Source organism: Microtus pennsylvanicus, chromosome 10, assembly GCF_037038515.1.
Source record: "Microtus pennsylvanicus isolate mMicPen1 chromosome 10, mMicPen1.hap1, whole genome shotgun sequence".
Lineage (NCBI taxonomy): Eukaryota > Metazoa > Chordata > Mammalia > Rodentia > Cricetidae > Microtus > Microtus pennsylvanicus.
In genome coordinates this window covers 113,048,964-113,115,994 of record NC_134588.1, presented here as the reverse complement: position 1 = coordinate 113,115,994, position 67,031 = coordinate 113,048,964, and the positions used below count along the sequence as shown (strand labels likewise).

General features: G+C 42.1%; 1 protein-coding gene across 2 annotated transcripts; it reads right to left on the bottom strand.

The window, feature by feature from the left end:
- Positions 1-29,569: 29,569 nt before the first annotated feature.
- Positions 29,570-52,026, bottom strand: Cd34 (CD34 molecule). Of its 2 annotated transcripts, none has more exons than XM_075989538.1 (8): positions 51,646-52,026; positions 42,493-42,660; positions 41,576-41,838; positions 40,076-40,156; positions 32,380-32,536; positions 32,102-32,154; positions 31,737-31,901; positions 29,570-31,178 (listed from the first exon to the last, which is right to left on the bottom strand). In XM_075989538.1, the coding sequence occupies exons 1-8, from the start codon at positions 51,722-51,724 to the stop codon at positions 31,164-31,166; spliced, it is 981 nt and encodes a 326-aa protein (XP_075845653.1). In that variant the 5' UTR covers positions 51,725-52,026; the 3' UTR covers positions 29,570-31,163. The 2 variants fall into 2 exon arrangements, with proteins under 2 accessions (XP_075845653.1, XP_075845652.1); XM_075989537.1 differs by having other exon boundaries at positions 29,570-31,033; positions 51,646-52,022.
- Positions 52,027-67,031: the final 15,005 nt, after the last annotated feature.

Genomic DNA, 67,031 nt, shown 5'->3' with positions numbered 1-67,031 from the left:
GAGAATTTCAGACCATGACGGAGGAGGGGATAGATGGATGGGTAAATGGAAAACCAAGGGATTGTTTCCTTAGTGTGGATGAAGCCTATTCTCCAGGGGCAAAGCCAGGAACCCCTGCAGGACAGGCCAACAAACGTCTTTGGAAACCAAAAGATGCTATGTAACCTCAAGCTTGCCCAGCATAGGTGACACTAAGCAGAGACAATGCTGACCGCATTACTGACTATAAATCTAGTCCACTCAGCTGGGTCTGGCCTCCTCCAGGCCGGCCCCCCAACAGCTACAGTTTTGCTAAATTTAGGGCTGCTCCCAGCCACCCCAGCGACTCGGCACTTCGTGTCCATTTCAGGTTCAGCTGGGGACAGAGAGGAACAGAACTTGTTGAGATCTGCCCTCATGTGACCCTCTTTCTTCCCCATTGAATGCAGGGACCAGGGAGAACAGAAGATGTGAGTAACCAGTCAGAGATTTCCTGAGCTTTGTGAGTAGGCTCTGCACTCTACGTTTCGCTCAGAGAAAATGGCTGCTGGTTCCAGGAAAATCACCTTGCCAGGTCTGCTCCTCCCCACACAAGTGTCACTCTCTAGGAGTCCCAGATACTGTGGGCCTGTTAGGATAGGATATAATACCCTGCCACTAAGTGAGTTGATAAAGAATCACCCTCCCTGCTACAGTTCTATGAATAACTTAGAGACAAAGTATGGTCAGTCAAATACTAGAGGCCTTAAAGTACAGATATTAAGCTGTAGTTCCTGAACCAGACTCCACAGTGGAGCCAACCAGGAAGCCCTGAAATTCCTGACACCCCTGCAACCCCTCCCCAATCAAAAGACCATTGGGTACCTAATATGGGTTTCGCACATTTTAGGAGACTCGAGGATCTCCATGCACAAGTTTGTCAACTACAGGTTTGAGAATTCAGCTTCTACTTTCTGAGAATTCAGCCTTCAAGACGCCCTAATAAGGATTCCAGACAATCACTTCCTGCTATGTCACTGTGGGTAAGTTATTTAATCTTTGTTGGCTATAAAGTGCCTACTGAACACTAAGTACCTATGGCAAGATTGCTATGAGTATGTAATATGATACTCCATGGAATGCATACAAAACACTAATATGTAGCAATATTATGTAGCTCAATAAGAATCAGGAATCATTGTAACAACACACAGGGGGAAAGGAGTAACCCAAGAGGTAGGCTTAAGTCATGAAGTAAGAAAGTATGTGAGACTGAGAACAGAAACAAGAGATAAGGCTCCTACTGTCCGAACACTGTTTGCATAGACATCCTCCCTGTCTCAGTTCACACCTTTCTCCCACATTCTGTGCTTTGCCCTCACCCCAATTCCTAAATCCTACCATTCTGAGCCCAGGGCTGTCTCCTTTCTCAGTATTTCTAACAATACCCCATGCTTATGATTTTGGGGATAACTGGCTAACCTGAACAAACAGCTACCAGTCAAAGAGCATACTTGGCCTGTGGCTGAATGTTTCAGCAGGGGTTAGTCTTGCACCTTAAGTAAGTAAGTAACACGAGGAAAGGCCCAATTCTCACACTTCTGAGTTTTCCTCACAGCATTGGCATTGTGCTGGGCTTACCAGACTCATATACACGAGATGAAAATACATGTTTTACAGATATGAAAACACATCTTTTTGCAGAGCTAACTTCACATCAGCAGGTACTTAGGCTAAATGCTCAGGAGGGCAGGGCCAGTACCCAAGACCCACAGCACTTTGAGCTTCCATTTAGTCACAGCAAGAACACATCATTGCTCCACTCCATTATACAAGGCCTTACTCACCTACTCCCAGGCCCTGTGGCTCCTGCTACCAAATCATCAACCCTCATGATTTACTGAACCCCACAACAGCCAACCAAAGCTCAGTTCTGCCCACATCAAGTTCAGAGCAGCTGGCTACTCACAGGCTGTAAGCTTCTTACAGATTAAAGATCCTAATTTAAACCTCTATGTGAGGTACAGCATGTGGGTCAGTACTCTGCAGGCCCATTGGCACAGAGAAGCAGCTATGATTTGAGAAATGCTTGGGGGGGCACACAAATGAACACACAGAGCCTGAGCAACTGTAAATCTGAGTATCTGAGACCTCAGTGACTTCACCAGAAGAGTCAGCTCACTTCCATCCACCAGGAACCTAAGAATGTGAATTCTATCACCTTCTTCAGTGAACCCCAGAAGCGTAACACTAGAAAGGCAAAGTAAGTTGGAATGGCTTTTTTCCAGCCCAAACCTTGATATGTGGGAAATATTTCTGTTGGGGGGAAAAAGAATAAATCTTAGAAAGTAAGGAAATAGCTATTTAAGCAGGAAGCACAGGACAACGGCTGGGGCTAAACCTCTGTATTCTGGGAAACTCTTCAGTAAAAAGGGAGGGACTGAGACATTTGTTCCTAACCCCTGCCTCTGTTTGGCCTCTCTCCCCAGCTCCTCTGCAACAGGAAGCAGCCCACATGGGTAAACAGCCTCAGACCTACCTAGGATTCTTTTTAAAGCCCTCACTACAGTTGCTTCCATAGAGATAGCTTCTGGGGAAGTAGCTGGAACCGGATCTCTATGCTAAGAACACAGGAACCGTTTCAGGACAATACTCCTATATAATCTAGAGCTTGATCCATAGTAAGACCCAGGTTACATGAACTCCTGCACCCCTGTGTATGTGTCCTGTGTGTATATCTATACATACACACAAAAATGAAGCAACACTTTATGAAATACCACCTTTATCATATATTACGCACTTCAATTTTTCAATTACAGATACACGTACTTTTTATTTTTCCCTAACATTTACCTACATAAAAAAAAAATTTCATTAGGACTTTTCCATATACATGCATATTTTCTAATGCCGTTCTCCCATTATAGTGATTTCATACCACCCCACTGTCAAGGACTTTCTCTGAAATATCCTAAGCTAGAACTACCCCAGTCCTTGAGCCTTCCCAGGGACCCATGATCTCTTTCTTCTTGCCCCAATGATGCCTCTGGTGCTGGTCCAGCTACCAAGCACAAGATTCCTGGCCAACACGCTTCACCAGCTGCAGCACCTCTCACCCTGTAGGACAGCCCCAGAACTGAGCAGACCTGTGGCACCAGACAGAACGGCACCTGTGCTGCTCCTGTGTTCACCTCTTCTAACAGCCGAGTTGTACATCAGACATGATAAAAAATCCTAGAGCCTGAAGTCTGTTTGCTGATGTTATAAAATAGAAACAATTCTATAGTTTTTTAAACATCAGAATAAATTAATTCATTTTAAAACTACCCTCAGCTTAGTCTTTCTTCCAAGTAGCCTATGAAATTTTGCCACCTCCTCCTCTAGATAGCTTACCCTAATGGATCTAATAGTAAAGGAATTTTCCAATACCCAGACTACAGTAATATGAAATTCTAATCATTCCTTTCTATTCGTTCCCTCTCCCCAGAAGTATAACACACTGGTCTTTATATCTATGGTTACTGCCATCTGGGTATCAGAGTCAAAAACTATGTCTTAGAAAATCAATATTCTAGCCTGGTATGATGGTGCGTGCCTTTAGTCCCAGCAGTAGACAGTATGGAGGGCCTATATCCAGGCCAAAGCCAGTAAGTCTCCTTCTAGCAGCCCACCTTTTAAAAGTGTGCTTCTGCTCATAACTATCGGGTAACAACTCCAAATGTATTCACAGCCACAGAGGAGAAGGACTCTTCCAGGTTGCATGTGTATGTACCTGGACCACATGGTGAAGAGCTTGCTGAAGATGACCCATTGTTGAAACTGCTGCACAGGAAGAAAACAAGCATGAAAAGACAACCTGCAGAACTTGAGAAAATGTTGTCAAACTATTTACCTGCCAGGATCAACATCCAGAACCTAAAAAGAACTCAAACAACTGAACAGCATTAAACAAATAATCTGATTGTAAAATAGGCAAATGACCTAAACAAACATTTCTTTTAAAAAGACAAACACTACTGAGAACTCAAGAAGAATGGCAATGGGTTTTTGATCCTACTGCACGTACTGGCTTTGTGGGAGCCTAGGCAGTTTGGATGCTCACCTTACTAGACCTGGATGGAGGTGGGTGGTCCTTGGACTTCCCACACGTCAGGGAACCCTGATTGCTCTTTGGGCTGATGAGGGAGGGGGACTTGATTGGGAGAGGGGGAGGGAAATGGGAGGTGGTGGCGGGGAAGAGACAGAAATCTTTAATAAATAAATAAATTTTAAAAAAAAAGACAAACAGCCAACAAGTATCTGAGACAATGCTCAATGTCACTGATCATCGGGAAAATATAAATGAAAATCACGGTGGAATATATTCTCACCCTAATGAGAATGGCTATTAGCAAAAACACAAAATAATAGTAATAATAGTAGTAGTTGTAGTAGAATTAGTAGCAAATGCCGGGAAGGATAAAGTGAAAATATAACTGTTATACTATTGGTAGAACTGTAAATTAGTACAGCTATGGTGGAAAACTATATTAAGGTTCCTTAAAAATGGGAGGCAGGGGCAGGCAGATCTCTGGAGCTAGTTCCAGGACAGGCTCCAAAGCTACAGAGAAACCCTGTCGCAAAAAAACAAAAAACAAAAATGAAACAAACAAACAAACTAGAAATAAACCAGGCATGATATGTGCAGGCCTACAACACCAGGACTCAGGAAGCTGAGACAGGAGGATCATGAATTCTAGGCTAGTCTGAGCTCTATCTCAAAAAACAAAGCAAGCAAACAAGAAATAGCGTGGAACTACCACATAATCCAGCAATCCCAGGACAAGGAACATATGTAAAGGAACTGAAGTCGATATGTCAAAGAGACATTCTCCTGCCATGTTTACTGCAGCACTAATCAAAGTAGCCAAGAGAGAGAAAGACAATCAACCTCAGTGTCCATCAATGGGGTAATGGACCAAGAAAATTTGGCGCATACACAGACTCTCACATAGTAGAATGTTATTTCACCGTAAAAGACCTAAATCCAGTTATCTGAAGTCATACGACTTAGAAGATAACACACTGAGTGACGTAAGACGAACACACATTCTCACTGGCATGGGGAAGCTGTGACTTCAGATGCAGAAAGTGGACAATTCATGAAGGTGCAGTAAGATATGGACAAGAAAGTCTAATCTCCTGTAGTGCAGCAGAGAAACTAAGACTGACGATCGTTTACTGTATAATGCAGAACAGTTAGCATAGGACTGACTAACTGATGGGCTGGTTTTGCAAAGAGGACTCTGAATGTTTCCAACATAAAGAAATTATATCTATATCTGAGAAGACAGATACATCAATGATCCCGACTTGACCACCACACATTATATACGCATACTGGAATACCAGCATCCCCCAAAATATAAGCAATTATGTCTGTCTGTATGTATACATTCATGTATATGTGCTTTAAAGGAGTAAGCTGGCTACTCCAGTGATATTCCAGAATGCTCTTCTAGCAGACTTCCAAAGCAGTGTCAGTCCCCTAAATCACAGCATAACCATGACCAGAATGACCACACTATGAAACTAGAAAAACATACAGTCAATAAATTCCTCAATGCTGTTTCCCCTAACATTACAAAATCATTCCATACAATATCTCCAGCAGCTACCAAATAAATTTGTTCTGTCAGACTCTGCTGTCTAAGAAACACAGTTTTATAGTCCTGGATCATAAGATGGACCAAAGACAAGGTTAGCAGAAGTAATGTGGTCAAGAACCTCCGAGTGAGCATGCCTAAGGAGGTACCTTAGGATGAAGATGAAAATACTAGAATATCTTTATTTTTTTGCTGAAAATAATAGTAAGTCAAACCAAACTATTATTTAGCATGTTTACAGACACAGGCACAATGCTTAGATTTGTGTGGCTACTGTCACATGATGTACAAGAGGTTTCCTGTGTAGGATCCCAAGGGCAGAAGAGAAACAGTGACACGCTAGATGTACAAACTTAAAGACACTCTCAACGCTAATGAGAGTAAGTCCTGAAAGCCAAGCTCCTATACAGTTCCTGATTGGCTCACAAAATATCAAGAAAGTAGCTCAACTTAATACCTGTTTTTTAAACCTAGGAGGCTTTGAAAATGTGCTGACCTCTTCTAAAATAAATGTCTATCAGTAGAACATTACTTAAGAAATATCTTTAAGAAAGTAAATACTAAATCTGTTCCTTTCAAATGAAAGCTTTAAACACGGGTAAAAGTCACTAGTCCCTAAAAGAATGTTTTGAAAACAAGCTCTTAGAAGTAAATACCACCTTATGGCATGACACTGTCAATTTCAATTAAGGACATCATGTCTAAACCTATCTACATAAACTTAACTAGAAATATCTAGTTTCAAGTTTTCCCCAAATAAATGGTCTTGAATCCAGTTATTAAATATAAAAATACACAAACTCTTCCAGTGACTTTGCAACTACTGATATCTAAAAATAATAAAACTAATGTATTAGTTGAGTTTCAGAAACTGATAGATTACATAGAATATAGAACTTTCTTGATATAAACATATTTGTGAAGTCTCTATAGAAAAAAACATATTCACTTGAACCAGAACAATAAACTACTAGATGATACCGACATATTCCAAAGCAGTATAGTATACTCATTTTCACTAGTCTTACTAATAAGCATTCTTAGTCATTTATTCTATTTAATTATCAAGAAATGTCTACCTCTGACATGACAAGCACCGTCTCTGCTCTGAAACAAAGCAAGGGACAAAACTGACAAAAATCACTAACTGTATAACTCCTGTTCCAGTGAACAGAAGGAGAAAAGATACTGATGAAAATTGTCTTAGTTCTGCTGCTGTGAAGAGACACCATGACCACAGCAACTCTCAAGAAGCATTTAACTGGGGTTTGCTTATAGTTTCAGGTTTCGTCTACTGTGTTCATTGTTCATGGAAACATATACACAGACAATGGTGCTAGAAAGAAGCTAAGAGTTCTACATCTGGATCCACAGGCAGCAAAAGAGATACTGAGCATGGCTTGGGCTGTGTCAAGGCCCAAACCCTTCCTCCAACAAGACCACACCTACTTCAACACAGCAACACCTAATCCCTTCCAAGTACCTGATGACTAAGCATTCAAATATATGTGCCTAAGGGGTACACTTACTCAAACCAGCACAGAAATAATTTATTATATTAAATGGTGATAGAGAAAAGGTACTGTGTGAAGGGGTACAGAGAATGATAGAGAATGCTGAGGGCTGGGGAGGCCCCTGAGAAAGTTACACATAGAAAATAAGGAAAAAAAAACACAGGCTGAATTGGAAGATTCCAAACAGAGAGAACTAGAGATAAAAATGCCCCTAACACAGACTTTGAGGAACATGAAGGGAGTCAATGATAATGGCACAAAGTATAGTCGCACAGGAGCTAGGTCCTGCAGTCCTGTGTTGTACATGGCAGTCACTAGCTACAGCTGGATTGTGCAATGACTCAGCACAAACAGAGCTAAACAAGAACAATGTAACCCACTTCAGAAGTAAAAACACTTCTGATATACAAGCTAAAATAAAATACATGGCTACAATTAATTTCAGTAGTTTTATTTCCTTTGCCAGATATTTTAAAGCTATCTGTGTGATTTTTCAATGTTTCTCACATTGTGTCTCTATTTCACAGTAACGATACAAGCTACAGTGTCCTAGAGACTCAGTATTTACTGAGTAAGATGGAAAGCTACCCCGGGTTTGAGTACATCAGAGCATAACAAGACTTCTGCTTCACAGGAAGATTCTGGCTGCTATGAGGACTTTAGCCTATGAGAGACAGCTGGCCAAGGTGTTGGCAGGGTAAGCAGTTCTGACAGGACAGATGTGGGGGTCCTTTACAGATGGAACCAACTTTGCACATGGTTGGGATAGACAAGAATGAGAAAGGTGAAATACAACATTTCATGTTCTAATAAACACCTAAACAAAGAGTATTCCCATCACTGTGATGGGAAAACTGAGTAGAAAAGTCAGTTCAGTTTGGGACATGCTCAGGTAAATATCTACTACTGTCAATACTGAGATGTTAAACCAGCACACCCATATCCAGGTCTACAACTGAGGAGAAAGCCTGGATTAGAGAAGAAAAATTAGGAAGCATCATCACATGGATTTTAACTTTTCATTAGGGAAAATGTATAACATAAATAAAATTATACAGAAAGCAGTAAAATAAAACTCATCAAGCAACCTCAGAAGCAATCAATGCATGGTTGTTGCTATTTCTCTTCTGTGATTATTCTGAAACCAATTGGAGACAACATTTATAAGACATTTAAAGACTTGATGTAGAAAAGACTCACAGTGAGGATGGAGATGATGAAGAAATGCCCCAAGGATAGAAAACTGAAAATGAGTGGCCAGCTGAAGACAATGAAAGACCAGAAACAGATGTCCTGGAAATGAGATGAAGACAGCCTCAAGGAAAATGGCAGGCCAGCTTTGTCTAACACTTCTTAGGAGCCCCAGTGAAGTCTAAGTCCAAGTGCTTACTGGGGGAAATGTCAGGAGCATGTTCATCAAGAGCGGTGGGACTCAGGGTGGATGAGAAAACACGAGAGTAAAAAGTCTGGGGCTTCTTTAAAATGAGAAAACAGTAGCCAGTGGAAAAGATCCAACAGAGGGAAACTGAAGACAGGAGTGGGTAGGGGAGCCGGGCAATGTCCTGAGTATGCGGGAAGGAAGGATACCCAGCAGACAGGGTCTGTCTGGGGCAGAACTGTGACTAGCAGAGAAAAAAGAAAGTACCCCATATAATAGTCACCGACAGCTTTCTTTTTTTTTCTCTTTGTAGATTTTGTATGGCATTACCACACATCCAATTTATACTTTATTTATATTGTTCACATACAGAAAGGTCCTCATTATGCACATACATGAATTCAGAAAATGAAAAAAACTCTATAGTTAAAAATAACAATGTTATTTATAAGTAGACAGTTTGATGGTTTCTATGTACACTATGTCAAAGAGTGGTACATTTTTCCAGGATTGATCAACCTTCACCCAGGACATTGATCTTAAATATTTTTTTAAAATTTTTTAAAATGTTTTTATTCCACTAAAGACAAAATCTCCTGAGTAAATAGAGGGGGGGGGTCACGGGAGACAGTAGAAGGGGAGAGAAGAAGGGAGGGGAGCAGAGAAAAATGTATAGCACACTGACAACTTTCAATGCTGTGTTTTACTATGTACTACTAATACAGAAATGCTGTACATAACATATACACAGGGAGATACTTAAAAGTTTAACTGATAGGTGCATTATCAAAATAATATTTAGAAAAAAGTCAAATTCTAAACCATGTAACCTTCAGTGACTAGAGACATGTATCATGTTAAATTTAAAATATTATGTATTATTTGAACCATGTAATAGAGAACATATAAATGTTAAAAGTATACTGGTCTTTACATCTAATAATATACATTTACTAAAAAGTATTTTTAAAAAACTGTACAGATATGCTAATCCTACAACACACCTGAAAATGAAAAAAAGAAAACTAATAATACCAAAGAATCACAGGTCATTTTTTAAAATCTGGAGATGTTATTTACATATGGAAATGTAAACTATTAGCATAAGCCTGAATTATATCAGCAGATTCTGTTCCTGTAGCACATTAACAATATAACGCTTCAGCAAAAAGTAGCACATTGAAAACATGGAATTGACACCTGACCAGCTGGTAGATCAGGCAGGAACCCAATCCAATCCACAGCCAGGAAAACCATGGATCCAACTTGCTCTAATATACCAGCACCACTGGGCACTTGCCAAGATCTTTAACAGTTGGGAAGAGCCTTTTAAATGTTTTCATTTAGCCTCTCTGACATTCATTATTTAAGTAAGCTCACCACTTTAACTGTCAGAGCTACACACACTCAAGCCAGAGTACTAAACGCAGTAACAAAGCAGGGCCACTACCAAAGGCAGGTTACAGGACTACGAAAAGGAGGCAAGTCACAGAAACCATACCTGGTTTCTTATAGACACCGCTCATCAATCATGGAAATGACAGCATGAATCCATGAACCCTAAGCCCTAAAACACGGCAGCTTAAGCAGCACAGAAGTGACAGCTACATTCTACCCAAGAAAAGCTGACCGTATTTCTCACTGTTTAGACTGTGGTATCCATGACAGTCAGGCCCTGACCACTTTTCGTATTTGTCTGTCCAATGCCTGGTGCAGAGCAGGCCCTGGATAGTCACCAGCTGGCCTGGTGTCATATGCCTGTGATTTCTGCATTTGAGAGCCAGTCTGGTCTATGTAGTGGGTTCCACACCAGCCAGGGCTACAAAGCAAGACAAGAGAGAGGAGGAGGATAAAGAGAAGGAAATAGGGAGGGAGGGAAGAAGGGTTACTGAAGGAAATAATAAATAATAAATAACCAAGAAACTATAAACACAGTAAGAATAGCAATGTTTGAACAAAACTCAGGAGAGCTGCTCGGGCAGTTGGTTGGAGATAAAGGGAGGCAACCAAGCAAAGCTAAAAATGCAAACCTACAAAGTAGAGTCCTTATTAACAAGTGATTTACAAGTTATCAGCTAAATAAAACACGGATCCTATTTACATCATGACTTTAAAAAGAATTTGTTTTTTTTTTAATGACCCATCAGAGAAATTTAAACACATACTGTAAAACAGGTCATATTTAGGTATATCTTTGCTTATTCACAATGTGATAACACTAACAGAGTTACATTCTTAAAATAACCTATCAGGTGGAAGTATATAACAGAATTTGTACAAAAATGCTACCATGCTTAAAATCGGCTGTAACTCCAGGGTGGGGGAATACAGTGGAAATTTAACTGAGAAAGGCCAAATTCTGACTACCTCTGGAAACACTGGACAACAGGAACACAGAGGTTGATGACACTAATTCTACTTTTGTCTAAAATGAAATAAATACTTACAGGGAGAGGTCATAAAACCTGTGCATTTGCCCCACGACAGAAAAACCATCGAGCGGTATTTTGGAACACACTGGCAGTTTTTCAATGGAGACCTGCAGAACAGAGTTCTGTCTTTTCTCCACCCCTGCCAACCTGTTCACCTAGCAATCTCACCCTAGCCCACTGACATCTCGCACTAGCTTCTAGTCCCTTGCCCGGCCACCCTAGCTTTGCCTTCTTACTCCAGTCCTCTGCAGCATCTCTCGGTATCTTCACAACCCAGCGTTCTCATAGCTCCACTGACACTGGAGTCTCTCCTGCCCATGTAGCTCCAACCCTTCTCTATCCTTTCCTTATTTTATCCTAACTATCCTAGAACACCAATTTCTCCCAAACATGTCACGCTCGTTACTCTGAGTTCCTCTCTTCCATCTACCTACTCAGCTATATTCTGTACATTTCCAAGGCAAACCAAAGAAGGATGGGTCAGCCAACTAATTATCTGGATGCCTACTGTGTGTCAAATTCTGAATCCAGCAAAAGGTGATGGAAACAGATATCACAGATGCAGACATCCTCTAAACCACACAATCTACCACAAATTTTCTTAGCTGGGGTTTCTACTTCTGTGAAGAGACGGAATGACCACAGAAACTCTTATAAATGAAAATACTTAATTGGGGCTGGCTTACAGTTTTGAAGGTTATCATGATGGCAGGAAGCACAGCAGTGTTCAGCAGACATGGTGCTGGAGAAGGAGCTGAGAGTTCAACATCTTGATCTGTAGGCAGCAGAAGGAATCTATGTCACCTGGCCTAGCTTAAGCATATATGACCTCAAAGCCCACCTCCACAGTGATACACTTCCTCCAACAAGGCCATACCTCCTAACAGTGCCATTCCCTATGATCAAGCATTCAAACACATGAGTCTGTTGGGGCAAACTTCAAACCACCATATTCCACTCCCTGGCCCTCATAAGACTTGAAGCCATAACATAATGTAAATGCATTTAGTCTTAACTTCAAAAGTCCCCATACTCTGTCACATTTGCAACAATGTTTAAAAGTCCAAAGTTCAAAATCTCTTCTGAGATTCATACAATCTCTTAACTGTAATCCCTTATAAAATTAAAATTAAAAAACAGGTCACATACTTCCAACACATAATGGCACAGGATATATATTACTGTTCCAAAACACAGGGAAAGGAGGGTAATAAGGAAATACCAGGCTAAAGCAAGATCAAACACCAACTGGGCAAATTCCAAACTCTGCACCTTTATGCCTAATGTCAAAATGCTCTTCAGATCGCCAAATTCTTTCAGCTTTGTTGATTGCAACACACTCTTTCTCTAGAAAGGTTCCACTCTATCAGCAGCTTTCCCAATGGCTCTGGCATCTCCAACATCATGGGATCTCCAAAGCAATCCAGGATTCACCTTCACAGCTTCACACAATGGCCTCTCTAGACCTCCATGCATGGCCTTAAAGGTTTCCCTTGTAGTGGAGGGAGATCCCATGACCCCTTTCTTCTAACCTTGATTCTAAAGCCAGAACCATGTGGCTGAAGCTGCCAAGTTCTTCTGCTTGCTGAGGCTAGAACATGCCCCCCTCATTCATTGAAATCTTTACCAGCTTTCTGGATTTGATGGTTTCCTTCACTGCCTAAGCTTGGCTGACCTGAAACTCTAACTGTAGACCAGGATGGCCTCAAACTCAGAGATTCACCAGACTCTGCCTTCCGAGTACTCCTAATAATGCCATTCTCTATGGGCCAAACATTCAAACACATGAGCCTATGGGAACCATACCTATTCAAACCACTACACAAATGGTATAGAAATTGGTTCAATTGTCCATGAACCTTCCAGACCAGACTGTAAGTGCTTCACTTCCCTGTCTTCTCAGAACTTCACATACTGCCCAACACAGAACCTTAATGAATATACAGACCATGAAATCAATAACTCAAGCCAATGCATTATTTAAACCTCTAAAGTACGGGGTCATCCTAACTCTACAAATGAAGGGTAGAAAGAGTGTTTGATGAGGGCTTTTGAAGTATCAGGAGGTGAAAAGGAAACTCCTGGAGTCAGTCTCACCACTACCAGCTAAAAGCAACTCTGGGTGTAGTTGGCTACTGTCTTTGCTATTCTGGATCCTCTGTTCCCTCCTCCTACTGGCACCTCCTCCTTTCTCTCTCCCAGCTGTAATGGGAATAAGCATGTCACCCCTTCTTTCCCCACTGATCAGAGTGGTTTCTTCTTGCCACCAAAACCTTTCAGTTCCTATCTCAACCCTAAACCAAACTTCTCCAGCTGTTGTGCTGCTGCTAGCTCATAGCACCAAGTCTTAAATCAGCACCATTACCTGCCAAGGGTTTTACTAAGACTCCAAGCTGAGGACCAGGTCAACAGGGGGGAATTAGGAAACAAAAGGTCTCCAGGAAGTTGACAGACAGCCCCTACAACACCAAGCCTAGGCCTTGTTCTAACAGTGTGGATGGGCACCACGATCAGACAAGACACACAGGCTGCTTGCAGACACTCTTAGGGCAGAGAACAAAGCAAAACTACCAGAAAATATCCTACAGGACACCAAAGAACTCATTAGTCTCCCTTCTTCTGTCCCAAGATTGGGTTGAGCTCAGTCTAGCTCCTCTGCACAAACCTGAGAATCAGGCACAGCAACTAGTCACGGCCACGATCCAGCTCTGCTCAGATCTAGACTCTAGCCCCCCCAAAAGAGTGGGATACCTTCCAGGCTCCACAGAAAGGGCTTAGAAACAAAGGAGTTTCCCACTACGGAATTATTCTGACCATATACTTTCTTCTTATGAGGTCACTGTAAATATCTAACAATCTTTAAGAACCTTTGAGGTCTGAACCAGTCCTAGCAAGAATTCCCAGTGGAGACTCATGAGCTCTTGTGGTAGCCGATGGCAAGGTTGGCAAAGTTCTATCTGTAATGTCTTAAAGGATAAGATGGTAAATATTTTAAGCTTGCAGGCCATGTGGCTGTTGTACCTACTTGACCATATCTCTGTGGCAAAACATAAGCAACAGGCATTTCTAAGATCCAATAAAGTACAGAAATAAGCATCTGGTCTACATAGGCCATAGTTTTGTTTTGTTTTTACACTAGAATCTGCTCTTTTAGCATTTCATATTTCAGAGAGGAACAAAAGTCAAAACGTATCTATGTATCTCTACTATGAGATTCAGGTGTCCATATCTGCTACTTGCTCTAAAGGAACTAAAAAGAAGTCCAGTCTGTTTAGTCTAAAAACTTAACCTGAATCAGAAACTTAAGCAAACGTGGAAATGGCTATAGACATCATTTCTGGGGGCTTCAAAGAAGTAAAAACTAGATTCCTTGTGCTAGATGCTAAGACCTGGAAAGGAAAGTGGTACATCCAAGATGGTGTACAGGTCCCCTGACTCTGTACTTCCACTCAGTAATAGGAAGAAAGAAAGCAAGTCAGTAGCACTTCCTGAGCCTCTCAGTCAGTGCTTCTCAACCTTCTTGATGCGATGACCATTTAATACAATTCCTCAAGTTGTGGTGACCTCCAACCATAGTTATTTGTGTTACTTCATAACTATAATTTCCCTACTGTTATAAATCATAATGTAAGTATCTGTGTTTTCCATAGGTCTTAGGCAATCCCTGCGAAAGTGTTGGTTGATCCTTCAAACGGGTCACAACCCACAGGCTGAGAATGACGACTCTAAGTGAACACAAAGGTCAAGAAGGCAATATGGGGAGGGAAATGCACCTGCGTGCGTCGATTCTGCATATACTCAGACACGGCTACTACAAAGAAAGTATAAACTAGAATCTGCATTTTAAAAATAGATATGGTCTGACAGAAGACGTAGGTAGTTAACAGAAACAAGCCAAGGAGTCTGAAATGGTCTTGGGATTATAAACAAGAACAAGGTATATACCTGTACTTCCAAGCTCTTCCTAAAATCTCTCCCCAGAACTGACTTCCACCTCACACTCTGGATCTCACCAAAAATGTTTCTGTGCTGATATCTAACATCATCGCAAAGATTTCTAAAAACAAATCAAATGTGTCTCCCTTGAACAAGTTTGAATACCAACTATTAAGGCTAAAATTTTAGCACCTTCCTTCCCCATGTCCTGTCCCCAAATCAAAACGGCTGTCTGACCTGTCTCTCGTTTCCATTCCTGCAGGCTTCACAGACTTCCCTCTCTAGTCTGGCATCTTACCTGGCTTCTGCTGTACCATCTCCCTGACCCCCATGCCAGGCTTATAATGATGTATATGGGGTCTAACCCCATATATCTACTCATCTTCCTTCCATGCATCATTCCCTTCAAGGTCAGGGCTCACTGCCCTCTCTGGCTTCCAAGCTTCCAGAACCTTACCTAATTTAAGGGGCACACAATAACTGCTGAATGAGTGAACCCTGGTTTTTTATCATAAGGCATGTCTTACTTCCCATAACCCTGAGCCCAGAGCTGCACACTCTGTACACTCTACCATCTCACGCTCCCCCTTCCACCTATCTACCATTCTGGAAAAGACCTCTGGCTTGTGGAACTCATCAATTCCTGACCCTGTCCATGCTCCTGTCACGGCTGCATAGCATCTCTGCCCACGCTCGCCTAGCCCTGCCCAGGGATGACGTTCATACCCTGCCCCCTCCATGTATTCCAACTCCCACGCAACTGACAACTGTAGGGGTTTAGGGGGAGCTAGGAGAAGCAGGAACCGGGGAGATGATTTTTTTTTAAAACGTGACAATGCAGGGCATTAAGAGGGTATGTTGGAGCCTTTGATCCCTAGGGGCATCACCCTCCCAATGGGCAGGGTTGGCAGGCAATTGAAAGAGGAGGGGGAAGAGGAGGAACCAGATTTTTCCACTGAACGAAAAGCATGATTTCACCACTGCCTCTGTTGCCCTGGTAACCATGGACAGCCCAGTGGAGAGTACAGTAAAAGAACACCATGTTTATCTTTGCTGTCTGATCCACTTCCCTGTACACCCTTCCCTGACCACCTCTTGTCCCCTAGACCTGCTCCAAATGTCGTATAATGCCAGCATCATCGCTCCAGTCTGTTGCTCAAAACCTCAAGGGCAGAGCTAATCCTGATTTTCAAGCACAATGTATCATGTGCTCCACATCCTAGGGGTTATCTCACCACACCCACCTGCCATGCCAGGTGGCCCCAAGAACCAAGAGCTGGACTCAAAGATCAAGAATGGCATCCACATTAACAAACAATCCACTGGAGAAGGAGAAATGAAACGACGAAATGGAGAAAACTGCCCAGCTAGCACAGTTCATAGTACTGAACTGCTGGGGTATTATGGGTACCTGTTCAGTTAAACCTCTCCTGTTCCAAGACCATCAAAAGGATTCTAGCTGGGGATGAGCTGAGGGAACAGGTCCGTCCAAAAACCACAGATCCTTTCTCCTACACAGGCATACACCCCATCAGTGTGACCTCAGAACAGAGAGAAAGCTATCGCCGTGGGAGATTATATGTGTTATATAACATGACGACATCAATAGCACCAACGCAGTTATCCAATGCCAGAGACAGGCCAGGAGTGGAAACCAGCCCAAGGGGCTGGCATAACAATCCTCTAGCCACCAGTGCCAAAGGAAGCCTCAGCCCTGTCTTTACCTGCTCCTTTCACCCCAGAGAACAGAGAGACTTGCCTGGCTCTTGCATTCTCCTTCCCCTTCTGTGTGGCAGGTGGGGGCCACGGCACCAGCACCACCCTGGCTATAGGCAGACTGTACAGCCTGGCAGGAGGGTATCCAGGAGCCTCGGCAAGTGAGGAAGAAGGTACAGAGACCCATCTATCCTGACATAAGAGGCACTGCAGCAGCAACAGGTTTGGTTGGACCAGCTGTCCTCTGCTCTGTGATTTGTTGTTTCTCTAAAAATTAAAAACATAATAATAATTACGTCCAAAGTGAAATTTTAAAAAAATAATAAAGTCATATTTGGCACGGGCCAAATCCCATCTCTGATTACAAACAAAGCTAGGAAGGAGTCCTGAGTAAATTCACCGTTTCCCCATAGCCCCACTTCCCCCACGGGAAGATGACCCACCACCCAGAAACTTAAGGGCGGAACTTAGTCCACAGCTCTGACTCTATCTTCCCTATCGCTCTGACTCTATCTGCCCTATCTCTGCAGCTACCTAGGTTGCCAGAACAGCTACCCAGAGGGCTTGCTCCTCCCCCCCCCCAAACGGCGCAGGCGTCTGTGGCTGGTGGACGTGCACACGGGCCAGGGGGGCGCAGCTGGCCAGTTCAGAGCTCCGTCCAAGTCTCCCATAATCACTACCACACCCACGTTATTAATGGGGTGGGGGAATCGCACAGAACCTGCGCGGTGGCATCTCCTCAGGCTGCACCTGCGAGTACCAAGCTACGCCCTGGCCTTCCCTCGCGCACCTCCGTGCCTCTGAAGAGCTAGAAGCAAGCTCCCACATCTCGGAACGTGCTGCGCCGTCCCTCGCCCCCTCAACCACCTGTCTCCGCTTCCCTCCCGGGAAGCCGCTCCAAGTCGCCGCACCCCTGCGTTAGCACCATGCTCGCCGCCTACAGGGAAGCTGAGTTTCAGGGCGCCGTTCAGGTTCGTGCGCCCGAGGCTGTGGCCCCTCAGGCCTGCACTGCCCAGGCCGCCATCCGCACCCGCCTGCCCGCCCGCCCGCGAGGCGGCAGCGGAGTGGTAGGCGCTGCCGGGCCGGGCATGCAAGGGTCACGCGCGGCCCGGCTCACTCATCCCGCCCCGGAGCTCCTACCTGGGCGGCCGCCGGCTTCCGGCGCAGCTCAGCGAGCACAGCCTCGCGGCGCAGCTACCCGCGGGAGGCGCAACGCTGCGGACTCCGCTCCCTCCGAGAGCTCCGCCCGCTCTTCCCACGCTCGGCGCCCGCGCCGCGCCACCGTGCGGCCAAGTCCGGCGCTGCGCCTGCTGGGAACGCGGTCGCCCCCGCCCAACCGTGAGAAATGCGGCAGAGGATCTGACCAGCCAGCCAACCAACCACGTTCTCTCCGGCAACGGGCCCGCCCTAACCTGAGGGCGGCTGCAGAGCTGTCCTATTCTTCACTGGTTCTGGTTTCTTTTCTTCCAAAGTTTCTCTCATGACAGCTCTTATAAGGTAAAAGGTAGGAGATGTGGGTTTCGCTCAGGCAACTAATGTTGTAGTGAGATTCACAGGGGTGCACCTGGTGCTCGGTGGAAAACAGATTATGCTTCTGTCTACCTATAAATGCTTACTCGGGGAAATGTTTTCTTGACAGTTTTCTGAATACAACCTGTAGAGAATTGGAGAAGAACTGTGGACCCTCCCTACAGAAAAACGCGCACTCTCATAGAAGCAGAGTTTTGCATGGTATTTCAGGATATTTTGAAACTTCTCCATGTCATGACCGCCAACCTCAGACCTCTACATGTGCCTGTGAAGGCAGGTAAGCCAATTGGCAGTACCTGAAACTGCCACTTTGCCATCCTTCTGGGACATCTTCACCAGTCTCTGAGACCGTGTTTCTGCCTATAAAAATGCCTTTTTGTAAACCCGTCGATGGGAATTGGAGGCATAATAGAGACAGGCAGATTGTAGAGGGGTCTGGTTTCTGGCCAGTCTTGCCGGAACTTGAGCTCAAGATTTAGTGAAAGATTTTATCTGGAAAAATAAGGTGGAAAGGAGAAGAGGAAGACACTAGATCTCTACTTCTGACCACTCATACCCTCCTCCTCCTTTCCTTAAAGGCCAGCACAAAAGCCTCTTCCTCCTTGATGATTTTTCTGCATCACATTCTGTTTTTAACCACTGTTTTATACATGCTCCTGTTGTTGTATGTAGAAGGAGCTGCGGGCTGCGTTCCTGCCGCCCGGCTCCTGGCCACCTGGCTAGCTTATGCCCTGAAATAACAACACACAAACTGTATTCATATAAACATTGCCTGGCCCATTATATCTAGCCTCTTTGGGCTAACTCTCATATCTTGCCTTAACCCATATCTAATAATCTGTGTAGCACCAGTCTTACCGGGAAAGATTCAGCATATCTGACCTGGCGGCTTGCTCCATCGCATCTGCCCTGGAGAGAGAGGCATGGCGTCTGAGCTCACTTCCTCTTCCTCCCAGCATTCTGTTCTATTTACTCCTCCTACCTAATTTTCTGTCCTATCAGGGCCAAGGCAGTTTCTTTATTTAACCAATGACCTTCCTCCATCAGCTGTAGTTGATTGTAAGCTCTTTTAAGATCAGTGTTTTCCTTCTGCAACTGAGGTAATTTACACAATTTATTTGACAACAGTTTATTAATACTCAAAGTGAAGGAACTGGGGGAAATAAGAAGCCCAGCGGGATACCCAGAGGAAACTGTACTTTCCTTTTCTTTGGTTGCTCCAACAGCAACATATATTCTCCCAGGTATAATTTCATGGCTAGAAAACAGAGCCCTTAAAATGGGAAGATCTTCTCATTTCTTTTTTTCTTCTGGACAACGCAGCCTCAATTCAATGGTTGCTAGATGAAGTTAGGATACAAGTTCGTGCAGAATGCACCTGTCAAGCAGCAGTTAATCCAACACTAGTATCCATGAGTCCAACAAGGGGCCCCACCCCCTACTCATTGTACATGATAGAAGAAACAAGAATGTCATCAATGATTTTTCACTTCCTCCAAGCCAGTCACCATGTTCTATGACTTTTCCTGGGAGATATGAACAAACCAATCCATGGCAGCTAAAGAAACTATTCCAATCAAGTGTAGCTTAGTGAACCAGTGGATTTATTGGGGTCACTTATAGAACATGGATGACTAAAGGAGTTGTATCACTGAAAAGCTTGCTCCCACGATGAGTGACAATTCATAAAACCCACAAGTGTGGAACTTCCAGGCCTACTTATAGACAGCTCAGAGTATCTTCTCTCCCCAGCTAATGCTATTGCTTACATAACCTTAAGAAGGGACCTGTGACTTGTAAATTTCAGGAGCTTGTTGAGACTTCTCAGTTTTTAAATTTTCATTTTTAGTTTCCTTCCTGACTCTTAAGAAGGCTGCGTCCAGAAGAGTGTGTTTCAGTAAGGAAATAACTCTATAACACACTGTCCATGCTCTACTTCCTAAATCACATCTCGAGGTCCTCTTCATCTTTATTCCCAGCTCAGAACCATTATTTTTTTTAATAAATTTCCACGTGTGTCTCCACCCCAGCTACACTCCCTGCTTCCAGCCTCACCAGGCTCAGATCCAGGCACACATCTGCTATGGCCTGTATATGTGTCCTCTTAAAAATTATTTTCAAATCCATAGATCCAATGTGATAGTATTAGGAGGTAGAACCTTTGGGATATAGTTAGGTCATAAAAGTAAAACTTTGTGAGTGGAATTTATGTCTTTAAAGAAGGGGCATTTGCAGGGTGTAAGTTGCACACAAATGCAATTTCAGGACTTTAGAGTCCACAGCAGAAATATCATGAGTTCATGACCAGCCTAAGCTATATATCCAGAAAAATATAAAACACACCTAGGAACTTGTTCGTTCTCACTGTTCTGTGCCTCCTGAAGAAAAACCAAGACAAGATAAAAACTCCAAAAATAACTTTCCAGCACCTTGATCTTGGTTTCCTCAGCCTCCAGAAGTGAGAAATAAGCACCTGTTGTGTAATCTATGCAGTCCATGGTTTTCTATTACAGTATCTCAGAAGAAAGACAACATTCCAAGCTGAAAGGTCTCCAAAAAGTATCAATCTCTTCTCTACTTACAACCATGTGAGAACCAAACCTCTTCACCTGGTTCACTAGGCCTCAAGGATCTGTCCTTAACTGTATCTCCAGCCTCCCCTCTTGGTGCTTTGCTTTAATTGCACACTTCGCTGATACTAAACATCAGTGTTCTTCCCACTCAACAGTGAATGCTCTCACTGCTACACCCTGCTCAGCAATCCCCTTTGCCTTCCCTTGCATCACTGTTCTGAGTCCATTCTTTTTATGACATTATCCCTTCAATACTGCTATTTACTTCTGTGACATCTGCTTTCCTTGTCATAGTGAGATGTCTGCACCAGTGTTCTCCATGCCTAGCACAATGCCTATTGTAATGTAGAAGCATGAACATTCCCATTAAATAAATGAAAGGTAGAATATAACAGGCACCCCAGATAGAGACCCTGGGCAAATATAGTAGTATTCTTAAATGCGGTAAGACCAACCAGGCTTGTTTTATTGTTTGACTTTTGTTTGTTGAGATAATGTCTTACTCTACAGCCCAAGCAGACCTCAAACTTATAATCCTCCTGCCATAGTCTTCTGAGTGCTAGGAATACAAGTGTGTGACACCACACATGGCTAGAAGGCAGATTTTAAATATAGCAGAACTCACCATTTTCAAATGATTTTCAATCTTTCTGAGTCTTCAGTTTATCGACTGAAAAATGGGGATGATAACACCCAGGGTTGCTCTTAGATGTATGTAGTGGTACTTAACAATTTTAAAATCTTCTCCATCTATGTATTAGTCAGTTATGTTGTATCACTTACTTGATCCTAGCAGTAACATTTTCATTTTGCATGTGAGGAGACTGAAGTAGATCAATAGAACACCATTTGTCATAGGTTACCTAGCTAGTCACCAGGCAACAGAGTGTGAGTTTGCATTCTAAGTCTAGGTATTCTCTACCACCACCAACCCCCAACCTGCTCTTCCCTTCCAGCCCCAGAGGAGGAAGCAATATTGGGACAGATATGTCACACACATGGAGATACAGAACTTTTGAAGGGTTTTTGAAGTATAAGGTAGTTTGGTTGGGAAAACTTAATCAGAATAGGAAGAAATGGACTAAAAAGCCATTGACCTCGAGGCTAACCCTGTACTTGAATTTTTGTCCCCTTTTGTACTATGGGACAATTGTCTTTTATCCTTATAAAGATTTGTCACTTGTATTGGTTTAATAAAATGTTGATTGGCCAGTAGCCAGGGAGGAAGTATAGGCAGAGCCACCAGAATAGGAGAATTCTAAGAAGAGAAAAGGCTAAGTCTGCAGTCTTTACCCAGACACAGAGGAAGCAAGATGAGAATGCCTCTCTGATAAAAGGAACCAAACCATGTGACAAACACAGACAAGAATTATGGGTTAATTTAAGATATAAGTATTAGTTAATAAGAAGCCTCAGTTAATAGGCCAACCAGCTTATAATTAATGTAGGCCTCTGTGTGTTTCTTTGGGACTGAGTGGCTTCTGGACCAGGTGGGACAGAAACCTCTCTCAATACTTTTGTATCCTAATAAGATAACCTCAATGGACAGACCAACGTTATATGTTGCTGCACTGTGCAGCCTGGATGCCGAGACTGGCAGAGGGTGCCAGGATTGAGACTCGGAGGCTTCTTTCCAGATGGAAGAACAGCAACCTTTATATAGCCCAGAGCCTTTTAGACCTCTACTACTTCTGTGTAAAACCTCCAGCCAGAAAGAACACAAACATCCTTGTCAATTACAGACCACAAGGAAGTTCCTCTGTCAGTTAGGGGGAGTGAGGGCAGCTGGATCACAACAATATGTCACTTAACACCTTCAGGCTCAAAGATTACCAGACGCCAGGGTCTGTTTACTCTATATTTGTACTTCTGCCCACCACCAAACAGCCATTAAACTCTTACTAACGTTTTTGGTAGGGCTTGCAGATGTCTGGCCACATTAACCCCTCTGAGCCTCCATTTCTCCATTCTGCAAAATGGGATTGATAATATCCCAGCACATAGCTGTTGTGAGAATTAAGCCAGATGATAAAACAGCTGTTGGTGGTTTGTTGCTAGTGGAAACACCTTCCCCAGTGTCCAACCCTACGTCTGATGGTGTTTATGCTCGTAAGTTGTCTGCTTAGCAACGAGGCAAAGGACAGAGGGAAACTTAGGAGCTTGGAAGGCACAGGAGTATGAAGGCTGTTGTTCTCTCCTGTTGTTCCTTTCACAGAGATATGGAAATATCATTGAGGCCCTGAGCTTTTTGGAACTGTTCAGTAATGACCTATGATTCGTATGCAGTAATGTTACCTATGTGGATGGCTTGTTGCCTGAGGCTGTAAATGTATCTGTTATGCAAAATGATTTTTAAAGACAGAATCTCTCTATAAAGCCCAATTTGGCCTCAAACTTTCAGTTCTCCTGCCTCAGCTACACAAGTATTAGGTTTATGTCTTGTCTTACCACACCTTTACATAGACGGTATTTGATGAGAGGATTTCTCAAGACCTTGGTGGGCAGGAGGCCTGGACCAGTAATTGCCAAGACAGGAGAGCAAGAACAAAGTCGCCATCTTTACTGACCACAATTAAGGTCAGGGCTCATCTGAGGTCAATTGGAAGGCACTTTGAAAACATCAATGAAATCACCTGTTGTTGGAGGCCACTAGTTCGTTTCCTGACCACCCTGACTGAAAATAATCAGAAACTATATTATTTGCGATACTGTTTGGACAATAGCTTAAGCATATTTCTAGATAGCTCTTATATCCTAAACTAACCCATCTCCATTAATCTGTGCATTACCACAAGGTCATGGCCTATCGGCAAAGTTTCAGCAAGCTCCAGTGGAGATGTCTGTCTCCGGCTACATGGCTTCTCCCTGACTCACCTACTCTCTCTCTACATCTCTGTTTGGATTTCCCACCTGGATTTACTCTGTTAAGCCATTGGCTGAAAGAAGCTTTATTTATTAACCAATAAAAGCAATACATATACAGAAGGACTTCCCACACCAATCATCAAATAAGATATTATAGATATGAAGGACAGAAATGGCGTCAGGCATTTAGTAAGAAGTCAGTACACATAAGCTCCTGAAGAAGATGAATGCACTTGAGCATCAGGCAGAGAATCACTCTGCTTATCAATCTTCTAATGCCACCTTTGCACTGAATTGTTGTGTGTGTGTGCGTGCGTGCGTGCGTGCGTATGTGTGCGTACACACACGTCTTGAGCTCCAAGAAACACCCAGTGGAATGGCCCTTCTTGGGTCCTCTCGTGATTATGGTAGGTTTTTCTTTAAAGATTAAATCGGTTTTTTTCCCCTTTCTGTTCAACAAAGACAACAGCCCTTTGGGTTTTGATAAACGTTCTTTGCCTTGTAGCAGGTGGATTTGCCCCAGGCACCACTAAGAGCTATGCTTTTAAAACATACAGAAGCCCAGCTGTTTATATCTGCTGCATCTTTTTTCTCCTATTTTCTGCCCTGAAGGCTGGGTTTTCTCTGCTTTGGCAGACTGATAACATGTGGAAGGAAGAGAACAGTTCTAACTAATAGACTAATTAGTGATACAAGCCTTTAATAACTGAGTATAGGAAAGTCATTCCCTACCCTCAAGTGATTAATTTATTTATTGCTGTTGTGCTGCATTAGGGTAAACTAGTCAGCTTCTAGCTATTGGCAACTTAAATCAATCCCTTTTCTTCATTTCCTTCCTTTCCTTTGCTGTAGTGTGTGTTGGCAATCTGCAAGAATCGATGCAGCTGACAGGCAGCGCTGGCAGAAGTGCTAGGACCCTGGTGCCACCATTAGGAACTGTAGGAACTGTGAAAACCCAGCTGCTCTATGTTTGGTTCTCAAAGGTCCTTTCCTCATGGCCACTTCTGTCAGTTACAGCTTTCCAGCTTTGTCTTTCAGAACCATCCTACTATGGAGCTTAAAAGCATATATTGACATTCAGTGGCCCGGATTTCAATTCTGGCTTCCTCACTGGCTTGTGCAGAGGATCTAATGCAAGTCTCTTCACTTCACTGTGCCTCAGTTTTCCCACTTGTAAAATGTTGCTTTGGAACGCTTATCTCTTGGGCATGACATGACCATTGCCATACTGAAGTCAAAACAGCTGTAATCATTCACAACTGACCCTAACAAGATCAGGCCTATTAACATTTCTTCCAAGAAGGTGGGCAAGGAGGGTCAATGTACCCTCAACTTCAATTCTAGTTATGTAGTCCAGTCCCTCCCCAAGCTTCATGTAATCGTGCTCCAGCTTCATGTGGTTTGGGGAGGCACTAAATAATGTAGGACTCCAGTAAAGCAGCACTCACCAGTTGTCATCCGTGGTGTGATGGGGGCATTTTAGTGATGGAGACCTTTGTGAGACACCCACGAGTACCATGTAAGTGACCCTTCATTCATGCTCCTTACACGCAAGCCCAATAGATAGACTCCTTGGTTCACCAAGTTGAATGGAATTGCTTTTTTGGCCTGTCATTGGTACCCTATCTAGGGTGAAGACTTGTTCAACTCTCCCCCAAAAGAGTCATGTAACAAGTGAGAATACATTTGTTTCTCCCTAAGGTTCATCTGAGGATTCAATAAAAGTAGTTGTGTCCAGTACTTAGGACATACTAAGTTCTCAGTAGCTATTAAATATACCTAATACATAGGGAGATGATTTGATGAATGCTAGTAGAATAAGTGAGTAGCATAATTTATGAGTAGATTATGAAATCTTGAAGTTCAAAGGGATGAAAATAGGAGGAAATGAATAATAAATCAAAATAATAAAGGCCTTTAGTTGAGTGCTTATCAATCAAGGTCTATGTTCTGAGCTAATTGCTTCTTGTACATTCTTTCATCTAATCCTATGCAACTTGATTTTTATCAGCCTTCTTAAATCATGGTTTGTTTTTTGTTTGTTTGATTTTTGTTTGTTTTAAAATCTTGAACTCCCATACAAAATTATGTGAGAACTGTGTCTTCTCCCAAGATCGCAAAGGACTCCTGGGAAAAGGGCTGACATATTCATGTTTTCTTATGAATTCCTGGGCCAGCCAAATTCAAGTTCTTCCAACTACTTGTGGAAGATGCTGCTATTGTCTCTTCTTCTTTTAAAAGCCTTCAGAACACAGGACCATTTTATACAAAGATTTTTTACTGAAAGCAGGGCACAGCACAGGATACTTATAGGTTCACCAATGCAGCCATATCTAAAGTCCTCTATTGATGCTCCAGGATTGCTGCAGCCAGTGCAGCCTGGATAGCCAAGACTGGCGGGGGGGGGGGCAGGATTGAGACATGGAGGCTTCTTTTCAGGTGGAAGAACAGCACCCTTTGGTTTGCCCAGCAACTTTTTATACCTCTACTCCTGTGGAGACCCACCGGCCAGAAAGAACACAAACGTCCTTGTCAATTACAGACCACAAGGAAGTTCCACTGTCAGTCAGGGGGAGTGAGGGCAGCTGGATCACAGCACAGGATGCTCTTTCCCAGTTGCTCTGCACCCTGAGCCCTGCTGCTACCATGTTTCCATCTAAGATTCTCAGCCATCTCTCTACTTCCTCCTATATCTTCCTGAAAACAGTAGATTATTATGCAAAGAAATTTAGTTTTTGAACAAAGTCACCACTCTAGACTATTTTCAATCTGAGGTGAGAAAAAATTCTTGTCTGCCCTGTAGGAATTTATGAGCACTATGTCTTATGCTGATGCCTGCAGAGGCAGAGAGGAGCAGATCCCTTTAACTGAAGTTACAGGTGGTTGTAAGCCACCCAGTGTGGGTATTAGGAGTAAAACTCACATTCTCTACAAGAACAATAAGCTTTCTTAGTCACTGAGCCATCTCTCGAGTCCCTTGTCTGCTCTTTAACCAAATGTTATTAAGGGTTTTCTTTGACTAATAAAGTGCTTTTGAGATTAATTTTGCCCCACCATAATGAAGACATAAGACATTAATTTGTGGCATAACATATTTTTATATATTCTTTTTCCTTTTTCATAAATGAGGAAACAGAGAATTAAGGGTGTTTGAAATATAATACACTCAAGGTCACATAGTATCAGAGCTAAATCCAGTTGTAGGCTGACTCCAGACCCTCATGGATTGACCACAAAGCAGCTCAGGCAGGTCCAAGCAGTTCTATTCATGAACCAAGGGTAACTCAAGAAATCCTTCTGTGTGAGAGTCTTGACCTTCAGAGGAAAGTGAATTGCTTGAACAAGATCAATGACAAAGAGATGAATTAGCGTTTAGAACTGTTGGCCTATAGTTTTGTGTCTGAGACCCTTAAGTTTCAGAGTCCATCACTGAATGGTTGCTCTGATTGCTTCATCTGCATGTGTTTCCATCTCTGAATTACATTGTGCTGTGTGCATCTTTGGTGAGCTGTGCTCAGGGAAGACAAGGCAGGATTATTATGCTTATTGAATACTAACTTCTTAGGTAAAACAATCTCATCAGTTTGATTGCCAGTGGCTTCTAAAATTGCTAGCAAAATAATGGAAGCGCCCACAAAAGTTCCATAAAAAGCTATGAAAAGAATAGTTCATTTCGGTCCTAGTTTTGTCTATTGGTGTGATCAAAAACAACTTGGAGATGAAGGAGCTTACCTGGCTTACATCAAGGAAAAGCCAGGGCAAGAGCTCAAGACAGGAACCTGAAGGCGAGAACTGAAGCACAGATTGTGTTTGTGTGTGTTTGGGGCGGGGGGAGGAGGTTCTTACTGCCTTGTTCTCAGGCTCAGGTTCAGCTGTCTTTCTTATACGTCCCAGGACTGCCCTCCTGTATTCATCAACAATTAAGAAAACACCACACAGACCTACAGGCCAGTGTGGTGGAGGGAACTCCTCAAGTGGGGTTCTGTCCTTTGATAGTTGTCGCAGTTATCAGGTCAACTCTTAAAGTATTACAATGATTGCCTGCAGGCCTCAGTACTAGCTAAGGTTTAAATTCACCAAAGGTCTTGGAATATACTGAAGGGGAAACTCATATGTATTTTTATAGTTCTATATATTACTTGAAAATGAATGTATGTCTGCTGAGGTAAACTATTTTTGCCCTTTCTCCTCTGCTAGAGCTAGAAGTTCTATGAATGTCTGCTTCATCCTATATCTAGAGCAGCCACTACACAGAGTATACTCAATAAAATGTGTTGAATGGCTAAATTTTGATAGGAAAAAATCATTGGGCCATGAGTAGGTTTATAAGGAAACGAGTAGCATCCTATTGCACAAAACTGTTTGCCTCTCCCTGGCCTTATGCCATGAAACAAGATTGATTTATCAAGAAAAGATAGAAAGGAGATAATATGCTTGTCCAGACTTGAAGGACAAATCATTTATATATCTGCTCAGATAAAAAGTTGGAGAAGAGTTCATGTATGCAACCTCATTGCCTCCTAAAATTTTGTTTCTAGGCTCAGAGTCTGCTAGGCTTTTGAGTTCTGGCATGGCACACAATGGTAAAATGATGCAAAAAAAATGTAGTCACAAACTCACTCTGAAACATGCCACTGGCATTGAGGCACCTAACTGGAGGAACCTAGAAGCCTCTGCAGAAGAACAGTATGCTAAGAGCAGGACATCTTTGTAAAGGCTTGGTGTGGTTAGCTCTACACAGGGAGTTGTACTGAATATATATTTAAAGTCCTCTCCATCATTACCTTTCTATAGTTGTGTGTGTGTGCTACGAATGAGAAAAATTTGAGTAGACTGTTAAGGAAGGGTAGGACAACACCAGAGAGAAACCCAGCAAACAAGTACCAGTTCTGAGGCTGAATAGTGGGAACCCAGCGGAGCCAGCAGGTGGTGCCATTGCTACATCATGATTTTCAGACCTAGTGGAAAGTAATGCTTTAGGAAGCAAATAGAGTAAGCTATCCAGCTATCATAGCCACTACTGCATCTACCCCCAGAACATACACACCTTTCCCCTAAAGCCTACATCCTCAGAAATGCAGGGTGAAATGGCCCTGAGGCCCCCTTAGCTTCTTTTCTCCCTTTGATGTTTCCAAGGATTCCATTCCCAGTATTTAACTGCTTTCCAGACACCACTAACCAAAGCCAGGCCCTTAACTGGTAACTCATTGCAAGGCATGCTATTAAATGGCAACTATCTAGAATTTTATGTTCAGTCACCATCTTTCCTTTCTCTGATGCTCCAAACACACACCACCTTTTGGGTAAGGTCTAGCCTTATCCCTCGGCTTTCTTAATCCTAGGGAGGAGTCTCTATGAGCAAAGTTAGACAAAAGCCAGCAAGAAGTGGGTTGGGATATGCCTGGCTTTGACACGATAAGACTGGAAGAGTCAGCCTTTATTTAGCCTTTAACCCCCATGCACTGTTGGCACATAGATGTTCCCAGGCGCCTCTGAAAATCTAGCCGCATCCGTCTTCCACTTCATGTGGCATGGGGGCAGGTCACCTGGAATCTGGCGTGGACAAGTCCTTACATGGCGCTGCTGTATCTGGGAGTTGGCAACCAGCTCCAGAATAGACCTCACATAGTTCTTTCTCGTTTTACCATGAGGTGGGTTAGTGGATGAGCAGATAATAAAGGCTGCCTAGAACATAAATCCTTTCCTTTGTTTTGTGTGTTTTTCATGCGGTCACTCACATGCCCCTCTTCTTGGAATGGTGTTTTTGAATACCCAACATTCCTCATCCTCTTGAAGGAGCATTGCAGGGCATTGAAGGGCACTGAAAGGCATTGTAGCCTGCCCTTATCTCCACTATAGAAAGCTTCTGGCCTCTCTGGGCATCCTGTCTGGTGCCTGAGTCCCTCCCTATGCAGAGCTCCTCCTTGGTTGACCTCCCCCATATTGCCACACAGTTTCTCCAGGCCTGAAATGGAAGCCACCCTGTCACTTAGCACACTCAGCATGATAGACCACAGCACAGATTTTATCATCACTTTAATTATATTATTCTCACTCATCACTGTTTATTCAGAAAAAATTCACCCAATCTTCTCATCTCTGGAAAGTTCTGTTTCCAGTCTCATTGAAATCAGGATCCCTGTTCTCCCCCCCACCCCCCTGGAAAAATTAGAGAAGGGGTCCTGGGTCAGACCCAGGAGAGGAAGATTGTAGTCTTGAAGGGGGTTGAGCTAGGAAAGGCACAGACAGGAGTCTACCAGGGGACTGAGGCCACAGTTCCCCCAGGAGTCAGAGGGCAGGGAGAGTCAGTGTTATAGGAGGTTAGGAGCCTCACAGCAAGAGGGTTCTTCTGAAGAGCCCAGGAGGTTATGAAGCGCTCAACTGAGCCTGGTAATTCAGACCTGTAATTCAAGCTACTTGGAAGCCTAAAGCAAGAGTTTAAGTTTAAGGCCTGCCTGACTGCATAATTCAAGGCAAGCCTGGTCACCTACATAAAACCTTGCCTCTAAATGAGAAGAGGGAATAGCTCAATGGTAGAGCACTTGACTATTATGTGTGAAGTTCTGGGATCAATCCTAACAACAAAACTAAATTTAAAAAAAAAAAGAGGCTCAGTTCAAAGTCTAGTTCCACTGTCCTGTCTACATTGAATTAATGGGAATTTCTGTGAGGCCCCAATAGACTAGGTGAGCTGTTGCTTGAAAGCATGGAGCCCAGCATCAGGAACCAGACAGAAAGTTGTCCTGGCCTCTGTAGACGGATATTTGGGAACATGCGACCAAGATAGAAGTCGGTGACTAAATCCACAGTGTCTTGAAGAGTTATAAGGGATGTACTGTTTCTGGCTGTATACTTATAAGGGTGCAGATGTCAGTGAATACCTTGGTTTCCCTAAAGTAGGGGAAGAAAATAGAAAGAAGAAACAGTAAAAAGCAAAGTTTCTTGGGAGGAAGGTATAGCTTAGAAAAATTAGTCTTCCCAAGAGTCACTGTAAAGAGGCAAGAGAAGAGGAAGACATGACCCAAGGCAAGTGCTACATAGCCACCAATCTTCTTGGCAGCTCCTCTAGACCTAGGCTTCTCTCCATCACAACTTGACCCAAAGGTCAGAGTTTGGGTTCTGGGAGCTGAACGTTCAGAAGGCAGTTTATCTGTCTCCACAAAGGTGAAATGTCCTGGGAACAGTCTCTAAAATGTGTGTGATATGAGAAGGTAGGACATGAGCTGGAGGCAGCATGAGGTCAGAGGCAGAGATGCCACTTTCCTGGATACCACCCAGTTTTGCCCACCCAGCCAAGTCACAGTTCTGTGTCAGCCACCACATGTTGTCTTGCTGAATGGCCGTTTCTGGAAGTGGCCTGGCCGGTCCCGTTCTCCTGAGCCCCTCGGGTCACACTGGCCTTTCCCTGAGTCTCAGGGGAGGCCCCGGGTCCTGAGCTATAGCCCTGGCCTCCACCATTCTCCGTGTAATAAGGGTCTTCACCCTGGACAGTGTAGAAATAAAGTAGTATTATCTGGTAAGTTGGGTTGTGAGGTACTATGAGGAGAGCACAAAGGAAGGAGGAGAGGGGCAGGTACAGCTACATGTGCAGGCTCTTTTCTTCCCAACAGCCATCAAGGTTCCAGCTCCTAGAGGAGAAAGGACAGAGGAGAGGCACCACACCATGTCAACGTGGCTCAGTAACCAGCCCCATAAGAAATCAGTCTCAGGGACAGAAAAGCTTCCCCAGTAGATACCAGCCATTGGCAGGAGTCAGACTTCAATCTTGTCCCTCCCTCTATCCAGAACACTTCAAAAGTAAGATATTCCTTCCATATGTCCCATGCCTGTGAGCAAAATAGCACCCACGGGGCATTCAATATGTTTACAAATAAGCATGTCCAATTTAGCAACCTGTTCTCCTTTATCCAGCTGAGCTATCCAGGACAATATGAATAGATAACATCAACCATCAGCTGGGACAAAGACTAGCAGGTAAGCTTGCCCCAGTTTACCCTGCTCCCCATTTGCTGCATCTTATTCCTACTCTTCTGTAGATACAATGTCTTCATGCATGCATATCCCTAGGTCAAAAATACCAGAAATTTCTTTTATGATATTTCCTCCCTCCCTCTCATGATATCCATGGGCCTCCCCGGAAGTTCATTGTCTTCCTCATTTACTTTTCCCCATACCCCAGAACTGACCAGCCTTTCTCCTGTGGGGCTCCAACTGCGGCGATTCATCAGAAAATAGCCGGTGGTGCCCAAGATGGCCAGCAGCGCTCCCGAGGTAACCAGTGCAATCAGAGTCTTTCGGGAATAGCTCTGGTGGCTCCCAATATCTTGTTTATTGAAGCCTTGGATACCCAGCTTAAGGAAAAGATAAACAAATGGCAGCATGTCACTTGGTTAAAAAAGAGTTCTAGCAAGAAGCCCAGACCACTCCACATCCCTGGGTGCAACTCCCTGATGTGGACTGTCAGAGGAGGGAAAGAAGTGATGCCTGGAGAGGTCACCGTCTCCTCTCCTGACCCAGTGCTCCCGTGAGATACATCATCTTGTGAACATACCTTTCTCAAGTCAGACTGGTGCTTTTCCATAAGCTGGAGTTTGCTGGAAAGTTCTAGAATTAGAAACAGGGGTTGCTAAATCTAGAAGCTAGTCCAGCTTATCTTGAACTATCTTCCCATCTTGTCCTAGAAGCTCTTTTATCCAGTGATCCTTTTCAACCAGACCTTTCTTCCCAGCACCTGTAGTTTCTGAAGCTGAGTTCCAACCAGGGTCTTCAATCATGAACCCCATTTAAGCTCAGCCCTAGTCAATTCCAAGTCCCCAAAGTGGCCCTTACCTGTGCTATTGGCCAAGACCATCAGCAAACACTCGGGCCTAACCTCAGACTGGGCTAGAAGCAAGGAGCAGACACTAGCACCAGCATCAGCCTCAGCCTCCTCCTTCTCACACAGTATTTGGGTTAGGCCCTCTCCTTTTTCCTTCTTAAATTCATCCTGGAAAGACAAAAAGAAAAAAGAAAAGAAAAAGCAAGAGATGAAATTACTCGTAAACTTGAACCTCATCCAGAGTCTCAGGTAAGAATCCTGATTCAAATCACACTTATTATGCTCTCCACAAGAAATCCTTCTTTCTAGAATTCCAACTTAAAACACCAGTGCTAAATTATGTACAACAACATAGTAAGAAAGACATAAGAAACAGGAAATATTTTCTTATTCAATAATTGCCTATATATGTATGCTGAATACAAAATCACCACCAACATATCAATGCAATAGTGAATGTTTAATACTAATTAAAAAACTAAGAAAAATCCTTTACTTCAAGGTTACAACAGTTCTAAATGATAGCGAAAAGCCAACAAAGGTGAGGAGTAGAGAACAAGCCTATGTGGATGGACTTCACAGCCACTCATGCTGCTTCCCTCTCTGTACCAAAGCTGTGTCAGCAAGCCTTGCTCACAATGACATATCATTTTCATTGAAAGCATGGAAGCCAGTTTAATGAACTTCCCAGGTCCTCCTTCAGGTTGCTGCCTGGTCTACAGGATTCAGGAACTCAGGAGATAAACCCCTATAGTTTTTAACAATTGAATCTCAGGAACAGCACTAATTGGAGGCCCCAGCTATGTCCTTCAAAATGGGCTCCCCCACTAACTAACTAGCTCTCTGTCTGTCTGTCTGTCTGTCTTTCTCTCTCTCCACAGTGGCCTTTTGTAGATAACCAAGAAAACCAAGACTATCTCCAGTTTTGATGACAGATGTCAGAGGAGGAAATGCCTCATGGACATGACAACATTCCTATTAGGGGAAAACTCTGGAGCTTGTAACTATCATCACACCTGAGCCTTCTAGAGAAGGCTTCCTGTGTGGAAGCAGGTTTGCTGCCAATGGTTTAGTCCAGAGGTCTTCATAGTTGGAAGGGAGCCTGGGTATTTTCCTTCTATTGTGATCTTAGGCAGGAAAACCTCCTTTGTGCCTATGCCAGACAAAGTCAAGACTGGCCTTAGGCCCTGGGGGATTTCAAAGAGCAGTAGGAAAATAACTGGACTTGAGTGAGGCCATGAGCTCTCCACTTGAGCAAAGCACCTTCCCTGGTACCATGCTTTTCAGGTATATAAGAGACCACACATAATGAGTCTGGACTCTTTGTGAGTCTTTAGTTAAAATGTTTGCTTCCTAATAGAGGAGGAGGAACAGGTCTCCCACAGAATCTAAAGTAGCCAAACAAAATGGGACCTTCCCACATTCTCTAGTGCTAAAAAGCTGCACTTTGACAATATTCAGCCATTCTAACATTTAGCAAGCCCTGCTAGTAAAGCACTTTCAGAAAATGTGTGTGGGGACTGGAGAGATGGCTCAGAGGTTTAAGAGCACTGAATGTTCTTCCAGAGATCCTGAGTTCAATTCCCGGCAACCACATGGTGGCTCACAAGAGCCAGTGATCTCTTCTGGCATGCAGGTGTATATGCAGACAGAGTACTGTATACATAATAAATAAATAAATCTTTAAAAAGAAAGAAAAAAGAAAATTTGTTTGTGTGTGTGTGTCTGTGTTTGTGTGTTTGTCTTTATCCTACGTGAGGCTAAGGAAAAAGGCAAGAGGAGTAGCTATGAATTAATTCCACATGATCAAAACTCTTGTTTATATATGTAAAGATGTAGCAGTTACTATGACCAATGCTCTGTCTTAGATGCTTTTCACATACTGACTCACTTGGCTCTCCCACTACTCTCTACAGAAAGTGAGTGCTGTAATTCCTTTACTCTTTCCATTTTATAGATAAAGAAACTGAGGCACAAAGACTTTTTACTATAAGAAAATTATAACAAAGCATTTAAGTTTGCAAAAGAGGACAAAGACATCTGGATTGTGTTAGCAGAAGTAACTCGGTGTGCTCAGGTAAAGCTGACAGGGAAGCAAGTCTGTTGTGTGACAGTCTGCCCAGCCTCATCCAGCTAAAAGAAGATGCAAAAGACTCTGCCTTCTCTGTTTTGCTCCATGTCCTCCAAGATTCAACTCAAATTCCATGTCTTCCAGGAAGCCAGTCCTATCTGGCAAATTGGACATTAAGCCTTGCTCTCCAATTTTCTAGAATCTTTTCAAGTCACCATCAACTAGTCTGTGCCAGTCTTCTCAGCTCTAAACTGGCTATATGATGACCACAGCAGTGATGTACAAAAAATATTTAATACATAAAGATTTTGATTGGTACAAAACAGCAGCTATTACTGTTATTATCAATAATCATAGTTTTTGATGTATTACCTAGAGATCCTAATTATGATCATCTTACGGTTGTCATTTACCTCTGTTAAACTCCTAAGTGCCTGTGTGATGAGGGTGAGGGTGCACGTTATGTAATTGAAACCAGATTGCACTTGTTGTACCAAATAAACAAAAGAACTCAAGGACTTGTTCAGTCTAACACCCCAACTGGTTGGTCTCTACCTGGAGTCTCTCAATTGCATGGTTAGTTTCTTGGATTGAATTCAAGGCAGTAACAGTGACCAGCCTCCTACTCTGAAATTTAGCAGCCTCAGTTAATTGTGTTTGGGCTGGAGAGAAGCAGGTGGATCCTGAACAAAACACAATGGTTCTCCGGATGTTCAGGATAAACATCCTCCCCCAAGAGACAAGTATCATGAGAGAGTAGGCAGGAAGAAGCCACAGCCTCACCATTTTGTACATGAGAATCACATTTAAGAGTTTCTAACTTCATCTGTGCACACATGTCCCTTTTGAAAAAATAATGATATCATCTAACCTTTCTAGAGGTACATCCTCAAATTCTGTGATGCCTCTGCCCATGCTAACACACATTGGTCTGGAGAGGAGGGTACAGGCACATTTCTAAAGGGTCCTTGAGGTTTTTCCCAAAGCTATTATTTCTAGAATCAATTGTCTCCCATTGTTTCGTTTCTTTTTTTTTCCTTTTTTTTTTTTTGTCAGTTTGACACAAGTTGTAAGTTATTTGGAAAGAGGGACCTTCAATTGATAAAATGACTCCATAAGATTTATCTGTTGGCAAATCTATAGAATATTTTCTTAACTAGCGATCGATATGGAGGGTTCAAGCCTTTGTGGGTAGTACCACTCCTGGGTGGGTGGTGATCCTAGATTGGGTAAGAAAGCAGGCTGAGCAAAGCCAGGAGCAGGCAAACCAGCAAGCTGCACTACTCCATGGTCTAGGTGTCAGTTCCTGCCTTGAGTTCTTGCCCTGTCTTCCAACCCTGTTTTCCTCAAGTTGCTTTCGGTCATGGTGTTTATCATGGCAATAAGAAACCTAAGACACCCTGCAGTCACCTGTTTTAAAGTAATTTTATATTCTTCACTGTATTAAATTTGTCAGTGGCAGGCAAAACCCCTATCTTCATTGAAGAGACTGAAATAATGAAAGGACTATTGTTATAAGCCAAACAACAAGTGGGCAGTGAACTAAGGGCAAGAGTTAAATTGTCTCCAAATATTTCTTTCCAATAGACAGTCTTCCTCCGTTAGTCCTTCATTGGTAAGTGATGTTTCCTGTAAGGTAACTGACCTTTATTCTTCAGGTAGAGGGCAAGGAAGGCAAAGGCTGTGTGTGATTAGAGGGTTGGAAACAGACTGCCTCAGAGGAAGTTGGTATAATGTGTAAATGAGATAATATGAGAAAGATGAGTAGATATAAACTTAGAAAAGATAGTAAAACTCAAACACTTTCATCTTTTCAAGCTGTATGGATATAAATAGTACATATAACAGACATAGCACTGAATAGATAAAGTAGTTCCAAAAATTATATTTGTGCAAAGAACTACAAATTTCTCCAGAGATACACAAATGGCCAAGGAGCACAAGAAAAGATTTTCATTGTCACTAAGCACCAGGGAACTGTAAACAAAATCACAATGAGATAATAATGAGATAATTATTCACATGCATTGGGATAGCTGTGTATTTAAAAATGAGAGAGGGAAGGGGAACAGGTGTTGACAAGTCTATGGAGGAACTGGAGCCCTGTATACTGTTGGCAGAAATCTCAAATGGTGCAGCCATTACAAAAACAAAAACAATGAGATGGACTGGAGTATAGCTCAGTGATATAGGTTGCTTAGCATATGCAAAGGTCTGGATTCAATTTCTGGGAATGCAAACAAAACCAAACAAAAATATGGTAATTCCTCTTAAAAAATAGAATTACCATATGAGTTAACAATTCTATAGCTGGGCATTTACCTCAAGAAATTATATTAGGGTACCAAAAATCATATCCACATTAGTGTTCACAGACACTTTATTCACAACAGCCAAAAGGTGAAAAACTTGTATCTACCAGTGGATGAGTAGACAGAATGAAGTACACACACATAATGTGGAATATTATTCAGTCTTAATATAGAGGGAATTTATGTCACAATCTATTCATATCAGTACCTAGAACAACTAAGTTCATGGAGACAGAAAGGAGAGCTGTAGTTGCCTGGGGGGGGGGGGGATGAGGAACTATCGTAGGAAGATACACAGAATTCTAGAGAGGTTGGCTGCAAGGTTAGCATGAATGCATTCAACATCACTCCGTGTTACTTAGAAATTGTTATGGTAGTACTTTCCATGTGTGTATTTTATCACAATTAAAAATGTTAGTGAATTCCCCTGCACAAATGACTACTATACAAGAAAACAAAGTTATCTGACATTTGAAAAACAACCTTGGGAATCATGACTACAAACATTAAATTAAGCAGATAGTGAAGAAGAGAGAATGGAAATTATACTTAGAAGACATGCTCTACTATGTGGAAACAAGGGCTTGGAAATAGCTCTACCATCCTTTAGAATGTATAGGATGCAGAGCAGAAGTAGAGTAAGTGGGGAGTTAGGTGTTACCGTGTGTATGTACAGAAAGAAAATCTAAATGGTCCACACAGGGACAGCTAGCACCTTGGTGCTCATCATGTAAATTGCAAAATGAGGGCTGAGAGCCACATACACAGTTCTGTTGAAACTTGTACTAGATGCAGGTAAATCTCAGTATCAGATAAGTACTGCCAGGATGTGTTAATAGGGAAAATCCTTTGGGCGTGGGTAGGGCCTGAAGTGTCCCACTAGGAGAGTGGTTCTCAACTTTCCTAACCCTGTGTCCGTTTAATGCAGTCATGTTGTGGTGACCTCCCAACCATAAAATTACTTTCTTTGCTACTTCACAACTGTAATTTTGCTACTGTTATGAATCATAATGTAAGTACCTGTGTTTTCTGATGGTCTTAGGCATCCCCTGTGAAAGAAAGAGTCATTCGACCCACAGGTTAAGAACCTCTGCACTAGTAGAACCAGTACTTCAAAACCCTCTGACACCAAAACAAAAATGCAACCTATGGCAGCTAGGAGGGACTGTGCCCCTACAACTTTTGCAAAGACTGTCCAACTAGCGGGATTCAAGGTAGGGACTCTTGAAACACCGGGAGCCATGTCTAGAAATCCTGGATCCAGGACTGCTATCTAAGAAAAATTACTCCAGGGAGCACAAGGAGGCACTACTGCTCGTGGCTTGGGAAGAAATGTTCTGAGGAAGAAATGGACAGTGATGGGAACACCAGAGGATGACAATGCTTCACATGTGTTCTGCGGTGTAGTCTTTGTGAACAGTGTAGTGGTCTTCGTTATTGGCTCACACGGGAGAGCTGCTCTTTCCAGATCCTAATCACAGATCCTCCACCCATCTCAAAGGAACACACAAAGAGCTCTCTGGTCAGGAATGAAACAGACTAACATCATAGACCACAGGTAGAAAGAGCAGTTCTTTCTGGAGTACCACTTGTCTTAGACAATGACTCTAGTTAAATTCGATCCTGAGAACAGTAGACTGATAAGAAAAATTCTCTGCAGTTGTCTCTAAACCCTGGGCACAATAAACTATCATTCTGGTACAGATCTATGTGATGCTCCATTTAAACAAACAAATAAACAAATAAATAAATAAATGTTCCAGCAAGATGACAGGTAAAATTTAAAAAAGGGATGATTTTATTTTTATCTCTAATTAGTGAGGTTAAAATTGGCATCAGACATACATTAACTGTTGCTTGTATTTTGTCTATTCATGTTCGCCTTAAATGGTTTTGAAAACTTCACTGAGTTGTTTTATTCTGCAAACTTGTGTATTTATGATTTCTGCCACTTTCAAATGCTCTAAGTTAAATGGTCCTTTTGAGATGTAGTTCTAAAAGATTTATAAGTCAGAGATACCCACCTGATAGCTGCAAGTAAGAAACCAGTCATTGGAGTAGTCAAAATAAGTAAGGCATGTCCTCTACAGCCTAGTTTGTCCAAACCATACCGTCAGCTGTTACCTACAAGGTTCCCTTCACAGCATTCCCATAAGAAAACATTTTACTGTAAAAGAAAACAGCACTTTCCCCTTCACCTGCATCCTTACTCCAGGGTCTTGTTACTGCCAGTAACAAGGGATTTACTGTAACACACAAAAATTCACACCATGCCGCATACACTCTAACCAATGTGGCCTGACAAGAAACAGAAATAAGAATCACTACCACTAAAAAGTATGAGAAAAATAACACATTATAGCAAATAATTTGTAGTTCACTTTAAAAATGAAAAAAAAAAACAGAACCTCCTAGAATTAATTAGCAGGTTCAAGAAAGACATAAACTGAAGATAAATATTCAGGCTCCAATAATTTTCTAATGTCTAAGCAATAGTAAGTTAGAATAAATTAGCATATCCTTGATAAAATCCATAAAACTTATAGTGAAAATCTTGGGAATATACCTCAACAATGAAATACTTGCCTAGCATTACACAACTTTGGGGGCTATCCCCTTCCAAAAGAAAAAAAATGTATGCTGGGGAGTGGGGACCAATATTGAAATATTTTAAATTAAAAAAAAAAGGTGATGATGAACAATACAAAATACTACTTGGAAAAACTAAAGGATGTTAGCAAGTTCCTATTCAAATTCTTGTAAATTTTTGGGGGCAGGGATCTAGTCAGATATCACCAAAGATTTTCTAAAAAAAAAAAAAAAAAGAGTTAAAAACTCACTTTTGTGGTATAAATAAGAAAGATCTGTCTTGCTGGATATTAAAAACATTGTAATGTAGAAGCAAATTTAAAACAGACAAAAGTATAGTCAACTTGAAGAAAGAAAATATCTCTGAAGTATATGACCAGACCATATAAAAACTTAATATAAATTCAGTATGCATTAAAGAGTTACATGTAAGTAATAAGATTATTTAAATTTTAGTTGGCTGGTTAATATCTGGGCATTGACAAGGGCTCTTAACATGAAAACAAGCTTAAGTCTGACGACCTCAAATAACAACAAAAATTATTTAAAATTGGTTTTGCCCTTTATGTTCACAAGATGGGGACTCTTATTGTCCAAATCCAAGGTTCAATATTAGAAACAGTCTGACCCTGCTAAGCTCCCAGACTACTTACTCAAGTGAGGCCAATCCAAGACTGCTTCAGTCTTCAGAGGGGTTGGGGTGGGTATGGGGGGATGGGATGGAGGTAGACTTACACAGCTAGATGCTTCACTTAGTTCCAGGCAGATGCCCTGGGCCAATCTCACTTCGCGGATTCCTGAACATTTGATTTCTCCCTATATTTAAGAAAAAAACAAAAAACAAAAATACAAAGTAAATATGCAAGTATCCTAGCTCCTCATTTCTTCCTCCACATCTTTTATGGCAAGGTACTCTCTTAAAAAGTTTAGGAAAAGGTAAATTTAAAAGTTCTCAGAGGCCTAGGGATTTACATTATTTATTTAAGTACTTTTTTTTTTTTTGAGACAAAGTCTTACTCTATAGTCAGGCTGGACTAGAATTCACCATGTAGCTACATAACCTGGGCTGATTTCACTTCATACTTGTCAGCCTTTTGATTGCTGTGATTTCAGACATGCCCAGTGAGATTTGCAGTTAAAAAAAAAAAATGAGCACCCTTAATCCAAAAATTCAGAATATAATATGTTTGAAATTCTAAAACTTTCTGATCCCCAAGTGATGCTGCAAGTGGTAAATACACACTACAAACTTTTGAGTGCATAAAATTATTGAAAAGTGTGATGTAAAATGACCTTTAAATATGTGCATATGGTATATATGAAGCACAAATGAGTCCTATGTTTTGACTTGGGTCTTATCCTCAAGTTTTCTCATTATATATTCTAAAATCAAATTAAATATTCCAAAATAAAAAACCTGAAGATTTTCAGATTAAAGGCACTCAGTATGTTTGCTCCCAGCTCATAAACTTCCCCAAGGAGAGAATAAAGCTTTTTGTTACTATCCTGGACCATAAGAAAGATGCTATTTGAAATCATGGGAAACCTGGCTTGGATGATGCTTAAAAAGAAAAAGAGAAACTTATTATTGTTATTATTTCTTCAGTCAGTTACACACATACAATGGGGTAGTCAGGCAGCTGCTGGTGACACCTTATTTCCTCTTGGTCCCTAGGAGTCTCTCCATTCATCTGCTACCTCTTTAAAAACAAACAACTAGGCACCTCATGCCTGTCCTTAGGCCTTCATACTTCCTGCCCTTCAGGCTGAAAGCTGTGGACTGCCACAGGCTCAAGACCAAAAAGTCCAGAGGAACTCACCATTCCTATGCATCCAGTTCTTACCTCTTCGGATGACCTCCTCACTGACATTCTGTGCTTCACTAAGCCCTCCATATATCAGAAACACTTTGCTCTACACATTTAAGAAAGGCAGCCCCAGTATACAGGAGACAGATCCAACTATCCCCCTCCCCGCCAAAAAATGGTCCCTCTGAAGAACCAGAGAACAAGAAGGATCTCTCAGAATCTCCCCAAAATACAAAACCCAAAGCACAGGTCAGACTTCTCACTGGACTGAACCCTCTCCTCCCTATCTTCTCCTGTCTAGCCTTTCTGACAATACATAAAGTACATATTCCATGTTGATTCCAAGATGATCCAAATCTCATTGGCTGGTATGAGCAGAGGGTTAGGTACTGAGCATAATCTGCCATTTGGGGCCCAACTCACCCACCTTGATAGTAATTGGGACAGTAGAAGATGATGTGTATGCATATGATTCAGTGGTTGATATCATCTCAGAACTGATATTAGTAGGTGAGTAATCAGAAACGTTTACAGATGGCACGCTGGACTTCAAGGTCATCTCTGAAGTGGAAGCATTGTCTGAAGTGGTGGGCAGTGTGATGGTTGGGGACGTCTGTGATTGCACAAAAGCTGGTGTGGTTCCAGAGCCTGAAGTAATCCCAGAAGTAGCAGTAAAGTTGACCGTTGTCTCTGGAATACACCAAACACAAGTGTGCGTATGCATCTGCACAATACACTTAGAAACACAGCCTCACTTTGTGGTGCTAGCACAGATTTCTACACAGAAATAAGAATTTGGTGAGGTCACAGTTACTTCATATCTTAATCATGACCCAATTTATTTCAAGTCAGCTCTTGGAACCATAGCTATAATATAAAGCAAGGGTTTCCAACCTTTTAACATTGTAACATGTTGTAATCTACCAATATGTTGGGCTTCATTCATAGCTAACCTGAGATGCATGAGGCCCTCAGGTATTAAATTGGATATACATGATCTAGAATGTATCAAATGTGCCCTCCAATTCTGAAAGAGAAAATAATTCTATCCTACAGAAGTGAAAGACCTACAGTTTGAACCCACACTATCTTCCATCACTTAGATGAGAACAAAGACACTCATCAGTGGAATCCACTTGGATCCTTTCTTTTACCAGCCGAACTTAGCATAAATATAAGAATCAGTCCTGTTCAGGACCCACTTGTCATGTATGGCCTACAAATGTTATCAGCATAGAAAGCCATTCAGAACTTATATAAAAATGCCCTTACATAAAGCATTGTTTTCTGTGACCCTATCTGTGGTAGGGGAATAGGCTATGCTAGCTGAGTACTTCTGGTTACCTGAGGTGGCTGGTGTGGTCTCATTGCCTTCCTGAGAGAGGAAGTAGGAGCTGGTATTTCCAGAGATGCTAAGTGTGGTAGTTTCCTCATTGGACTTATTTGTAGGAACTGATGGAGATATTCTTGGGACAGTAGTTTCCATGGCAACAGAGGTCAAGTTGTTTATATCTGTAGGCCCAGATGTTACAAGGAAATAAGGAAAAAATCAGAATCCGACCTTGGAACCTCATGACAACACCTGATTCAACTTCTTGACTTTAGATGAATCTACCTGGAATATTCATACAACCCTTGACAATAAAGAAACATTAATAATATATTCATGGACACCATTTTAGTTTTTTATTCTATGTTTTCCCTAAGGAAATATACTAAACAATTATAAAACAGGAATTTCACAAGTAATTAAAATGGTAACAACACAGAAGGTAATGTTTGTAATGTATTTAGCAAAATACCAAGATACAAAATTTCATCTATGTAAACATTACAAGGATTGAAAATATGAGAGATGCTATGTTCCTAGTTCCCTTTGGTTACTCCTCTTTTTTGGTCAACCTCTATCCAATATACTAATTATTGTAGATCCATACTTTCTCTATGCAAATCCCCTTAAATAATTTTTCATTCTCAGTCTTGCTTTTTCAAAGTTCAGGACCTTCAAACCCATTGTTTCTTTTAGATGAAGAACTCAACTGCAGGGAGGAACCTGGAGACTTCTCTCAGGAGGTTCAAATGGAACCCTTCTTGATGGGAAGGAAGACAGAAAGCTTTGGCTTTGCCAGGACCATATATTTTCATGCATGTGTACCTAAGTTTAATAATCCCTAAATATAGATGATTTGTCTATTTTTAAATGAGGAAAATCAAACTACTAGGGTAGAATGATTTTTTTATCTATACATTTTCTAAATACTCTTGAGTGTCCTTGCCCCATTATTCTATATATCCTTAGACTCGGGAAGGAGAACCTTGACCTTGTATATTATGGGTCCCAAAGCCTGTTCTACCTCCTACATGAGCCAATCAGGTGGTCCTCCCTTCTAGATGACACCTTGGAGACTACACTTTTTATAGAGCTTGGTCAAATGGCTCTTTGCTTACATCCAGACCAGTAATAACCTATGATGGCTCATCCCTCCAAAGGTGAACTGCAGCATCACACTGTGTACTTCCAAGGTCCAGGAAGGACTATTTGAAGGGAGAAGGGTTAGCATATAGGTATACTAATATCCTATATGTACATGAAAGATCCTTCACATCATAGTTCCGAGTCATATGAAGGAATTAAAAAGTAAGGGAAGTGGTCTGGGACCAAAGTTGTGGATAGGAAGAAAAGAAGTAAGCTGGGGCCAGGGCTTATCTTGTCCTGATCAACCACATAAAGACTGAATTCCAAAAGAGTTAAAGTTCCAAATTCAAAGTTAGCTTTCTTAGTGACCGAAAAGGTGTCTGGTTAAGGTAGGGGGGATGAAGCTGTTTAGTTTATAAGTTGGCATACAGGATGTGGGCCTCTTTGTGCATTGGCAAGGGATAGACTCAGGTCTCAAGTTCACAACTGTAATACCACCTGCAAGGAAAGGTCCTAAGGGCTCCAGGACACCCTGAAGTGCAACTCTAAATTTTCCTAATTGAAATCTAGCTCTGTATTTTTTTCTGTTTCAAGGCCAATAACAGTGTAGACTGATTGCTATTGCCATCAGCATCAAGAGGGAAGTCAGACTTAGTCAACCCAAGGCCAACAATGTTTTCTGTAAGGTGCTAGTCAGGGTCTCAACTTTCACCTCTACCTTCTTCCCAGCCTGTAACAAGCAGACTGTATTAACATTGACCACAGAAATCATATCTTATTATGTGCCAGGTAAGTAGGGAAAGAAGTGATATTACTATATTCATTCCAGAAAGGAAAAACCTATGTCACCAAGTTGTTGATCGAGGAAGAACACAGATCATGTGGTCAAGCAGCAAAGGACATGGATCTTGCTGACTCTGGTAGTTGTTAAAGATCTGGATACAGCCTCAAAGGCTTTGTAGACAACAAGACGTGTGTGTTTCCGTCTGTTTCGATGTAGTTTCGAAACAGATGCCAACCTAAGCTACTTCCTTAAGATAGTACCCCACCAATCTGACCCTAAGATACAAATTTGTTACAAGGGCAAGTGGTGGTAGCATTCAGACACCGAATTAAAGGAATCATACTCTCAATGGGCTATTCTAAGATATCCTTTGAATTCCCCTTTGGAACCCTTCCTTCTGCCCACACCCTCCTTGCTTTACTCAAACACGTCAATTCCTGGGAATCCCATCTGGTCTAGGTTGGCCCAACCCTTCTCTTTCTCCAAAGGAAGCTGGGCCTGCCTGAGATGATGTCATGCTTTTGAACCCCTCCCCCCAAGGGGCCTCCTTCACCCAGACAAACATTTTTGAACTTTTCCAGATGTGAAGAGAGACCTGCTGTTGTTCTAAAGACAGAGGTGCCTGGTCCAGAACAGTGAATCAACTCCAGATCCAAGCCAGCTATGGACCCACTGGGGATGGACTCCCAATTGTAGCAGTCTTATCCCCCTCTCTTCTTCCCACTCTTTGGCCAGATTGAAAATCAAAAGAGAACCCAGCCTCAGATGTATAGCTCCAAACTTAGGGTAAGTAGCAAAGCACGTGAGGCTATAGGATAGGACAAGGAAGGGAGCAGAAGGCAAGGCTAAGTGAAGGCTATGTAAGAACTAACATAAGTGAGGGGATACCATGGCCATAGGTCAGGATATATCACGACTTACACACTACAGCACAGATCCTTCTGTGAGTGCATCCCTGGGCCTCAGCCTCCAAGGCTCTTTTACAGAACTAGTGGGTCATGAAGGAAGGCTGTACTAAGACTGGCAATGTGCCTCTTTGTTCTCTCTTTCTACATCTGTCCACTAGCTTAAAACATCAACTGCTGGCCTTCTTTCTCTGAACTTTTGATTCCCATTCTAGGAAGGAATAGAGCAGTCTACACTCCGTGAAGCCTTTCAGATGTTGTAAAACTAAGGAAATCTTTCTTTCATCCCACACAGATGTGAGGAAAGATAGTATAACTCAGAACTAAGTAAAACACTGCTCCTGAATTTAGTTCCCAGTCCGTTCTGTACCACCTCAAAGGCTCTACCTGACTAGTTTCTAGTTTATTCTGGTAGATATGTATGTATGTCTGCCACATGTATGCCCAAGGGAACAAAACAAAACAACAACAACAAAAAAAGATGGGATGCCCTGGAACTTGAGTTACAGATGGTTGTAGGCTAGCAAGTGAGTGCCAGGGACCAAACATTTATCCTCTGCAGTAACAGCAAGTGCTCTTAACCACTAAGTCATCTTTCCAGCTTCTTTCTATCAATCTATTTAATAAACTTAGAGCAAGACAGGAGAGAAGCTACTGGGAAGCTATTAAATGAGAATCTTAAGACACCAACAGATGTAACAGAAAGGATTTGTGTAGTAAAATTTATACACTGACCTTGTGGGTACTTACTTAGAAGCAATTATTTTCACAAACAGTATTAATAAGCCTAGTTATCTTGATATTCCAGTCAAAGTTAGAGATTAGAAACAAATAGGGAGAGGCGACAGTTGAAAACTAGGAAACTGAAATTTCTAAATTAAAAATAAACCCAAGTACCAAACCCATGCTGGTCTTGAGTCACTTACAGTCACATTAAACAGAAATAAACACCTTGATATATATTAATCATGCTACTGACAGCAACAAAAACACCTTATTTCCATGATCCATTTGAGTCACCAAAGTTAAAGTCTTAGGGTAGTGGGTATTCTGAAGAAACAGAGACATGTATAATACATTTTGGAAAAAAAAAATTCTACTTAACATTAGTAAACTGGAAATTCAGTTTTTGTAAAAAAAAAGTTACATATTCTAAGATAATAAGTTATTACCAAAATAACCAATTTTCTGTATGTTTTTGGTCTATTTTTTTTCAGATATCCTTAGTTTTAGAGTTTGGGGAATGTTTTTGTTTGTGTGTGTGTTTGTTTGTTTTAGATAGGGTGTCATGTAGCCCAGTAGATGACACTTTATGTAACTCACCTTAGCTAAAGATGGTGTTGAACTCCTGTTCTCCCTGCCTATGGCTGTCTCCTTAGTGTCGAGGTTCTTGGTGTATAGCACCACACCAGGCTAGTTTTATTGTTTTCTAATGCTGTTTTGTGATCACATCCTCAGCCAGCCCCTAGCTGTCCAGCCTTTCTGTATATATCTGAAGCAGTCACATCGCTGCGAAGTGAGTCACTGGACCTCTGATTTGAAGGCAGAACTATGCAGAGACAAAGAGGCCAAGCCTTGAAAATAATGGTGTAGGTGCTTCTCTCCTGTGTTCTAGCTGTGTGGCCCCATGGCCACTGCAACTTTCAAACTTCTCCAGTAAAACGAGACAAAGTAGGTCCTGCCTCGTAGTTGTTCTGAGAAACAAAGAAGGCGAGGAAATGCAAAGCAGTCAGGCTGTCTGGTCCATGACTACCATCGTGAAAAGGCCCTTCCTTCTGCTTTTCCAAATCAGTTCTTATCTCTGTCACTCATCTGGCACAAAGTCACACAAGTTGCTTCCTCAGGAGAGGTTTAACTGTCACCTCATTAAGTTATAAATTTCTTGAATGTCAAGACCTTTTTTTACATGTGTGTGTTTTATTCAGGGTGCTTGGCAGATCCTGGGGTGTTAGGATAAGCAACGAGTTCAGCTGTACAGCTCACACTCACTGCCTACAGCTTTTTAGCCTTATTCTGATGCTCTATGGTTTATTATTATTTATAATTATTATTATTATTGTGCATGTGGGAGGGAGGGAGAGAGAGGGAGATGTGAGGGCAGACAAGGAAGCACCCAGCATATACAGAGGTCAGAGGACAGCTTGCAGTCTTCTCTCTCCTACCATCTGGGATCTGGGGATCAAACTCCAGTTTTCAAACTTGCATGGCACTTTTACCCGCTGAGCCATCTTGCTGGCTCTTATGCTCTGTATAAAGGGGAAATTTATTAAATTGGGGAGTGACTGTGTTAAAAATATCCAGTTTCTCCATATAACGAGGAAAAATCTACAATCCAAGCCACATTGCTAAAGACCTGATTCTATTTCATCCAGATCAGGATTTGGCAAACTACGGCTCTTAGGACAAATTCTGCATTGGGGGTTGATAGTGTGTGGTCAGTCGGTGACGCATGCCATCTACATTTTCAACTGTCACAAAGACAAAGTGTCAAATGCATCAGAAGCCACATCCAGATCCCAAGCCTGAGATACTTTCTGTTTTGCCCTTCATAGGAAAAGTTTGCAAATAACCCTCTTGTAGACTAATTTCACTTTCATACTATATGTATTTTTCCCTTAAGCACCAAAGACATGCAAAGGATCTTGCTAAGTTCTGAAGAAAACACAAAATAAGGTATAATTTGATTTTTTTTATATCCTTAGGCATCAGCATCACAGCTCTCTAGGAGTGGGGCTGACTAGACAGGTCTTTAGGGATTTTTCATGAAGACTGGACAAACATCCAAGGACAATCCAAAGAATAGAAAATAGGACAATGATTGTGAGTCCAAGAAAGGCCAATTTAACAGTGATACAGGAAACGAACTTAATGCCGATATTATTATCTTTAATGGAATGAGCTCATTATTAAGTAAGTGAACATTCAGAGAAATCTTATTAGGGTCCCTTCACACCTGTCATAGATCATCAGTTTGAGCCATTGTTGGGTTAGAACAAAGGGTATGGCAGAAGCTTTCCTTAGCTTCAGAGGCAAGGCAGAGGTGTCAACATAAACTGGCCTGAGCATCCTCATTACATTGAGATTTCCCCATTAAAATCAAAAGATATCTTCATCCCTCCACTTCTTTGGATCCCCAGGAAGCCTACATTTCTCCCACTTGCCTTTCTTTCACTTTTCTGGTACCACTCACTCCTGGACGCCAGAGCCTTGCTCTGTTCACTACTGTCACTTCTGCAGGTCAGCCAGCAAAGTCTCTTCCGTTTCTCTGAGTCTTTCTCAGGCAAACCTGCTATACTTGGGCAGTTTTTGCCAGAGATTTGAAAGCGTGGAATAAATATCAAAGAAGTCAGAAGAGACGGTGGCACAACCTTGAAATGTTAGTCAATGCTGTGCTAATGAAGCTATGCTATAAGAAAACCCCTTAAGTCCTCCAACTCTGCAGAAGCCTCACCCTTCTGTGTTCACCTTGGGATCTGGAGTCCTTTGCCTTTTGTCTATTAACCCATCCCATTGCAAGACTGCACTTTCCACTTAGCTGCCCTGCCTCCTGCCTGCCTTTGGACTTTCAGAGCTTGTCTAGGGTTCTAAGATTTCTTACCCAAAGACTCATTTACACATTTTCTTAAGCAATGGAGCCAACTACCTAGGGATACCACTTCTCTAAGAGGTTCACTTTTATTTTCCACTCCAGGAAGTTAAGCCAGGAGGCCTTTTCCTTTGCATCATTAGGGAAATGATTCATTCTTTGCCTTTCCCATGTGAAGGTCCAGGGAAGTATACCTTGCCAGGCCTCCCAGTTTGTTTGGATCCCTACCCCCATTCCACCCCAAGATGCATGTACCATTCTGCTATAGCACAGCCAGGATCCTTGAGAGCAATTTCAAAGATACTATACTTTATTTCTTAGCCACCATAAGAAGAAAATGTAAACCACCCCTCAAAATATGTAAATTGTAAGCTGGCCACTGTGAACATTTCTTTTAGAGATGAATTTGTGTTTTTTCCATGCCTTCACATTTTTTACTTTGTCACATTACAGGCCATTTAGTGAGATGAGCCAAAGTCAAGGAAAGAAGTAAGTTCAAGAGATAGAGACTGGAACTGGGGAAGCCTAAGAGTAAGCCCAGGTCCTCAAGCACAAAGTCAAAAATACCAGGCAAGGTCATAAGCAGTGGAGTCTGCTCCTCTTTTCTGCTTGTTTTTCTAGGACTCTGTGGCCAACTTTATCTGCTACAATTTGGCACTTCTCGCCTTGGGTTTTTGTAGACAAAGACCACTCAGGAAAGGCCCATGAACGGCCCAAGGGGTGGGGCCAAGGGGATAAGAAAAGCGATCTAGGCCCTTGCCCGCTTATCAGCCAGATTGGAATGCCCAAGATGAAGAAGTGTATTTGCAAAGGTTGTGAAGCCTGGTTTGGCCCTCCAAGGGGGAGCACTCAGATCACTGAATTACTCGGCAATCCCTAAACTCTTACTCCTCCTTACCATGGAGCAGGGAGTAAAGGGTGGAGGCCTTTCCCTTCTAGAAAAAAAAAACTGATAAAAGTCTTTTCCCTTCCATTTTCCCCCCTTTACATGAGGCCCCAGACAGGATACAGATGTGGGATCAGCAGACTCAAAGGATCCAAAGGAAGGAAAGGAATGTGGATAAGAGTTGAAGGTAGTGTAGAGGAAAGGGGGTAAGACAGGCCTTGAGAAAGGAGACCCTGGTAAAAAGGGTCCTTGGTTAGCTGAAAGGCTTTTGATTCAGCTGGAGCATGAAAGTGTTGCCTGGTAGTCCCCAGCCACAACCCAGACTCTGCTCGCTGATCTCTCCTGCCCCGAAAAAAGTGGCACTTTGGGGTTGACTAGTGGGTGTTTATACTAGCCTCTCACAGGGATACAAGAGACCTATCTCTTCAGAATCAGTTCCCACTCTACACCAAATTTTCCACTAATGACAGCACTGAATTTTTGCTGTTGTCTACTGTGGGCATTTTAAATTACATACAGTCACTGTTTTAATTTATTCCACAATGTATCCCAGGACAGAAAATAACAGTATTAACAGACAAAAGAATCTCAATACAAACCCTAGGAAGTTCTTGGAAAAAGTACAAAGCTTTGGCTGGCCCATGGAGTCTGGTTGGGTTCGGAATGGCGGCCCCTGCCCTGCCCTTTACCCCTAAAGCTGAGACACTGATATCCTCAGTGTACTTGCCCAAGATTTCAGAGGTTTTTATGCTCTTCACACCCGCCCCCTTTCAGCTCAAGACATGGTTGACACTGGCCAGCTGAGGAAATACGAAAAGGCAGCACTCCACCCTGGCCTGGGTCACTGCTGAACTGAGCATCTGATGAGAACTCCAGCCCATGGTCACCCACCTGTGCGATGAAGGTACCATATTGCTTCATTCTGGGCATTTCAGTCTTCAACAAGTTTTACCCCATCTAAAAGGGCATGTACTGAGCTGCCAATCAGGTGAGCCCAGAACCTAATTCAACTCCTCAGTCAGCTCTCTTTGGGGTGGGCCCAAAGACAATAGCACAGAAGATTGGGAACAAAGAGGCCTTGTGGGCAGACCCATGGTAAGTGGCCTTTAAGATGTATAATGGAGATTTAGGAGCCGTAAAGGGCTAGAAGCAAAATGAATAAACCCCAAAGTTGAAAACCTCTAAGAACATGAGATGAGATGAAGAACAGCACCCTCCAATGCAATACAATTTGCTACAGACTGAGTGAATACTTTTTTTTCCAACTAAAGAGAGGAAGAGCTTAATAAGTAAGAGTGTGTGTGGGCAACAGGAGGTGTCTTGGCCTGCCTACTAGCTTTAGAATCTGAAGGAAGGCAGGGCAAGAAAATTCCAGCGAGTAATGAGAGTGGGTTTGTGCAGGGTGAAGACTGGTGAGCAGAAGGACTTGGTGTGCACACCAAACCACCTCCCCACTAGCATCTGTGTGGTGTCTGCAGAGGCGACTCTAGTTTAGCTTTCTAATTTTAAATTTTAAAAATTGTCCTTTTTCTCTGCTTGCTCTTTGTTCTAAACTCCTCTGCTAAAGTCCCTTAGTTCTCCTTCAGGGTCTCCTGGCCCTCATTGGGACTCGCTACCCTCACAAATTCTTTCCGTCCTTGTCCTGGGAACAAAGGGTGCCTGGATCCTTCTCTGGGCCCCACTCTGGACCCTTGCCTTCTGAATCAAGGACAGTTATAGAACTTTTCCATCCTTGCATCTGCGTTCTAGCTCCAACTTTGAGCTTTGCACCTTCAGCCACTCAATGAGGAACTGGCATCTCCCAGCACTATCAGAGTAAGCTCACACCTAGCTCCAGCGAAGGATTCCCAGGTGAGGTCAACAGCTGGGGGCCTTCCCTCCTCCCCACCCGTAGCCTGGCCCTCAGAGGTTAATACTCACGCAGCAGACTCATCAGGCAGATAGTCACCCAGCCCCACGGCAGCAGGAGCCCCGCGTGTGCGTCCCTGTGGACCTGCATTCTCGTGCACCGCTCTGGAGATGCGTCGGTGCAGGAGGCGCCGGGCGCGGGACGCGCTCTCCTCCGCCCTGCGCAGGGGTGGGGGATACTTGCTCTCCTCCCCTGCTCCGTGTCCGGAGGGGGTGGGGGATGCTGGCTTATCCCCTCCCTGTTGTGTCTTGGCGGAGCCGGCCCCTCTCCTTGGCTGCTGCCAACGTGAGTTCCCGGTCAACTCAGAGGCCCAGGACCTGAGCAATGAGGTTGGGGCTGCAGACAGATGACTTGGAAGGTTGCCAGGCCAGCCGCTGACTAAGTGGGCAGATCGGGATAGTAGGTCTTCGAACTCTTTACTTCATTTTTAACCCTGTGTCACTTTGGCTGCATCTGGGCAGGGTCAAGTTTCTCCTTTCTGTTTTCTTTATTTTCAAGTTTTAAGTGTGGCAGGAGGCCACTGTGACCCTGAGTTTTTCCAGCTAATCAGGAAGTAACAGAAATCTGAAGGCGCCTTTAGTGATAGCCACAGTAGAATCTGTGCTCCATGCTAAAAGTGAACGGGACAGTAACAGCCACCTGACCCATCCACTCACTCTTCTGCTGTCACTCCTACCTCACTTATTTTTTTTTCAGTAAAATATACATAATTTATTAATTTTCCTGTGGTCATCCACATTTTCTCCTAGCACCTTGGATGATTTCTCTAAAGTCTCCTCTTCCACCCTGGATGTAAATCTCCTGGATTCCTCGGATTCCCATCCCCTCCACCCTCACCCCCCTGACTAACACACCTAGCACTCTTTAGGCTCCCTGTTACTCAGCAGTGGTTCTAACTGAGCAGACAGACTAGTCACAGATCAGGAAGAACAAGGCAGGAAGACCAGGCAGATGACAGCACCAGGTAAAAGTTAAGATAAGGCACAGAAGGGTCTACGATAACAAATGGCTCAGCTCCACATTTTCCATACTGTCTGGTCACAGCCTAAAGGGAGAAAAGAAGATCAGAGAAGCACCCTGGAGTGCTTTTGTATTTATTCCTCTGAAGATCTACCTCCCAAAGGAAAGTAGATTTGTTTTTGTTGTCCATACACCTTGGGATTGAGGAGAAGAAGACCATCAATCCTCAAGTTCATACTTCTACCCTGTTGTTTAATATACCATTAAAACAAGGGGCAAAGGTTTTTATTAAATAAAGGCAGAGGCTGATTGAGATGAGTTTATGTTAAAGTGCAGTTGATGCTTTAGATCTGACACAGTGTGATGGAGAACCTGCAAAAGTGCTTTTAAAATCAGACATTGGTGCATGGGATATGAACCATACGTTCTCTACTAATTCCTCAGCTTTAAAAGTGAATTTGCTTCTGGTACCTACCATAAAATTATGATCAGAATATAGTAGTATGAAAATGAATTTGCTCATTTGAGTCTGTCTACCTTTACTTCCAGATGTTTTCTCTGGTTACTTAATTTAATTAATTGAGGTATTCTGAGACAGGATTTTACTCTATAGCCCAAGTTGGCCTTGGACTCAAGAGAATCTTTTCTCAGCTTTCTGAATGCTGGGATTGTAGGTTCATATCATTGTTCCAGACTCTCCTCTGGTTACTTTAAATGTCCTTTGTCTTCTGACCATGGGAAATGGGACTATAGAGAACCTGTCTTCTCTACTTGAACTTCGCGACTCCCTTTGGGAACAGAGTGGGAGTGGGGTGTGAGACAGATGTTGATTCCATGCAAAATTTCTGAAAATAAAATCCATATAGAATCAGGATCAAGGCTGAGTGCTAAGAACCTGAACTTGTTACATGTTCTGTCTGTCATTCTTATGCATGCTAAAGTTCAAGAGGTCCTGAAAGAAAAAGAAGACATACTAGGTACAGAGTGTAAGGACAAAGCAGTGTTGAGCATCAGGAAAGGAAAGTGAATGTAGATATCTAGGAGCCTGGAAATCCATTTGTTGACTATAAAGCAGGATGGAGAACTAGCGCCCAGCATGCAGTCAGTGAGACACATTCTCACAGATCAGCTTCTCCCAGCACATGTTCAAGTCCCCTTGCTTCCTCAGCCTTCTGGTGACCCACAAACCAGGTAGAATTGAGCAACTACATCTCTTCTAGTCTTCCTAGACTGTCCCTCAAGATCCCTACTTTCACACTCCACCTCATAACTCATGCCAGAAGACGACACTAGCTATTATGGCTATACTACTCAAAGCAGAGGATCCAAAGGGGATGCATCAAGAGCAGCATAGTGGGGTCCTTTGTGAAGGTCATGGTCACACTCATCATTGAATGATCTATACTTTTCCCATCCTTCCCAAAACACACTTCTTTCCAAGTTAAAACAGACTGTTAAATATATGCCTTTGGTGTAAAAGACAGTATCTTAGTTCTGTTTCTTTAATAAAATACCTGAGGCTGGATACTTTATAAATAGATAGAGAATGCTGGAGGTAGGAAGATGAGCAAATAAAATTATTTTCAGCTATATTAGCAAGTTTGAGTGCAGACTGAGATACATCAGTCACTGTTTCAGAGGACTTCCCCCTCATAAATAAAGAGAAAACTTAAAAACAACAAAAAATTATTTTGCTTCATGGCTCTGGAGTGTTAGGAGTTTAAGAGCATTGTACCTGTATCCACTAGATGTCTACTGAGAACCTTTTTATTGCGTCATAGCATGGCAGAGGCCATGACATGGTGAGACAGAACAAGTGAGTGAAAACTCGCTGAATTTGGATCCAGAATACTCCCTTGGATAGCCCATTAATTCTCAAATAAATTCATTTACCCAGCCAGCCAGATTCCCCCAAAACCATTAACATCTAAATTTTCAGGTTAGGAAATGAAATTTAGAGGAAACATTTGAGCCATAGAAGCTGGTGATTTTAATAAATCTGGGTTTACAATATATTTATTATTTTGTCTTTATAATCCAAGCCTTAACACATTTGAATAAAATTATTAAAGACTTGAATTGCAGCTTACATGTTAAGTTACCTTCTATAGACTTATTTATTTATTTATTTATTTATTTGGTTTTTCGGGACAGGGTTTCTCTGTGGTTTTGGAGCCTGTCCTGGAACTAGCTCTTGTATACCAGGCTGGTCTCGAACTTCTATAGACATTATTAATGAAGCATTTGTTCGTTTCTATTTTTAGTTTCATACTTTGGGATTAAAGCTCCCCTCAGCCCCCATGTTGCAAATTTTCTTTTGAAAGCATTTGAAAGGGACTGTCCCGGTATGCAAAGAAAGATCCTCAGTGGTGGTGGTATCAGTTACTGGAAAGAAGCAATGAGAATTTATAGTCTAAAAGTGAGTCCCTCTTTTTCTCTTTTTGCCATCGGGGGCCTCCTTTAGACATAATCAGACTAGACATCTACTGATAGTGAAGTCTAGAACACCTGGCCTGCTGATTCTCCATCCCAGTATCTTGTGGGTAACTATCTTGACGTTGTGGCTGTCTCAATGACAGGCAGTCTATTCCAAAGAATATAGACCAGGAACACTCAGACCACATTACTATGAGGCAATCACAAAGGTTATTTAGGGCATAAAATGCCAGAACCAAGAGGCACGAGTTGGGGAAGGTTAATCCACTTGGGATGGTGTGCAAACACATGTACCATCTAGATCTTGTGTTTCCAACAAAGGAGGCTGTAATTATAAGGACAAAAAGTGAGACTGTAGAATAAGGCAATCAGCATACAGAAGGCACCTGGAACCCACGTACTGTTGTTTTACTGGAAGAGACCTGGCCTGAGACTCACTTACATAGCTTATCAGTCTTTTAGGCAGTCATCTCTTTTGTCAGAATTTCAGGGACAGAATAGTGGCACTAATAAGTAAGCAATTTAGACATAGCATACTGTTGGCCCAGAGATGACATGATCAATACATTGGTTAGAATTTGCTTTTCTGTTTCCTTCTATCTCTGAGCCACACTCTACTTTGTTGGATTATTTTATAATATATTTTAATTATTCTAGTTTCACATATCATTCATTCAGGTTACTGACTTCCTATTTCTAGTACATGTTCTGAATTCTGCCAGTGCCTTACAAATTGCTATGATCTACAGTTGATGTATCTGATGGGTTCTATTCATTCTGATTGCTTTTCCTGTCCTCTGTGGCAGCGTTGAATGTTCTACATTGACAGAACAAGTATACTAACAAGAGGAGGCTGGAAGGGTCAGGATTAGGCTTAGAGGTGTAGCAGATATAAATGACAGAAATCCAGGCCCAAATATTATTTATACAGATTACCCTGTTCCAAACTTTGTTGTATAGTCTCCTCTCTCCTGATCTGACCTGACCTCTTAGTGACCAGTCCACATTCATGTGTTGATTCATCTGCCCTTTATATAACACATGCCTCTCACACCGCTTGTATTGTCGTCTTATTTAATTCAGCTTTCTATAAGTCCTGTTATTTTCATGCAAATCCCCCTTCTTTATTTTTTTCAGAATTGCCCTAACTATCTTTGGATCATTATTTCTCAGTGCATAATAATAATTTGATAAAGAATTATCAGATCTTTTTCCAAATTAACCTTTCAGATTTTTTTCTTTCCTCCTTCCCTCTTTCTCCCACTTTCTTTGTTGGTGTTGCTTTGTTTGTTTGAGACAAGGTTTCATTATGTTGTCTAAGCAGCCTTCAAATTTGAGAACCTACCACCTCTGCTTTCCCAATGCCAGAATTACAAGCATAAACCACCACACTCTGCTCTTCTCCTTTGAATTATGACCAAAATTATTGCACAGATTAATTCAGGAAGAACTGAATTTTTCTGTCCAGTGAACCAGATATACATATCTACAGTTTGAGTCTTTGTTAAAGTTAATGACTTTCTCTGAAGTGGTTTTAGTTTGTTTCATCAGGTTTGTTCCTCAGCAATTTGTGTCTCACTGTGTGTGAATGCAGCATGTTGGTGTCAGGCATTCCACTGCTCCTTTCTCTGGTCTCTTGTAGACTTTGCAGACATCTTCCTTATCTAACTTAGCACTGCTCATGAGTGTTGCAAAACTATTGCAAACACAATCTTCTGTTTAATTGTTTTTTTGTTGCTAATGTATTAAAACATAATTTATTATTTTAAATTAATAATAGGTGATAGTTTAATAATATAATTACTTGTTTTTGAGTCATTTGTATCTTCGTTTTTCAGATGTCTAATTCAGAAAGGTTTTCAGATTCTTATTTTTTTATATAAATATGTACCTCATATATGTGTCACAACTATATCATACATAAATATCTTATATATAAGTAGGGACCAAACATTCAAACATATGAGTCTATCCTCATTCAAACCACCACATTCTAGATAGTGGAGTTAAGGGAAGTTTTTGTTTTCTTCCTCATTCCTTCTAACATTTATTACATGCATGTAATAAGTCTGTTGCATAATAAGCATACACTATTTTGCAAACAATTCTAATAAACAAATGCATTTTCCTTTTGCAAAAGAACAGAGTGTGGTAGCTGAATTAATGTACCAGTTTTCTTTGGATATGTCAGGTCCAAGTCATTGTGGGAACAGTTTTATGAAGCATGAACACAGCTTGTCCAAATGTTAATAATGAAGGCAACTTGGGTGACGCTCCTCGGTTCTGGGAAGCAACCTCTCAAGACCTTCTATTTTGTGCAAATGCAGCCTGTTGGGGTACCAACATTGCCTCTGCTCCTTTTTCTAAATCTCTTCTAAACTTCTGGAAGATCTTTGTGATGGTGCAAGTCTAGCTTAACATAAGTGCTGCAAGGCAGTGTTTGTGTTCCCATTAAAGCCAGGGGCTCCAAAGAGTTTTTTGATACCTGAGGTTAGGAGACAATCAGTTCAGAGAAACTCCAATGAAGAAATCATTCAAGAATATAGAGACTAAGCCAGGCAGTGGTGGTGCACGACTTTAATCACAGCACTTGGGAAGTAGAGGCAGGTTGATTTCTGTGAGTTTGAGGCCAGTCAGCCTGGTCTACAGTGCTAGTTCCAAAAAAACAAAACAAAACAAAACAAAATGAAATACAGAAACTATTCTTTTTTATTTTCACAAGGTAAATTAAGACAACTATTTTCCTTACTGGAGAGAACTAGAATCTTCTCAAGGGGTTGGCTCTTCTTACACCCTATATTTTATCCAGTTCCTTTCCCAAAAGGCAGGAACCAATCAACCTGTGTCTGCAAATTCAAAGGAGGAGCTTTCATGACAAGTGTTTTATGGATGTCCGAGCATTAAGCTGGCTTTTTAGACTTAGCTACAAAGGAAACATCTGTCTAACTGTTCTGACTTCACACAGAGAACTCCTATACCAAATTAAAACACAGAGCTCAGTACACCACTAGATTTAGAAGAGAAGGGTGAAACAAAGCTTTCCTTCCTTTCCCTCTAAGTTGGGTTTACAACCTGCAAGAGGCTATGTTAGAGGATGAGTGTAAGGATGGCTCAGAGATAGCCAAATTCCTGTGAAGTTCTGGATGCGCCCAGTATAGCATCTCTATCCAAAATGTCCCCGCCCTTGGGTTCAAGCTTTGCAGATTGTTCAGCTGGGAGCCACCAGGGGATTCATAGTTGGAAGAGTTAACAGCTGAGTACAAGGACCCCTCCCTTAACAGTGAAGCTGCTGTACTCTGAGTAATGAAGGCATTCTTTCTTCTAGAGGTAGCAAAGGAATTCCCCTTATTCCAAGATCTGTCAGCTTTCTGTGTCTAGACTGGAGTGTGTAGGGGATTCAGGGACATATTTATGTCTCCACAGAAGGAGAAGTATCTTTCTGAGAAAACAGGCTCCACTCACCCATCAAGGGCTCAGGGTGGTATAAGTGATGGGGGAGCCTGTTTTGTAACCGATGGTGCTCAGGTTGTATAGCCTACAAACCAGGAGATTCAGAGAGACTGGAATCTATGTCTGTTCACATCTCACATTGAGGGGAGGTGAAGAAGCGGAGGAGGAGGGCCAGAATGTGTGGGTGATTGAGGGGTTCCCAGTTTTTGTCTTGGAAAACTGGCCAGAATATTCACAGGTCAGTTCTATGTTCTTTCTTTTTCCTATTTTCTCTTCTTATTTGATTTTTCTCTCTCTCTTTCCTGTTTTTAGGCAAGATCTGAGCCAGAAGAAGAAAACTTTTTGTTTTCCAGATTGAGTAGGAAGTTGCCAGGAGAAATGACAAGAAAAAAAGAATAAAAGAGCCTGCACAGATCCATTCCCTCCCTCTCTGGGTGCATTCCCAGCATACAGTGTCAAAGCAGCAGGACTTGCATGGTGTGAAATAGGGATGCCAAATTGCATAAGTCTCTAAAAAGATCCATATGTCTGGGCTGAGGCAAGCCTGGAGCCCAGGGTGGGGCTGATAACATCATCTGCTGGACAAGAGCGTGCTCTCTTTCTCAGGGAGGATTAGATGTCAGCTTGACTACTTGCAGTTAGACTCACCATGGCCCAGGTTGGGAACTCAGGGTACATTTGGAGAAGGGAGGGAAGAAAAAAATTAAGGAACAGAACAAATATAGAGATAAAATTTGGAAGCTAGCATCTGGAACTTTGGGTAGAGAAGCAGTTTAGAAACTCCAGGGCACTTTGGAGGGAGTGGTTGTACTGAACGCCAGGCTGTGTGCCCACTTTGTGGGAAGTCTTGATTGCTGAGTCTCACAGTAAGCCTCCCAGAGCCAAAGAGAGCTCACGCTCCTCCCTTCTGTCTCTAAGCTCCAATTGTAGCTTCCTCAGTGGGGAGGGTGGCAGATGTTGTGCAGCTGTGGGACACATCTGGCCTTGTAGGAATTAGAGAAAGACATAGTGGCCAGTTGTATATTTAACAGCCACCCCAGAGGTCTATCTCTAAAACAAAGGAGTAGTGCCCCCAACACTCTACCCTTATCTTATACCAGGAAGAATCCATGTTTTTCCTTTAGTTCATGTGCCTCCTTTCCACCCCAGCTTCAGCTGCATTAGGGAGAGATGTTTCTGTGACAGTTGCCAAGCAGCTGTTTCCCAGATGTGTTTTCTCCAGAGATGGAGATCTGGCGGAACTGTTAGAGTAACAGGGTCAAGCCAGGGAGGATTCTCTGAGCATAAACGTATGGATTTAGAAACTGACCATCGGAAGACCTGATGGCAAAGGACTAGGAAGATCCTAAAAGTTCCGATTTTGTCTATCACACTGCCCAAATGTGTGAACTGGCACATGCATGTGTCCCTGAAACGTGAGAGAAGTACTGCTTTCCAGAATTGGGGGAAGTGTCATCTTGAGCCACCCTGTCTCCATCTCTTCCATTGCTGAGATATCATTGGCTTGTAGTATGGCTCTGATTGACTTAGTAGGCAGAGCAGCGTAATTTAACTCAAAATTAACCATTGCATTTTCTTACTGAAAACTCTCCACTGACTTCCTTTTCCTCTGAGAAGTCCATTACCCTTCATTATAGCCTGTAAGGGCTAGACGGCCACTGTCTCTTTCCTTTGACTATTCTTATATTCACTATGCTTGCCTTTTCTAGTTCCTAAAACTTTTTCTGGCCCCAAGTCTCAACTGAGTTTTCCCTTTACCAAGCTGCCTTTTTCTGTTCATTCTCAGCACACTGGCACCGTGTCATCTTCTGACTTCCAATGGAAGAAAAACCCCCACCAATTCTTTCTAGAGGCTCATTTATGATCCTTTTCAGTTTTACAGTTACATGGTTTCATTTTTATTGCCCGTCTTCTCCATTTGACTGTGAGAAACATGGAGAAGACATCAGGTATACTTGGTACCTTGTTGCAGTGTAAACCGAAAGTAAACACTCTGAAAACCAGCTGGTGAAAATGAATGAACTGTTTTCATATGCTTCTGAGTGTCTCCACTCTATGGCTTTAATATCAAGGACTGTGTGTCCATTTCATAAAAACAAAGGCTTTTTTTTAAACCTCAAGGAAAAGTAAATTTTGGAGAAAGCCTATTCCAAAGAAGCATGAAATATCATATCATTTTTTCTCATTTTACAGAGGGTCTATGGAAATGTGGTTTTATGTGGACACTGTCCTGATTGGCGTTTAGAAACATCAGCCTCATGACTATCTGGTAGACTTATGAGTGCAAGGCTGGTCATACCAAGATACCCGGACAAATCAGGGCTTCTCCTTGGGACTCAGAACTGATATTCCCATGATGACACAGATTCTCTGGAGAAGCACAGATTGTTTTAGGCCCCTCCTAGCTCTTAGTGTATCCAATCCACTCCTGAAGCATAAGATGAAGGCAGAGCTCTTCTGTCTATAGAGGGAATTAGGGGGTGGCACTATCCCCAGCCACAAACTACTTCTGGTTGGGTGAGTGGGGTGGTCATTTCCTTGTGTGAGGGGCAGCCAAGGAAGAGGGGAAGCAGCCAGAGTGGGTGGCCGATTCCGGTCTCTGACCCTTAGGGCAGTGCCTGCAGCTCCTGCCAGGCTCCCACACCTTGTCTAAGAATAGCTGCACTCTTTCCTGCTGGTCTGCAACCCTCTGGAGCTCAGAGGAAAGCATGCTAACTGTCTAGCCCCAGGCAGGGCTGTCCCTTCCGGCCATTCTCTCCCCCACTGGGGATCAAAGGGCTGCCAGTGAGTTCAGCTCTAATTTCTGATGTTGCCACCCAATAATAGTGTTACAGTGTGTAGGCATGCTAGAATTAAGGCCATTTTTCTGAAGGATGAGAAGCTACAGGCCTTGAACCTGAGAACCAATGCTAGAAGGATGTGTACTAGAACAGAAAACAAGTCCTTCAAGGGAAGGTTTTCTCGCGAGTGGAGCCAAGACAGTCTGGAAGCCTACTTATACTCCTAACTAAAGCAGTAAATAAATGCTACCCTTGGAGAAACAACTAAATAATCAGTATACTGGTTCTTAGATGAGGTATTGGTCTATTCCGGCTCCTAAGGTGACCCCAGGACCATTGTATACTCTAGTTATTGTAATTTATCACCCAAATGAGTCTTCACATTTTTTTTTCACAGTTAAAGAGGATTTTGCTAAATATGCAAAATAGCAAACACAAATGAGGACTATTTGGTTAAACCACGTCTTCCAGTTTTTCCAGCTACTGCCGATTGACTGGGCATTAGTGTTCCCATCTGCGTTGATGTCTTTAAAAGTTGACTTAAGAGGGAACAGATTAAAAAGAGCACCAGAATCTGAGACACCACAGAAACCTGGAAATTATTGCCAAGGTTTCTTTCATTCCCATAGGTCATATCCCGTTTGCATCAATCCAATGGGAGAAAGTTAATTATAGATCTAGAGGACTTGAGCTGCAGCAGGGGTGGGGAAGAAAGGAGACTGTTTCTCAGGAAGTTCCCGTGCTTGCTGGGAAGGAGAGTCTGGATGGAGAGATAAGCTGAGCCTACAGGATCAGTTGCTGCCTCTGGCCTTCATTTTCTGAAGCTGAAACCCAGGGCTGTTGGTAAAACACAGACAGATCCCTTGCACACAATTCGTGGAAAACGATCTTCGTTAGCTCCCCTCCCCCAAATCTGCAGGTCAGCGCCTGTGGATCAAGAAGCAAGAAAGAGCAGCTGCTGTGTTAAGTCATCTTCCTGGAGCTACATAAACAAGCAAGGCCACAGTCCTGTCACTCCAGGAATGCAATCTAGCAGGAAGTCACAGGGCCAAGTGATGTGTGACAAGAGGGGAAAAGATGCTTTTTGGAGGACACTGTTACAGGACCTCTTCTCTAGAGCACTGAAGGCTTCTAGAACCTCCTTTTAGACACAAGGTAACTGTCTGTGTAGTAGCATGTCCCTAAGGTTGTGAAGTGTCCTGAGAGGCCCTGGCAAACATTCATGAACGTTGTAAGTTGGAGAATCTATTCTGAATTTGGATTTTAGTTCTTCTCACTCACAAATTGATTATTGTCCAACAAGTTTCCTCATTTTTTGGGATCTCCTACAAAAGGTGATTTTAGTAGCATATATTTCGTAAAGCAGGACCTGAAAATGTAATATATGAGCAACTCATCTGTCACCATATGGAAATGCAGATTTTGATTCCATAGCTGTAGTGTATAGTGCCAAGTTCTGCATTTGAGAGGCTTTTCCCCAGCACTGCTGGCGTTGCTGGCCTGAAGATCACACTTTGATCAACAAGGTCATAGAACACTGGAAATGCTCCTACTTGTTAATTTGCTTGTTTTTCAGAATGTCCTGCTCTTCTGACTTGGTCCCTCTCTTGGAAACCAGCTGTCATATAGATGCCACACAGAAAGGGCCCCATCTAGATGCTACATGCATAGCTCACAGAATAGCCCATCTCTCCATCATTGAAACCCTGAATCAGGCATTTATCGAAGGGACCTGCATATTGTTCCACCTCCCAACTATTCACATCTTTTCAAACAGTGGACAGAGAAACCATATTTCCTGCTGGGTTCTAACCCATACACTTCATGAATGAATACAGTGCTTCTTGTTTTAAGCCAGCAAAGGTATATGGTGTCTTATTACTCAGCAATTATTAATTCAAACAGAAGCATTTTTTTTTTGGCTGGGGAAAATATAGACATATTTTAAAAAAATTACTTGTTTGCATATGTTTTCAAGGCTGATCATTTTGGTACTGAGTAACCAATTGGTGTGCTCTTCCCTGGGGAAGATTTTTTCTCCCGCTCTCAGCATTCCTTAGTTGCCTGTAGTTCTTTGTATAGGGTTGAGGCCTTGAGGTCTTTTCCCCATCCATGTTGGCCTGTGTATTGGTGACATCCTTATTTAGGTCATGTTTAGTTGGTGAGACTTCATGGGTGTAACTTTGGACACTTCCAGGAGACAGACTCTCTCAGCAAACTCCATGTTCCTCTGGCTTTCACAATCTTTCTGCCCCTTCTTCCATAGTAATTCCTGAGCCTTAGTTGCAGGAGTTATATTGTAGATATATTCATTGGAATTGGGCTCTACAATTCTGCATTTCAGTTGACTATAGTTTTCATTACTAATCTATGTCTATTTCAAAAAGAAGTTCCTTTGTTGAGGAGTGAGAACTACACTTATCTGCGAGTATAAAGGCAAATATTTATAATGTAGTTAGGGGATTATGTAGGTTTAGTAAATTGGCATTTGCAAATTCTCCTCCAAGATCCTTGACTTCACTAGACCTAGGTAGTTTGTTAGGTTTTCAATACATTTATGATTTCCCTCTTGTTGAGAGTGTTTTATTTAGATTAGAGAGCTTTTGGTTGCCATAAAAGTATGCATGCCAGTACTACTACACCCTTAGGTTTATCATGCCATGCTGACCATTGTGATTTACAAACTTTATTAGCTGTTTATCACTGTTAGTTGTTTTTCTCTTTTGGAAGCTTGCATGGCTCCTTACAGTACCATGAAAGCTAGTCCTCAGGGAGGAGACTTTCAGATCAGATTCATCCTGGGGCTTCTGGATCTGTATATGAAGTTCATGGTATCTTTAAGGCAGGAGCTTACCTTCCATCTCTGGGGGGCAACCAAGGGCAATAACACTAGCAATAGCCTATTCTGTTTTGAGACTCTCTTGGATAACCCTAACTAACAACTCAAAAGAGGGTTTCTCATGCATCTTGTTTGGGTTTCTGTTAGGTGGTCTTTGGCTCTTTGAGAGAGCATTGTCAACTCTGATGGAAAATTTTCATTTAAACATTAAATGTGCATATTTATATACAGGCATGTATTATATGTATTCTTAGTACGACTTGTCAGATGTCCTTAATTATTTTACCATTCTCTCTCCTTCAGTATTTATCTGCTCCCCCTCCCTAATTAGAGCTCCTATGTTTCCCCATTTCCCCTTTCAGGTCACTTGCAACCTTTTATTCCTTTCTCTATTGCTCCCTTCTCTCCCAGCAAAAACCTCCCTGGTTTCTGAAATAACTCCACATTTTATGACTCACATTTCAAGATTTTGAGCTGCAGAATTTCTCTTCACTGCTAAACCACTTCTCCAGCCCCTAGGGCTTTTAAATTTATCTGTCTATCATCTATCTATCTATCTATCTATCTATCTATCTATCTATCTATCTATCTATCTATATCTACCCACCTATCTATCATCTATTTATTTTTATTTATTATTTTAAAGTTTATTTTAATCTGTAAACATTTGCATTTATGAGTGATAGATTTTTCCAGGATAAAGATTGAGTTTACATGGTCTTTGATTGTTGAGAACTCATCACTGCTTCTCTCAAAGAGATGAACTCTCAAGACATCTAGACACAATAGTTACCCTAACAATTAAGTGTCTTAGACTTCAGATCTGTCCCAAGCTGTTTTTTCACCTGAGTCTGCTGATGTAAATCTTACTATGGGCTCCTTCAACTCCATCTAGGATGCTTCATTCTGCTCTTCTGGTTGAATTTCCTGCTTCTCACCCTCTCTTTAATAGCTCATTTTATCTGTGAGGACCATAGCCCTACCAGTTCTCTGAGAAACCCTGAACCACAGGCAATCATTTTAATAGCATATCTATTTGAAAGTGCTTTTCGTCTACTAACAGTTAACAATTCTTGCCTGGAATTCAATTATCTTATAATTCTGATAGTATTGCTTTAGGATCTTCCTAGGTCCTAATGTTGCTGTATTTAGCAGTCTAGAACAGTTCTAATACTGACCTTTGGATATTACACTTCTCCTCTCTCTGGAAGCTTGTAGGATATTTTAATTGCTGTTTAGTGTTTTGATGTGAGATCTTCTGTATAACTGTGCTCTCCATAAGGCCTTTTAGGGGAATCATAGCTTGAATTACTTGTCTGAATGCTAAACTGTCTTAATTAGTTCTCACAGTTGCCTTTTCAATACTGTGTTTTCATATTTACTCTATTCTGAATATTTTTGGCAGCTTTGTCATGCTTTTAACTTCTATTATAATGTTTTTTGTCATTATTCTAGAGTGCTTATTTTATTTTCTGAAAATTAGTTTTTTTTCTTTTCTTTGTTTTTATTTTGGCTTTTTCCCCTTTATTTTAAAGACACAGTATCTTTCTTTAAATTTTTACTTAGTCTTCCCTAATTCAATACATACCTATCATAGCCTCCCCTCTCTCCACTCCCCTTCCCACCTCTACTTTCTCCCAGATCCACTGTTCCTTCAGAAAAGAGCAAGCCTCCTAGAGATATCAGCTGAACACAGCATGACAAGATACAATAATGCTAAGTAAAATCCATCATATCAAGGCTGGATGACACAAGCCAGTAAGAGGGAAAGGGTCCCAAGAGCAGGCAAAGGAGTCAGAGATACCACAACTCCCATTGCTAGGAGTTCTACAAAAACCCCACCCACAGTATATATGCAGAGGACCTAGTGCAGACCCATGCAGACTCCTTTATCACCACTTTAGTCTCTTTGAGCCACTATGAGCTCATGATTTTTTGGGCTGTGTTCTCCTGAAAGACACAATATTTATCTCTCTAAGTATATGGATAAGGATAGTTCTTCAAAAACCTTTTCTTTGCCTTCCTGTATGGTCTATATTTCCTTCAAGTTGCTTTTTTTTTAAGAACTCATTTGTTTTTGTATTTATATTTCAAGACAGAAGCTTTCTTAATTCTGATGGTCCTTTGGTGTCCATATCTAATAGTTATTGTGATTCTAAAGATCTGATAGGAATCTGAAAGTCAAAGTTTGGGTGAGATTTATGTTTGGATACACCCTGCCATCAGAAGTGTTCTCTTGCACTCTCTTCTTTCTCTACTTGAGTATGTGTATGTTAAGCAGGTGTGTGAAGTTCAGAGTTCAGCCTTGAGTTTAATTTCTCAAGAACCATCTATTTTTTTTTTTAAGATTGGGTTTCTCATTAGCCTGTTTGTTTAGGCAGTGAGTCCCAGGATTCATGTTATCTCTGTCTTACTAGTACTGGGATTACAAATGTACACCACCACAATTCATTGCTTTGTTTTGTTTTGTTCGTTTGTTTTTGACATGAATTCTGGGGATAGAACACAAGTGACTCTACTTGTGTTTCAAGCACTTCACTAAACAAACCATTTCCCCAGCTCAGTAGCTCTCTGTCTTCTTGTGCTTGTTCTAGAGGTCCCAGAACATATTCTGGAGTATTTATTTCATCCTACTACAGGCGGGACTAAAGGGGGGTTGGTAAGGCCTGGGTTAGGTTCAGATCAGGAACACTTCCTAAACAAGGATAGGAATGTGGCCATCCAGAGACATATGTTTTATATCCTTCAGTACCTAAACCCTTTGTTAGGGAAAAAGTCCTAAGATGAGCTGCTCCACTGGCACAAAGAAATCCAATCAGGTCAAATCAAAACAAATTAAAATGCCCATGTTTTATTAAATGCAGCACTTTCGGGTGGCCGAGAGCATGGCAGGGGAGACAGAGAACCAGGGAGCACATGCAAAACCCGGGAC

Excerpts from the sequence above, each read along its gene's own strand:
- Cd34 (XM_075989537.1), bottom strand. The coding sequence starts at position 51,724 with ATGCAGGTCCACAGGGACGCACACGCGGGGCTCCTGCTGCCGTGGGGC. Across the intron at positions 41,839-42,492 it reads GACCACACCAGCCACCTCAG|AGACAACGGTCAACTTTACT; the intron begins GTAACCAGAAGT and ends GGTGTATTCCAG. Across the intron at positions 40,157-41,575 it reads CTGTCCCAATTACTATCAAG|GGAGAAATCAAATGTTCAGG; the intron begins GTGGGTGAGTTG and ends TCTTAAATATAG.